This window comes from Loxodonta africana, chromosome 20 (assembly GCF_030014295.1).
Source record: "Loxodonta africana isolate mLoxAfr1 chromosome 20, mLoxAfr1.hap2, whole genome shotgun sequence".
Classification (NCBI taxonomy): domain Eukaryota; kingdom Metazoa; phylum Chordata; class Mammalia; order Proboscidea; family Elephantidae; genus Loxodonta; species Loxodonta africana.
The window spans coordinates 67,272,455-67,344,543 of NC_087361.1; the positions used below are offsets into that span (position 1 = coordinate 67,272,455).

The following is a 72,089-nucleotide window of genomic DNA, read 5'->3' on the forward strand; positions in this document are numbered from 1 at the left end:
TTAATTTTGATAAAGACCAATTTATCCATTTTTTTGTTGTTGCTTGTGTTTTTAGTGTCATATCTAAGAAATATCTGCCTTATCCAAGATCAGGAAGATTTACTCCTGCATTTTCTTCTAAGAGTTCTGTAGTTTTAGTTCTTTAATCTAAGTTGACGATTTATTTTGAGTTAATTTTTTAATATGGTATGAGGTAGGGGTTCATCTTCATTCTTTTCCATGTGAATATCCATTTGTTCCCACACCATTTGTTAGGAAGACTATTCTTTCTCCACTGAACAAGGGTCTTGGCACCCTTGTTGAAAGTTAATGGACTATAAATGTAAGGATTTGCTTTGGGACTCTCAATTCTATTTTATTCATCTATATTCTAATGTTGTGGCAGCACCACACTGTCTTAATTACTGTAGCTTTGTAATACATTTTTAAATCAGAAAATGTAAGTCCTACAACTTTGTCATTTTCAAGGTTGTTTTGGCTAGTCTGGGTCCCTTGCATATATATATATGTATATATATATATATATGAATTTACGATCAGCTTGTCGATATCTCGCCAAAAAAAAAAAAAAGCCAGCTGGAATTTTGACAGAATACATTGAATCTGTATTCACATTAATTTTTTGAGACTATTTTCTCTTGCTATAGAATTCTAGGTTGATTTTCGTTTGTTTGTTTTTATTTTTTATTGTGTTTTTTACCCCTTCACTTCAGGAATATTATTCCCTTATTTTCTGGCTTTCAATGTTTCTGTTCAGAAGACAGCTGTCATATTGTTGCTCATTTAAGAGTGTTTCTTTTTATTCTAACCGCTTCAAAGATTGTATTTTTGTCTTTAGTTTTCGGCAGCTTTACTCTAATGCACCTAGGTGTGATTTTCTTTGCATCGATCTTGCTTGGGGGTTCCTGGATTTGGAAGACATCCTTAGGGTAAAAATAGCTCCCAATGCAAGCTCACTTTTCTTTGTTTCCATCTCCCAGATCTTGACCTTGTAATTATTCCTGTTTTGCTATTTCTCTAATACCTTCAGGTAGGTTTTTTTTTTTTTTTTTTTTGGTCCTAATTCTTCCTGCGTGCTTCTCAGTGAGAAGTTTCATTTAAAAGCCAGCCACTGTTCCCTCCTTCATGCAGGACAGCGCCTCAAAAGCCCCAGAAAATCACTGAATTCTGCCATTGGAGGGAGAGACAAGCCTACTACTAGGGTCTGTGAGGACTGAATGAGATGATCTAGATAAAACACTTAGTAAGTTATGTAATAACCATGTTTCCCTATTTGTGCCAGTCTCTAAAAGCTCAGGGCCAAATTTTCACCCTTCTAGCAATTTATAATGCAGAATTTTATGATATGTCCTTCGTGGAACAACCTTAACTCAACGTTAGTGCATTGCCTGTGTTCCCAGTGTTTCTTCTATTTTCCTAAATCTTGTTGTATTGCATGTATCTTTATAAGGTATTTTAATAGGAGGTGGAACATAAATAAGTCAATAAGATAGTTTAAATTGAAGGATTTTGAACTGTTATATGCTGTACATGTGACAGGAAATGTTGTCATTAGCACGTGTGAGTCACTTGCCTGGGTAGCAGCTACATAATCAGGGACTTGAAGGTCCCTTGTCCCCTAATACCACTGGCTGACATTCTTGCTTATCCTTCAAGGCCCAGTCCAAGGATCCCCTCCATCAAGAAGCCTTCCCTTATCTCCCCACATGGATGTATCTCCTTCTGCTTGATTTCTCCCAAACTTTATCCTCTTGATGTAGTAATCAAGTCGGGCCAATACTGCTAGATAGTAACTTGCCCCACCTCCTTCACTCAGTTTCTATACCTGTAACCTCCCCACTGCCTGGAATGAGAAACATTCTTGAATTAATTCTTAACAGCTGTACTGAGATATAAATGACATACAATAAGTGTACATATTTAAGATGTTTTGGCACATATATACACCTGTAAAACCATCATCGCAATCAAGATAATGAACATATTCTCCATGGTTGTTTATTCATCCATTGATGGGCATTTAGGTTGTTTTACATTTTTTACTATTAGAAGTAAAGCTGCTATGAACATTCATGTACAAGTCTGTATAGACATATGCTTTCTTTTTCCTTGTGTACCTAAGAGACAAATAGCTGAATTGTATTGTAGATGTTTAACTTTTTAAGAAACTGTTAAACTATTTTCCAAAGTAGTTTTTCATTTCCAACAACAGTATATGACAATTCCAGTTCCTGCACACCCTCTCAACGCTTGATATGGTCGATTTTTTTTTTTAATTTTGGCCATTCTAACAGGTGTGAGAAGTCCTTGGGTGGTACAAAGTGTTAACACACTCAGCTGCTAATGAAAATTTGGAGTCTACCCAAAGGCATCTTGGAAGAAAGTCCTGGCAATCTAGTTCCAAAAAATTAGCCGTTGGAAACGTTATAGAGCACAGTGCTGCTCTGACACATATGAGGTTGCTATGAGTCAGAATCAACTCTACGGTAAATGGTTTTCTTAACAGGTGTGAGGTAGCATCTCATTGTAGTTTTAACGTGCATTTTCCTAATGACTCATGATGTCAAGCATTTTTTTCATGTGATTTTTTACTGTCTGCATGCCTTTTTTGGTGAATTGTTCAAACTTTTGGCCCTTTTTTTTAGGGGGGGTGATTTTCTTATTATTGAGTTTTGAGTGTTCTTTACATTCTATGGACTCAAGTCCTTTATTTTATTTATATAGTCATAAATACATTCTCCCATACTCTGGCTTGTTTTTCATTCTCTTAGCAGTGTTTTTTGAAGAGCGGAAGTTTTTATTTTTGATGAAGTCCAAATTATCAATTTTTTTTTCTTTTGTGGGTCTTTTTTTGGTGTCATGTCTAAGAAATCTTTGACTAACCCAAAATCATGAAGATTTTCTCCCAGGTTTTCTTCAAGAAGATTTATAGTTCTAGGTTGTACATTTAGTTCAATGGTCCTTTTGAGTTCATTTTTATATGTGGAGTGAGGTATGACGCCAATTTAATTTTTTTTCGTAGAGATATACAATTATCATAACATCATTTCTTAAAAGACTATTCTATCTCCACTGAATTGCCTTTGCACCTGTGTTAAAAATCAGTTGTCCATATATGCATGGGTCTTTTTCTGGACTTACTATTCTATTCCTTTGATCTATTTGTCTATCTTGACACCAGTCTTGACACTGTCTTGATTGCTATAGCATTACATAAGCCTTGAATTCAGATAGTCCTAATCCCCCAATTTTCTTTCTTTCTTTTTTTTCCAAATTTGTTTTGGCTATTCTATGTCTTTTGCATTTCCATGTGCATTTTAAAATTAGTTCTTCAATTTCTACCCCTCCCAAAAAAAAGCCTTCTTACAATTTTGATTGTGATTGCATTGAATTTATACATTAATTTGGGAATAACTGACATCTTAATAATATTGAATCTTCCAACCGATGAACATATTTTATATATATATATATAATAGAGATCTCCATTTATTTGGATCAACTTTAATGTCTCCTAGCAATGGTTTTTAGTTTTTAGTGTACAGATCTTTTACATCTTCTATCAGATTTATTCCTAAGTATTTAATATTTTTGATGCTATTGCAAATAGTATTCTTTTTTTAACTTCAAGTTCCATTGTTGCTTGCTAGTATATAGAAGTACAATTGATTTTTGTATATCGATTTCGTATCTGCAAACTTGATAAACTTTCTTATTAAGTTATGGTAACATTTTGTACATTCTATCAGATATCATAGACAAGCTTACATCCGCAAATACAGACATTTTTGCTTCTTCCTTTCTAATTTGGATGCCTTTTATCCCTTATTGAATTGAATTGAGGTTTACTGATCCTGGAAAGCAGAGAGCTGAGCTTTGAAGTCAGCTCTGCCTTAACTCACTGTGTTACCTTCAGCAAGTCACTTTTCCTCCCTGAACCTCAGTTCCCTGTAAAATGACCTGTGTGTTCTCTAGGATGATCTTCATGTTCCCTCCCAGTTCTAACATTCAGTGAGACTAAGAAAGAATGCACCCTGAAAGGCATTTTACCAAGCACACTTGTGAAATTACAAGCACACTTGTAATTCCCAGCTTCCTGCCTTCAGGCCTCTGAATCCTACCCTCTTCCCGTTACATGACTGACTCATTCTGCCCACAATAGTCTAGTTCACTGGAGAAAGTCACCTTTTCTCCTCCCAACCTTCCAGTGAAAGAAGGGAGTCGTCTGGTCATTCTTACACCATTTGTGGGGCTGCCTGCTGCGGGCAAGGCCTTGTCTGCAGAACCCCGTGGGTTATCTGTTATCTAAAACCCATTGCTGTTGATCCCAACTCATAGCGACCCTATAACCAACAAAAACCAACCGGTTTCCATCAAGTCACTTCTGACTCATACCGAGCCTATAGGACAGAGTAGAACTTCCCCATAGAGTTTCCAAGGAGTGCCTGATAGATTCAAACTGCCGCCCTTTTGGTTAGCAGCTAGCTCTTAACTACTGCACCACCAGGATTCCCAGTGGACAGAGTAAAACTGTCCCACAGGGTTTCCATGGCTGTAAATCTTTAAGGAGGCAGACTGCCACATCCTTCTCCCACGGAATCCCTAGTGAGTTTGAACCACCCACTTTTTGGATAGCAACCAAGTGCTTAAGCACTGTGCCACCAGAGCTCCTCATCTGTTATCTTGCAAAGCCCAAAAGGCTTTGGATTATAGAAAGCAAGCTGAGGGCCACATACAAATAAAAAGCCATTTTATTTCTTTTTCTTTTTTTTTTTAAACCTTCCGTTCTCTTGCTTTTGAAGTCAATCCTTATCAATAACGTAATGTTATAATGCACTGTGCTAAGAGGGGATGGGATGGGCAAGCTAAAAAACAGGACAAAAACCATTATTGTCATGCTACACATGACAATCCCATTTGTAGCAAAGTAGAACTGCACTCCATAGGGTTTTCAAGGTTATGACCTTTCAGAAGCAGATCACCAGGCCTTTCTTCCAAGGTGCCTCTTGATGACCTCAAACCACCAACCTTTCAGTTAGTAGTCGAGTTCTTAACCGATAATGCCACCCAGGGACTCTGTGGGGCAGGCTAAAAGCTAAAAAAAAAAAAAAGTCCTATCCTCCAAGAAATTAAGAGTCCAGCAGGGAAATGGTCAACTTCTCCTCATCAGTATTGGAGAGGGCCAGGCAGACAAAGTTACGCTGGACAAAGCTGAAGAAGATCCGAATCCATAAAAGTAGAAAATCTGGGCATTTCCATACCATGGCAGAAATGAGGGATAGTGTGGACATTTTTTATTATTTTAGGTCATCAAGTATCTGAACCTTGTTCCTAAGGGATCCCCCTCTGTGGTAGAGCAAGTGGTGCCTCCCAAAAAACATATGTCCACATCCTAATTCCTGGAAACTATGAATGTTACCTTGTATGTCAGAAGAGTATTACCTTATATAGCAAAATATGTGATTTAGTTAAAGATCTTGAGAGGAGGAACTTATCGTGGATTATCCAGGCGGATCCTAAATCCAATGACAAGTGTCCTTACAGGGGACACACAGGGGAGGTTTGACAAATGGGAAAGGGGAAAGCAATGTGAACATGGAGGCAGAGAGCAGAGTGATGCGGCCAAAAATCAAGGCATGCCAACAGCCACCAAAAGCCAGAAGAGGCAAGGAACAGAGGGAGTATGGCCCTGCCGAAACTTGACTTTGGACTTCTGGCCTCCAGAACTGAGAAAGAATAGATTTCTGTTATTTTAAGCCACCCAGTTTGTGGTAAATTGTTACAACAGCCAGAAGAAACCAATCCACTCTCCACGTGAAGAAGAGCCTGCCTACCATCAGAGAGAAGGCTAGTCCAGCTTTCCTGGCATTCAGGGCATGGGCATCACCTAGCCAGATGTGCTCACCTCAGACTCTGAACCCCAAACTTGTGATGGAGGGGCCAGGCAGAATTCCTTCGGGCAGTGGAAGGCAGCAGCAGCAGGAGCTACACCTGGTCCTCAGACACAACAGTAGGACCTCTAGTTGCTAGAATCCAGAATCATCTGTTCCAGCCCTTTCATTTTACAAGTACAAAAACTGAATGCCAGAAAGGGGGGCTGATTTATCCAAGGTCTAACAGCTAAGAGTGACAAGAGCCGTTAGGTCAACAGGAGGTTTGCCATATTTATCTTGCTACCTCCAAAGGAATTTACATTCTGCTTGTTGGGGAGACAAGGTTCAGACCCATGGGAAAAACAGAGTTCAGCAACGATGTCACAGAGATAATTTGTGCCTGAAAGTTAAAGTTTAGTGCTACATCTTATCCAGAAGGCTCATCACTTTCCTGTATAGGCAGAGCCACTGCTACAGCCACAGGCAATACCCATGGAGTGCTTTCTGTGTGCTCGGCTTTCCAGCCAGCCAGAAAACGAGGTGATTAGAGGCATGGTCCTCTAGTCTGCCTACCTGCATTCAAATTTTACCTCCACCATTATTAGCTGCGTGAACTGGAACCAGATACTTCACCTTCTTGGCCTTCAGTGTTGTAAAATGAAAATAAGGGCACCTACCTTGTCATCCGTTGTGCAAATTAAACAAGCAGATGCTTGCAGTGCACTTCCAACAGTGCTCATCTCACTTACCTGGATGCTTCATGAGAAGGAACCAATTGCTGGAGAAGAACCTCATGCTTGGGAAAGTAGAGGGTCAGCAAAGAGAAGGAGACTCTCAACGAGATAGATTGATACGGTGGTCACAACAATGGGATCAGACACAGCTACAATTGTGAGAATTATGCAGGACTGGGCAACATTTCATTCTATTGTACATAGGGTTGCTACAAGTCAGAGCCAACTCAATGGCACCTAACAGCGACAACAAGTGTCTGTATATATTAGCTATTACAATCTCATTTAGTCTTCACACAAACCCAGTGTGGTAAGCATTATAAGTCCCACTTTACAGACGAAGAAACTGAGAGTGATTATGTTGCTTGTCTAAGGAAGTGTCAGAGTCAGAATTTTCACTCAAGCCTCTATGAAGCCAAAGCTCATTATTCCTCCCTGTCTCTAGCTATCTGGTGCTGCTGTAACAGAAATACCAGAAGTGGGTGGCTTTAACAAACAGAAATTTATTATCTCACAGTTAGGAGGCTAGAAGTCAGAATTCAGGGCACTGGATGTAGGGGAAGTCTTCCTCTCTGTGTCAGCTCTGGATGAAGGTCCTTGTCTCTCAGGCTTCTATTCTTTGACTCCTTGGTCATTTTCATGTGGCTTGGCATCTATCTTTCCCCATCTCTGCTTCTCTTAGTTGCTTTTTTAATCTCTTTTATACCTCGAAAGTGGTTGACTTAAGACATCTCCTACACTAATACTGTCTCACTAACATAACAAAGAAAACTCATTCCCAAATAGGATTATAACCACAGGTAATAGAGGTTTTGGATAATAATATCACAGGCAAGCAAAATTTTACTGAAGATCATTCAAAGGTGGCTACAGCTTTTGACAGAGAACTGCCAGAAATTCAAACTGGATTCAGAAGAGGACATGGAACCAGGGATATCATTGCTGATGTCAGATGGATCCTGGCTGAAAGCAGAGAATAGCAGGAAGATGTTTACCTGTATTTTATTGACTATGCTAAGGCATTTGACTGTGTGGACCATAACAAATTATGGATCACATTGAGGAGAATAGGAGTTCTGAAACACTTAATTGTGCTCATGAGGAATCTGTACATGGATCAAGAGGCTGTCATTTGAACAGAACAAGGGGTTATGGCATGGTTTAAAGCCAGCAAAGGTGTGCGTCGGGGTTGTATCCTTTCACCATACGTATTCAATCTGTATGCTGACCAAATAATCTGAGAAGCTGGACTATATGAAGAAGAACAGGGCATCAGGATTGGAGGAAGTCTCATTACCAAATTGCGTTATGCAGGTGACACGACCTTGCTTGTTGAAAGTAAAGAGGACTTGAAGCATTTACTGATGAAGATCAAAGACAACAGCCTTTAGTATGGGTTACACTTCAACATAGAGAAAACAAAAATCTTCACAACTGAACCAATAAGAAACATCATGATGAATGGAGAAAAGATTGAAGTTGTCAAGGATTTCATTTTACTTGGATCCACAATCAACACCCATGGAAGCAGCAGTCAAGAAATCAAAAGACTCATTGCATTGGCCAAATCGACTGCAAAAGACCTCTTTAAAGTGTTGAAAAGCAAAAATATCACCTTGAGGACTAAGGTGCACCTGACCCAAGCAGTGGTATTTTCAATCACCTAATATGCATGCAAAGGTGGACAATGAATAAGGAAGACAGAAGAAGAATTGGTGACTTTGAATTGTGGTGTTGGTGAAGAATATTGAATATACCATGGACTGCCAAAAGAACGAACAAATCTATCTTGAAAGAAGTACAGCCAGAATGCTCCTTAGAAGCAAGGATGGAGAAACTACGTCTCACATACTTTGGACATGTTATCAGGAGGGATCAGTCCCTGGAGAAGGACATCATGCTTGGTAAAGTAAAGGGTGAGCAAAAAAGAGGAAGACCCTCAGTGAGATGGATTGACACGGTGGCTGCACAATGGGCACAAGCATAGCAAAGATAGTGAGGATGGCGCAAGACCGGGCAGTGTTTCATTCTGTTGTGCACAGAGTGGCTATGAGTCAGAATTGACTCGATGGCACCTAAAACAACAACACAATAGAAGTTATGATTTATAACACATATTTTGGGGGGACAATGCAATCCATAACATTTGCTACTGTGCTTCTGAACATAAGATGATATTAGTCTGTAGAGTGGGAAGTTTATAGGGCTGTAGTAACAGGCTGTCCACATTCAGATTTTGGTTCTATTAGTTGTAAAACCTTGGGCACTATTTACCATCTCTGAGCACATTATCATTTCTAGACTGGTAGTAATATCACCTACCTCACAGGATTGTTTTGAGGATTAAAGAGCATAGTTGTTTATCAAATGCCCAGTACAGTGCTTAGCACGTGGTAAGTACATAAGAAATGACTTAATTAAATTTGTAATTATTGTAATTGGAAGTTCTTTAGAGCCTGTCCCTCACTGGTCTACACCTTCGTGAAGATTCTGAACTTCTAACATGGTATGACCTCTCCAGCACTGTCCACCCCTGAATTCTCCACTGTTAGTGCTATAGTAGGTCAAGCAAAGAAGAGACACATGAGTTGGAGGAGGACATGAGTCCTGCAGAGGGAAAGGAATAGACAAGCATAGTGGTAACAAGTCAATGAAAACACAATGTCTTATTTGTATAGTGCTACCGTAACAGAAATACTGCAAGTGGATGGCTTTAACAAAGAGAAATTTATTTTCTCACAGTCTAATAGACTACAAGTACAAATTCAGGAAGTCAGCTCCAGAGGAAAGCTTCCTCTGTCAGCTCATGAAGGCCCTTCTCGTTAATCTTCCCCTGGACTAGGAGCTTCTCCCCACAGGAACCCCAGTTTCAAAGGATGCGCTCTGCTCCCAGCACTGCTTTGTTGGTGGTATGAGGTCCCACCTCCCTCACTTCCCTTTCTTTTTATTTCTTGTAAGATAAAAGGTGGTACAGCCCACGCCCCCCAGGGAAACTCTCTTTACTTTGGATAAGGGATGTGACCTTAATAGGGGTGTTACAATCCCACCCTAATCCTCTTTAACATAATCTAATCTTGCCTCATTAACCACAGGCAAGATTAGGATTTACAACACATAGGAAAATTACAATCATAAAATGGAAGACAACCATACAATACTGGGAATCATGACCTAGCCGAGTTGACAAATATTTTGAAGGGACACAATTCAATTCATGACACATGGTGACACTGATGCCCCAAAAGATCAGGGCTTCCCATTGCCCAGGCATTCATCCTCAGTTGTGTGGTCCACCTCAGACATGCCCATCTGGAAGGCTCACATTCTTGGCAGGTGAAACCAATTTCCTCCTTGCTGTTAATGGCTCCTGGATATGGTGGTTCTAGTTTTAGTACTGAGTTCAGTGAAGATGACTTCTCAACTCAGAACCAAGTTGTTTGTCAGACCTGGTCAGAGAACACCAGGATACAGGCATCTGGAAAACCTGATAGAAGATGGGTGACATGGGGTGAATATCTGGTAGACGATGGGTGTTATGGGGTGAATATCTGATAGAAGATGGGGTGACATGGGGTGCGTATCTAGTAGAAGACGGGTGATATGGGGTGAATGTCTTATAGAAGATGGGTGACATGGGGTGCATATCTGATAGAAGACGGGTGATATGGGGTGAATATCTCATAGAAGGTGGGTATGTGGGGTGAATATGATAGATTAGTGATATGCTGTGAATATCTGATAGAAGATCGGTGATATGAGGTGAAAATCTGATAGAAAATCGGTGATAATGGAAGTATAAAAGCAAAAAATCTCTTGTTTTCAAAGGAACATAGAAAGCCATCTCTTCTACCTACCTGAAAGGTAGATATTATCATCTTTAAAGAAGAAATTGAATTCTCAAAAGCTGTTTTCTGCCCCAAATCACTCAGGTAATAAGAATTGAGCTATGATTTAAACCAGAGACAAAAGATCTGTTAAAATTACATCTTCATGTTTAAAAGTGGTATCTATGGGTGGTGGGTTTATGGATGATTTTAACTTCCTTCTTTGTATTTTTCTGTATTTTCCAAATTTTCTGTATTTGAAAAAATTCCCTGGTTGTTGCTTGCATAATCAGAGAAAAAAAAAGGTAGGGGGCAAATAATATTTTTTAAATTATATCAGGCCCAGGCTGGGGGCTGGGAGCAAAATCTAGAAGTGGTAAGGAGGGCTATCTGTAGAAGCCAGGAAGTTAGCATCTGTCTGTTGTTCCTGACATTAGGGAAATTGAGCTACTAGGCTGGAAGCACAGTTCAACCTGAGGTGGGGAGGAAGCAGGGAGCCAGCCCAGGCCAGAGCTGGGCTGCTTAGAGCCCAGGGAAGCTCAACTTGATGGGGGCCTGGAAAGAGAACGTTGACTTAATAGTTGGTCAGGGCGATAGAGATTTGATCCAGGAACAAAATAACTCAGGGGCAGGACAGAATCCAAAATGGGAGGGGCCCCAAAGAAGGCTCATAATCTCCCTGGGCCAGGATCTGTAACTATACTTTGCACCCGTGCGCTCTATAGGGTCGCCATGAGTCGGGTTTTTTTTTTTTTTTTTTTGGTTCTTAATCCTTATGATAGAGCCTCCTACCCAATGTAATTTGTGTTGCAACCAAGACCCCTGACACAAGAGTATGGGAACCAGGTATGGGAAAGAAAAGAGGGGTACAGAGAGGACAGTGACCAAAACCCATGAGGTGAAAGCAGGGATGGCTGAAGCCCCTCCCTCTGTCACAGTCCTTTTATGTGGAGGGCAGCTGTGGGTCAGAGATGTGAGCAAGTTAAAAGAGAGAGCTGGGAATCATTTCAGCAGGAGAGAGAAAGCCCAGGTTTCCACATGCATCTTTCTTCCCCAGAGAAGCAAGATGGCTCTGGGTGACATGAGATTCAATCTCATCCCCACCATGACTTCTGCTCCTGAAGCACTTTCAAACTCCAAGCAGGTATTATTCAAAGAAAACTTTATTTGTTGAAATACACTTTGGCCATGAAGGATTCCATAGCTGGAAGATATACAAGTATGGGCTTGGGGAACTGGGTGGAGTGGTCAGGTAATTGTAACACAGGTCTGTAGGTTCACGTCAGAGCTTCTTCTCCATGACACATGCTAAGTAACCATTGGTTCAATTTTAAATATCTCACAGAGCATTGGCATCCAGTAAATATGTGCTTAATGCAGTAAAAATGGCCAAACCTCTTAGCCTCTCTTCTAGCCATTAGAGGGTTAGTCAGTTTATAAATATAACCTTGTGAATTAAAAAAGAAGTCAAGTATAAAAATAAATTAAATAGCAAAAAATAAATATATAAAACTAATAAATATACCCAACAGTAGAAAAGATAATACAAAAATATTATAAAACCCAGTCTAAAATAAGATCAGGAATGCATGAAGACAACCACAATAAGGAAACAAATAATAAATAAATAATACACATGGTGACCAGCACTAAACGGTATCACAAAGAGATGGTGGTTCTCGGTCGCACCTCAGCAAGTACTAAAGACTGGGACTCTTAGCCAGGAATACTGTCAGCAGCAGCAGCAGCTTCCTCCTATTTTGTCTCCTCCATCCATTGCAGGAGAATGTCTAGCTCCCCCAAGGCCTTCAATACCACTGCCTGAGGCTCAAGCTGAAAGAGACACACCCATGTGGTTAGCAACTCATAAAGAGACAACATTTACTTTAGGGTTAATCCTCTCCTCTCATTGGCAGGTCTGTTGGGGCTTACAAGCAGTGCATTCTGGGTCTTGACATGCTACAAAGATTGAAAAACATTAAAGAACCTCAAAATCTCACATGAGGATGGAAGGTCATTGAGTCTATCACCCTGGTCTTACATAGAGAAACTGAGGCCCAGGGGGTAGCAGAATTGGGACTGCAACTCCAGCCTCTTGAATCACAGAGATCAAAATAATTAGGCTGTTTCTTTAGAAAGGAGTGTGTGTGTGTGTGTGTGTGTGTGTGTAGGGGGTACCTACTGTACATACTTCAGTTAAACAAATATTTCTTGTGCAAGCACTGGACTGGTGGCTAAGGATTCAGAGATGAATGGGACAATTTCTACCTACAAAGAACTCACAGTCAATGAGGGCGACTGGCAGAAACAGGCAATTAGAATAAATAATGGCATCCCTATGGGATGACAGGGGAGGAACCTAACTCTGAGGGAGGCAGCCAACACCTTCCTGGAGGTGAAGTTCAAGGATGAGTCTTCTAGGATGAGTAAGAGTTAGTCAGTGAGGTCTGAGCTCCAGTCCTTCCCGGCAGATGTGCAAAGATTTGGTAAGAAACAGCATGGCACAGGCATGTGTGAATATGGGGGTGTTTTTGAGGGTATGTGGAAATGTACGAATGTTGGAAAACTATTGTCTCTAGTTTCCGCAGCTGGAAGATCCAGAAGTCTCTGGAGTGGCTTGATGGAAGCACGGCCTTTCTCTTTCACTTCCCGGAGCACCATCCAGTGTGAGCACCCTTCTCTAGTATGGAAGGGTGTCCCTTGGATGAGAAGCAGAGGGATGGTCCATATGCCCTCAGAGAGCTATTAGTCTGATGCTATTTTCACCAGTGTGAACACACATACCCTCTATGAGCTCCGTTCTAAAAACACACCCATTCCAACCAACACCAAGATTGCATATACCTCTTGAAGTGACTCAGAATCTGACTGTATTTCTCCATTGCTTCCTCCCCACAATGGCATGTCATGTGGTCATGCTGAAAAGAACACAGAGAATGATACATTTTATTAAAGATTCTAATTTTCTGCCCTTGCCATTGATATGAACCCAAAACCCATTGCCGTCGATTCTGACTAACCCTATAGGACAGAGTAGAACTGTCCCGTAGGGTTTCCAAGGAGCAGCTGGTGGATTCAAACCGCCAAACTTTTGGTTAGTAGTCTTAGATCTTAACCACTGCACCACTAGGGCTCTGTTGACATGAAGTAGTTGGGAATTCTACACTTTCACTCACATCACTACAGATACTCCATTTCTATAGAAAAGTCCTTTCAGATCTCATCATTTGGGGTCATTAGAGTAACCATCAGCTTGAACAGGAAGCCAGCTCTTAGACTCAAATATGGAGCTCATATTTCTTCCTTATAGAAACAAACAGCACTGGAGGCATTTGAGATCCCATTTGGCCTCTGCATCTCCACCCCAGGTCTAGTCTGAGCCCCCATGAAAAGAGAGAATTGGATTCCAAGGTCCTATTCAGATTCTATTCTGAAACTGAGTCCAGTGGCCTGCTGGTTGGCTGTCCTGGACACAGGATGCACTAGTGCACAGAGGGATATCTCACCTACAGAAAAACTATAACTTCCAGGGTGATAGATAATTATCATGAGTATCAAATAGCTAGCAATTGTATAGTTCTTTAGACTTTCCAAAGTACTTTTTGCATACAGCCTATACCTAAAAGTCAATACAACTGAGTTCTTATTACATAGTCACATGGCTTATCACAGATCATTAGAACTTTTGGGCTTAGTTTTTCCATCCATTAAACGGGGGTAGGAAAGACAGCATGGTTCTTAAGCTATTGGAGCTATGTGCTGTAATGGATCCTATTACCCAAGGCCCTTCCTCACACAGAGCCGGAGGTCCTTCTTGATGGTAAGAAAGGAGTTGGCGAGACTGCTGATCTTCCGGAGCATGTAGTGATCAGGGGTCCGGTAGGTTTTGAATACTCTGTCCAAGTAGAGTCTGAGTAAACGGTGGAGGAGGCAACACTGATCTGAAGGCTGTAAAGAAGACGAATGTGTTGGGAAGGAGCAGGGACAAGACCCAGTGTGATGGAGATGCCCTGCTACATACTCCCTCCCAGACCTCAACTGGCCCAAGCACATACCACTGTGTCTTGCAAAGAAACGGATCTCCTCAAGATTCTGATGTCAATGTTTCCATCTTCAGCTTGCTGAAAAAAAAAGAAAGCAAGACAAGAAAGTGCAGGTCATCCCAAGATTGATTTTCTGGGTTTGAAAGCTTGGGATCATCATCTGATGGAACAACTCAATCAATTGGCAAAACAAAAACCAAGATCTGCATGCTAGTGAAGTAAGTAGCATCTGAGGTCTTAAAGCTTGGGAGCGGCCATCTAAAACACAACTACAGACTTCAACTCACCAGGAGCAAACTATAAGAAAGTTAACCAAAAGCTCAGAGAAGAAACAAATCTACATGAGCCACAACTTCATCTACCCTGAGACCAGAAGAACTAGATGGTGCCTGGCTACGACTACCGACCATTCAGACTGGGGTCACAATAGATGGTCCCAGATAGAATGGGAGAAAAATGTAGAATGGGACTCAAATCTTTATCTAAAAAAAAAAAAAAAATCCAGACAAACTGGAACAGTAAAGAACAGAGCACTCCCTGAGACTATCACCCTGAGGCACTCTTTAAACTCAGAACCAAGCCTATTCTCTGATCTGATCCTTTAGCAAAATAGAAGAGTGGAACATGAAATAGAGGATATAACCCATAAGATCGGTGTTGTACTTAAAAACCATCAGTATGAAACCAAAAGGTCAACAAATACTCAAAAGGAAAGATGAGAAGATAAGGGGACAGGGAAACTAGAGTTCTGGAAATGGAATAAACAGAACACAGTTAAAGAAAATGTTGACCATTGTGATAAACTTAACTAATGTCACTGAACAATTCATGCAAAAATTGTCAAATGAGAACCTAACTTGCTGTGGAAACTTTCACCAAAAACGCAATAAAAAAAAAAAAAAAAAGTCAGTGACTGCTGCCAGGATCTTAGACATCAAGTACGTGGTCCTCTTATTCTCTCCCTGCCAAAGCCCAGTCAGTGAGAGGCTCCCTTTCCAAAACACTTTTAAATTATGAACTATAGATAGTTCTTGGGAATGCATCCCTCTGGCAAGGAATGCCCAGTCATTTCGCCGCCACACTATCAAGGAAGCAAGGCAAGAAAGCAGGGAAAAGGAGAGGCAGCCACAAGATGAAGTGGGTGACTTCCTTAGGCACCATGCTGCCCCGTATCTCAGAAAATTCATTTCTTATTTTCTGAAGGTTTATGGAGATCACACAGCTTCCCAAATGGAGTATCTCCCACCCAGCAGAAGGCATCCAGAAGAGACAAAACGCAGCAGAGAGAAGGCAGAGGGCAAGACCACAGCCTTTCATCTTGTGCCTGGAGTCTGGAGACCACAACGGGCTAGGAATTCAAAGGAGAGAAAGTATTACTTACTGATTTCTCCCTCTCGTACCCTAAGAAGCTATGAGGTCATCAGGGGCACTTCTTTCACAGGTGTTCACTGACCGAAACGTAACAGCCTTGTCTGGTTCCAAGCAGTCGGGCCCAGTTCGCACAACTTACTAAGAAAAACAACTAGCCTCCTGCGAGAAAAGCATCCAGGGCCTGAGTGTGAGTTGGTGGCACAAGGTCCCAGCTCCTTTATGCTGCCCCATCCCAGCCCCAAGGACATTGCCCAGCAGGTGAAGCCTGGAGCTGCAGGCCCTTGCAATGAGTATAGACGATGATGGCATTTCAGGGAAAATGCCAAAGCTTGTTTTAGGGAATTGACGTATATAGCCTTAGAATGCCAGTGTAGCTCACCTTTCTGGTCCTCTTAGGCCCATGGGGCAACTGGAGAAAAACAGGCCCTCACCAGAAGCTGTGTCTATGCCACCAAAAACACTTGAGGAGAATTGTCTGGATTTATAACCAACCCCAGGGGGCAAGGAGCTTAGCTCTGTTGGCATTTGTCTGAGATCAGATTGGTTATTTGGGGATAATGGATTGATTTCAGCCCCGAAGGCAAACAGAGACTCAATGATTTCATCACCATCCTGCTGCCACGGAAAGGTAAGGCCCAAAGGGCACTCAGGCGGATTCCAAGAAACACGGCTCCTCGCTCCTTAGGTGTCTGGGACTCCACAGCGCCCTCTGGAGGACGGCTGTAGCCAGGCGCTTCTGGGTCGAATCCAAGAGAATGCTCTTTCCTGATTCCACAACTCAGGCCAGAGGCAAAGTGAATGATCTCCAAAGAAAGAGAAGTAGTGAGAGAAATTTCCTTTTGGGATAAGGCTGCTCAATAAGAGTGTTTGCCGAATTTAAAAAACGATAGTAGCCTAGGATTAAACCAAAAACCTGTTGCCTTTGAGTTGATTCCGACTCATAGAGACCATATAGGACAGAGTAGAACTGCCCCATAGGTGGACTCAAACTGCCGGTTGGCAGCCTAAGCTTAACCACTGAGACACCCACCTCAGGCACACAATTTAAGAAGTCACCAAAAAAACTCAGTCATCAAGATAAATAATACCTTAATAAAAAATTAAAACTAATTAAGAAATCAACAATGAGCAAAATATAGAATTTTAAATAAAAATGGTGTATTATGAGCCACACTGAAACTCAAGGCAAAAGGAACAACATGCATGCTATGTACATGTTTTTATGTATTTTAATTGTTAATTTTTCCAGAAATATGAAAATATTATTGATGTTTGCTTTCCTTAAAGCCGGCAACCAACAATTGTAATAAATTCTGTTTGGGTTATAAATAAAATACTTAACTTATAATAATGTGAGATCTAATACACTTACTGGGAACCCTGGTGGCATAGTGGTTAAGTGCTACGGCTGCTAACCAAAAGGTCGGCAGTTCAAATTCACCAGGCACTCCTTGGAAGCTCTAAGGGACACTTCTACTCTGTTCTGTAGGGTCACTATGAGTCAGAACTGACTCGACGGCAATGGGTTTGGTTTTTCGGTTTTAATACACTCACTTTTCCATTTTTCAATATTTTTTTCACTACGTTGAAGCTCTCAGAAGAAAATAACATACATATAACATAACATAAAATAACAGCATAAAAACATTTATTTAATCTTTCTTTTTGCCAGAGGCTGCGGTAAGGCTTGACACAGCACAGATAATCTTCACCTCTTACTGAAACCTTCTTCTGTGCCAGACAATATGCTAGGTACTATATATATATATCTGCCAAATGTAAGAAAAGGGAATAAACAAACCAAACTCAGCAGTATCAGAGAGAACTTCGGGCTTGGAGACGAGAGAAACGGGTCCAAATTCCTGCTCTACCATTTCCATCCGTGGAAGGCGACCAACCTTCATGGTTTGCCGAAGACTGAGGGTTCCTGGTACACAGAGCCTTCAGTTTTAAAATGGAGACATCTCAGGCAAGCCAAAATGTGACTTTGGGCAAGTGAACGGACCTCTCTGAGTTTCTTTAGCCCCCAAATGATATTAATTAGTCCTACCCCCAGGAACTTGTTTTGACATTTAAATAGAATGATGTATGATGTAGACACCTAGCACATAGTGCTCAATAGGAGTTAAACAGAGATTGACGTGAGCAGTCTTGAACACTCCTTGAGCACTCACTGTCCTGAATGTAGTGTTAGGTACTGGAGTACAAAGATAAACATGGCAGCTCCTGTCTTCTAAGAGGTTTAGTTCTAATAGAAAAGGTTCCTTTAGGTATACTCAGGCGAACACACCTGAGTAAATCAGTTGGGGGGACTGGACTGATCCCCAGGATATAGTATAGCGAGAGAAGAAGTTCTCTTACCTGAACTCAGGAAATGCTGCTGCTTCTGGTCTCCTGGGAGTCTGTCTCAACCTAAGAGGCATCCAATTATTTATATATATGTAACATGAAGGAAGTGAGAGCTGTCAGGTGAGGGCTGGAACTCCATTGGAATTTCTCTGGGGGCATCCCACTTCCTCACATCCTAAGGCAGTGTAATTGCAGAATGGATTACCCCAATATCTTCTTCCCCCAAGAAATAGTGCCCAAGGGGATTACTGGTTGTAACCATGGATAAAGGATGTGCCTCCTTCTGCTCCACCTTCCTGCTTGGCAAAATGAGAGTTAAAACAGAAGAGATCACTGAACTACAGGACTAGGAGAGAATTCTAGGAGGTGTTTTTGCCCCCTCCTGCAAACTCAGCTCTCTTTAGCCGGGTTTCTCCCAGCCCCGGAAACCATGGGTTCACTCCTGCTGTTTCTCCTTTGCTTTTGCTATTCCCACCAAATGGAATGCTCTCCTCCAATGACTACCCTTCTTTCCCCCACCCATAATCCAAGGTACCCCCAGATCTTTCATTCCTCAATGACTCTGGACCACACCAATCCCTCCCTTCTCAGACTTCCAATAGCAGAGTTTTCTATGGGACATTGTCCTGTTTCATGCATCTTTGCCTTTTCTTCCTAACAACACGGAAAGATTTCTTGGACAGGGACTAGTCCATCATGAAGGACCATACTTCCAGGCAAGATTGAATTCAAAGCACCTGAGATTCATTGCAGATGACTCCTTGAAAACTATCAAGATGTTAGAAACTATAACATATTCCTTTGAAACTTCTTTCCTACCCAATATCTAAAACCCTGAAGTTCTGTATTTAAGTCCAAAGATTCCACAGTTTATAGGTTGACTTCAGCATATCATGTAGTCTTTCTGGCTTCCAGTTTATGAATCTGTAAAATGAGAGCTATAGAGTAGATAATGTATAAGGTCCTTTCCAGTTCTGACATTCAATGTCACTACGATTCTTTATTCCTTTACCTTTTGGATCAGAATGCCCTTCTTAACGTCTTTCTAAAGTTCCTGAAAATGAAACCATGTCTTTTCATTACAATGCTTAAAAAATGGTGAGACAATGAGTGAATAACTAATCTAAATATCTCTTGAACCTTTTAAGCTCATTCCCGCTTTTTCACCTTTGGTGCTAAGTGAACAATCTCATGATCACCCATAAGTGTAATTAAAGTAAAATTGGAAAGTGTGGGCTGACAAGAATACTTGAAATCAAGACTTTCAGAAAGTCAAGGCTATACCCAAGCTAGTTTATTCCCTTCCATTGACCAAGAGAAACCCAATGCTCTGTTTGAACCTACCTGTAACGATTAATTAAAAATTTATTCACATGCAATCCCAATTGTACTTTAAAAATCAAGTCTTCCCTTCTCCTCTACCCAAATACTTTATTCTCTTAAAATCCACTGAATAATTCCCGTATCATACTCTGTACAGGCACCAACTCAGGTCATCTCCTCCATGAAACTTTCCCTGCCTCACCCTAGCCTCTTTGTACATCCGCATTTCCCAACACAAAATGAATTCCTCCCATCTCTGGACCTCCACCTCACCTTGTATGTATCACTTTGTGTTACCACAGTCAATTGTGATCTTTTGGCTTTATGTCTGTATCTGCCACTAGCCTAGGAACTCCCTGTTCACCTTTGTGGCCCCAACACTCAACGTTTTCTGGAAGGTGCTCAGTTAATACTTGATGACTATTGGATGAACATATTGATTTACAATCTTTCTTTACACTAAAGCCTAAAGCCATGGGATTTCAGATTCGATTGGACTTGAAAAGGTAAACATACAAACCAGTAGTTACTAAAAGCCTACAGTCAGAGCAGGATAGGAGTATGGGGAATGGAGAGGAAAAAGATAAGCTGGGCTGAGGTGAGAAGTAATGTTGGTCATGTTAAGGAGTATGGACTTCATCCAAAAACAAGAAGGATTTCAACAAGAAGCAACGTGATTTGATTTGCACATTAGAAATTCTACTTGAAGTAGGTAAAACTGGCACCAGGGAAACCAGCTATTACCATAGTCTGAGAGAGATTTATTGTGTCCTGAACTAGTAAAAGCAAGGATAGAGAAAACTGGCTAGGCTTAAGGGAAATTAAATAAGTAAAAATGTATTTGGAAACTGATTATATGTGTAGGTTATAGACAGGAAGAATCAAAGAATAATAAAAATATTTAGGTTGAACCACATGTAATTTCCAACTATGTAGGTAAAAAATGGTCTAATATTGGCAATATCATATAGTTCAAACTAATAATTATTATTATAAAGACAAAATATAGAGCATTCTAAGCAAAGTACCTAGCACATACTAAATGTTCTATACATTATTGTTGTCATAATACACACACGTATACACACACATATACATTATATACATATACATACATATAATGTATATATACATGTATAATATGCATATTTTCATTTAATTCTCACAAAAATCTCACAAACAACATAAGATTCTTGGGAGTAGGAATTTTGTCAGTCTTGTTCACCCCTATATTACAAACACCTGGAGTGGAGCCTCGTTCATAGTAAGCTCTTAATAAATATGTTGACTAAATTATCATCTCTATGAGATAGGTGGTGCAGTGGTTACATGGTTGGCTGCTAACCAAATGGTCGCCAGTTAGAACCTACCTGCTGCTCCACAGGAGAAAGATGTGGCAGTCTGCTTCCGTAAAGACCACAGCCTTGGAAATCCTATGGGGCATTTCTACTCTGACCTACAGGGTCACTATGAGTTGGAATCAACTTAACGGCAATGGCATTTATTTTTTATGAGATAGGTCTTACAATGCAGTTTTCAGATGAAGAAACTGAAGCTTAGGAGGTTGATGATTAGCTCAAGGTCACCCATCTGGTAAGTGACAGAGCTTACTAAAGAAATAGAATCTCTTTCTACTGTCACTACTGACTTGAGGATACTGAGGCCCCAAGAAGCTACGTGAAGACTCAAGGCAACAGTTAATGGCAGAATGGAGACTTGAACCTAGGTCTCCTAATTTGGAATTCAATACTCATTGCACTAACTGTGTGTCCTTGAGGAAAAGAGAGCATTGGAAGAGAGGTGGGATGCAGGTGGGGATGCCAGGGAACAGGACTGCAGTTCTGCTTCTGGCCCCAAGTACAACTGAGAGATTGAGGCAGAGAACAGACCACCTATCTCTCCTGCCTGAGAACCTTCCTAAAATATTCAAAATGCTGAATTTACCGTGACAGAAAGAATCTCTCTCATGCTAACACTTCCCAGGGTTCCTGAATTATTGGAATAGTTCCATCCTACCACGGGCCACGCCTATCTACTAGAGGATCTGTCTTATAAGCAATAAACAGAATGAGTGTAGTTATGGAATTTGTGATGCAAATAATGAACCGTTGCAACCCATCCTTAAATCAGAAGGCTTTCAATTTCCCAATATAATAAAATTCACTTCTCTTTAATTTGAGAATTAATTTTAATCACATCATGTGTAAGGACATGTTGATTCAACATTGCAAATGATTGCCAGGAATAATTGCAAATTATTGCCACGCTTCTATCACCCTCCCCCAAGTTGCCTTTCAAGGGCAGGAATGAAATATGATTTTACTGTGAGTCTCTGCCATTTGAAAGGTGGCTGCTTTCAAGATGTCAGCTCCTCAAGAGAAGACAGTGGCTGCAATCACACACTTCATGATTTAACTTGGGGAGGGGGGGCAGAAGGGCTCCCCTGCCATAAATATGTTGTTGTCAGGTGCCATCCACTCAGTTTCAACTCATAGCAACTCTGTGTACAACAGAATGAAACACTGCTCAGTCCTGCACCATCCTCACAATCATTGCTATGTTTGAGCCCACTGTTGCAGCCACTGTACCAATCCATCTCATTGAGGTTCTTCTTCTTTTTCTCTCACATAAATATCTTCCCCGTAAAAGCTGAGGGTCCATGGATCTTCTGAGTTAGGGACTTCTATTTTTTTTTATCCCAGTAGCAAGAATTTGCTTACCTAACGATAGGCTGGAGTCTCTGGGTGGAACAAACAGTTAAGCACTTGGCTGCTAGCTGAAAAGGTGGCAGTTCAAATCCACCCAGAGACATCTTGGAAGAAAGATCTGGTGATCTACTTCTAAAAATCAGCCCTCGAAAGCCCCGTGGAGTACTGTCCTACTCTGACACGTGTGGGGTCACCATGAGTCAGGGCCAACTCGATAGCAGCTAATGACAAACAATGATAAATTATCACTCCAAAACTCTTAGAGCTAGAAGGGGCTTCAACTACATCGAGTCCAATCCCCTCATTTTGTAGATGAGGAAACTATGGTTCAGAGAGGTTATGTAACTTGCCCAAGGTCTCTCAGTTGGTAAAAGACAGGCCCAGAAGTTGAATTCAGTAAAGTGTTCTTTCCGTTAAATGACTTTCTTATGAGCTACTGTTCATATAGTAAACAGCTTCCCTTAAAAATGAGACAGAGAGAAGCTTTTCCCACCTCACAATTCTAGACGAAGAAACTAATCTTCAATGGAAAGAGCATAGAGAGTGTTAACACTGCGGACCACTCCGGACTGAGAGACAAGAGATGAACATTCTAACACTGTCTCATCACCAGTTTCCAGGGTGACCTTGGGTGACCCAAGACTTGGGTGACCTTTCAGGCATTCAGTGTTTCATCAATGAAATGGAAATAAAACCTACCTTACCTGTCTGGCTCACTGAGTCGGCAGAAGGATTTTATAGCTATGCATGTTTATGTAAACCTTTATTCTTATAGGGCGATTTTTATCACTCCTTGCCTCTAATAGATGTTAAAAGCCGTTCTTTCAATAAACACTAAATACCCACTGTGTGCACGGCACTGTGCTGGAGGCTTTGAGGATGCAAAGATGTCTAAGTCAGGTCTCTATCCCCTGGGAACTGACCTTTGTTGGAAGGACAAGGCATTTGCTTGCGCAACCACAAAGACAGTCAGTACTGTGACTCTTCAGAAAGTAAGTGCCCAGGAGCACAAAGGAAGGACGGAGTCCTTAGAACTGAGGCTGCCAGAGAACACTCCACAGAGGAGAGTTTGAGCTGAGCCATGAAGGATGGGCAGAATTTAAATGGACAGCGATGCTGGGGAGGGCTAGGGAGAAGGCATGAGTTGGGACACAGGGCATTCAGAAAGGAGATGGGCTAGGGCAGCAAGGACTGGCAAATGGGCAGTTGGTTGGAGGTAGCTTTCTTGTAAAGGAGCAATGGGAGATGAACTTGGCAATATGGCTGTATAACAAGGACCAGGAATGCCATGCCAAGGAATCTGAATTAGGACTGAGAGTCTAGAAATTAAGTCCTGGCTCTAGCCTTACCTTCATTTCACAATATGGTCTTGGGGAAATCACTTCCCTTCTCTGGGTCTCAGTTTCCTCATGAGAGAATAAATTAAATGATTTTTAAAGTCCTTTTCAGCTCAACCTTCCTGATTCTGTAATTCCGTATTTTTCCCCTGGGGCAATAGGCAGCAACTGAAGAGCCTTATGTTGAGGAGAGGGTGGTAAGAGCCGTGCACTAACTGTGGGATTCTCAAGGGCAGCACAGTGCTTGGCACATTATCAGTGCTCAAAAATGTTTGCTGAACGGCTTGCTATTGGTGACCCTGTGGCAGGTATATGGATAGGTGGGGGGTGTGGCTACGGTGGAGAGGCTGGGGGTATGTCTCTGAACATATCAAGTCAACTTTAGTAAGTGGAATTTCAAAACTGGGGGTCGGCATATAATCAGCGCTAGTGTAATCGACTCAAGGGCACACAGCAACAACAATAACAGTGTGATTATAAAGATAAGCTGGACAGAGGGGAAGAAAGACGAATCCCTTCTTATGAAACAAACTCCGCTTCCCAACCAAGCCATTTTTAGGTAGGAACCAATTTTCTAGAAACCAAGAAGAAAATCCAGCTGCTCCTTCTTTCCCACGGCAAGTCCTGAGTTTGCAGCTCAGGGTTTTCCTTGTCTGTGACGTCATAGCTGCTGGCATCTGGGCTTCCTGCCCAGTTGCATCACATTGCAGGGAAGCACACAGGCTCTGCTGGAGCAAGAACCTCGGCTCACTGGGTGGGCAAATGGAGGGCTTCCCCACTCCTAGGCCTGCAGTGCTGAGAGCCCGGCCCCACCTGCAGCCCTAGCTGCCTCCCCAGGAAAGGTAGGGTGGGGATGGGTGAAGCAGCTGACAATCGGAAGTGTAATTTTTTTCAGTTCCCTGTCCTCAGAGCTGACAGCATGAGTGACATCATTTCTGTTTCCTGCATCTTTCCATCACGCTCGTTTAACCAGCCCGGCTTGCTCATTTAACCAGCTCTGGAGATTTCCTGTGACGTAGCTGGGTCCCCAAAGTTGGCTAACTCTTTCATCTTCCTGCCTTGCAGAGAAGGAGCCGCTGGGAAAATTCTCCCTGGGCTTGGAGTTGGGGAACAAAACTCCAGACAAGTCCTTGAGTCAAGAGAGTTTCCTCACCTGGGAAAATGAGGATATACTCAGTTATTTTCCATTTAATTCCACAAACGAGGATGGAGAACCTCCTGCGTGAGGGCGCAGAGTGGGGTAACACAAGGATATCAACCAACCAACCAGTTGCATTCACGTCAGCTCCGACTCATGGCAACCACAGAACTGTGCTCTGTATGGTTTCCATGGCTGATTCTTCAGAAGTAGATCACCAGGCCTTTCTTGTCAGGTAGACTCGAACCACCAGCCTTCAGTTAGGAGCTTAGCGCTTAACTGTTTGCACTACCCAGGGACTGTGACACAAGGGTGCCAAGGTGAGAAAGACAGCTAGATCCCCAATAGATCCTCATACCATCATCAGGCAGACCCTCTAAGGCAGGGGTTCTTCACGTGGGAGAAGGTGAATGAGGAAAAACTGCATTTTATTTTACTAAACTTTAACCAAAAATTAACATTTTCTTTAATTATAAAAATAGGCAACAGAGGAGCGGGGCCAAGATGGCGGACAAGGTGGACGCTACCGCGGATCCCTCTTGCAACAAAGACTCGGAAAAACAAGGGAATCGATCACATACGTAACAATCTACGAACTCTGAACAACAAGCACAGACTTAGAGACGGAAAACGAACAAATACGGGGAGACAGCGACCGTTTTCAGAACCAGGAGCCAGCGTACCAGCTGACTACCTGGAAAATCTAGTTTCCCAGTGATGGCTCAGAGACAGCAGTCCATATCAAACCACATAAAGAAACAGACCATGACAGCTTCTCCAACCGCCCAAACAAAAGAATCAAAATCTTTCCCAAATGAAGATACAATCCTGGAATTATCAGATACAGAATATAAAAAACTAGTTTACAGAATGCTTAAAGATATCACAAATGAAATTAGGATAAATGCAGAAAAAGCCAAGGAACACACTGATAAAACTGTTGAAGAACTCAAAAAGATTATTCAAGAACATAGTGGAAAAATTAACAAGTTGCAAGAATCCATAGAGAGACAGCATGTAGAAATCCAAAAGATTAACAATAAAATTACAGAATTTGACAACGCAATAGAAAGTCAGAGGAGCAGACTCGAGCAATTAGAATGTAGACTGGGACTTCTGGAGGACCAGGGAAACAACACCAACATAGCTGAAAAAAAATCAGATAAAAGAATTCAAAAAAATGAAGAAACCCTAAGAATCATGTGGGACTCTATCAAGAAGGATAACTTGCGAGTGATTGGAGTCCCAGAACAGGGAGGGGGGACAGAAAACACAGAGAAAATAGTTGAAGAAATCCTGACACAAAACTTCCCTGACATCATGAAAGACGAAAGGATATCTATCCAAGATGCTCATCGAACCCCATTTAAGATTGATCCAACAAGAAAAACACCAAGACATATTATCATCAAACTTGCCAAAACCAAAGACAAACAGAAAATTTTAAAAGCAGCCAGGGAGAAAAGAAAGGTTTCCTTCAAGGAAGAATCAATAAGAATAAGTTCAGACTACTCAGCAGAAACCATGCAGGCAAGAAGGGAATGGGACGACGTATACAGAGCACTGAAGGAGAAAAACTGCCAACCAAGGATCATATATCCAGCAAAACTCTCTCTGAAATATGAAGGAGAAATTAAGATATTTACAGATAAACACAAGTTTAGAGAATTTGCAAAAACTAAACCAAGACTGCAAGAAATGCTAAAGGAGACTGTTTGGCCGGATGACCAATAATATCAGGTACCAGCACAATACAAGGTCACAAAACAGAATGTCCTGATATCAACGCAATTCAAACAGGGAAAGCACAAAAACAAACAAATTAAGACTAATTCTAAAAAATAAATAAATAAACAAAATAATACACACAACAGGAAATCATGGAAATCAAAAGATAAATGATCACAATAATCAAAAAGAGGGACTAAATATAGGAGGCATTGAACTGCCAGATGGAGAGTGATACAAGGCGATATAGAAGGATACAAGTTAGGTTTTTACTTAGAAAAATAGGGGTAAATAAAAAGGTAACCACAAAAAGGAATATCAATTCCATAACTCAAGAAAAAAGCCAAGAAAAACGTAACAACTCAATAAACACAAAGTTAAACATTATGAAAATGAGGATCTCACAAGCTACTAAGAAAAACGTCTCAGCACAAAAAAGTATGTGGAAAAATGAAATGGCCAACAACACACATGAAAAGGCATCAAAATGACAGCACTAAAAACTTACTTATCTATAATTACGCTGAATGTAAATGGACTAAATGCACCAATAAAGAGACAGAGAGTCCCGGACTGGATAAAAAAACACCATCCATCTATATGCTGCCTACAAGAGACACACCTTAGACTTAGAGACACAAACAAACTAAAACTCAAAGGATGGAAAAAAATATATCAAGCAAACAACAAGCAAAAAAGAAGAGGAGTAGCAATATTAATTTCTGACAAAATAGACTTTAGACTTAAATCCGCCACAAAGGATAAAGAAGGACACTACATAATGATAAAAGGGACAATTGATCAGGAAGACATAACCATATTAAATATTTACGCACCTAATGACAGGGCTGCAAGATACATAAATCAAATTTTAACAGAACTGAAAAGTGAGATAGACACCTCCACAATTATAGTAGGAGGCTTCAACACACCACTTTCGGAGAAGGACAGGACATCCAGTAAGAAGCTCAATAGAGACACGGAAGACCTACTTACAACAATCAACCAACTTGACTTCATTGACTTATACAGAACTCTCCACCCAACTGCTGCAAAATATACTTTTTTTTCTAGCGCACATGGAACATTCTCTAGAATAGACCACATATTAGGTCATAAAACAAATCTTTGCAGAATCCAAAACATCGAAATATTACAAAGCATCTTCTCAGACCACAAGGCAATGAAGCTAGAAATCAATAACAGAAAAACTAGGGAAAAGAAATCAAATACTTGGAAAATGAACAATACCCTCCTGAAAAAAGACTGGGTTATAGAAGACATCAAGGAGGGAATAAGGAAATTCTTAGAAAGCAACGAGAATGAAAATACTTCCTATCAAAACCTCTGGGACACAGCAAAAGCAGTGCTCAGAGGCCAATTTATATCAATAAATGCACACATACAAAAAGAAGAAAGAGCCAAAATCAGAGAACTGTCCCGACAATTTGAACAAATAGAAAGTGAGCAACAAAAGAACCCATCAGCCACCAGAAGAAAACAAATAATAAAAATTAGAGCTGAACTAAATGAATTAGAGAACAGAAAAACAATTGAAAGAATTAACAAAGCCAAAAGCTGGTTCTTCGAAAAAATTAACAAAATTGATAAACCACTGGCTAGACTAACTAAAGAAAAACAGGAAAGGAAACAAATAACCCGAATAAGAAACGAGAAGGACCACATCACAACAGAACCAAATGAAATCAAAAGAATCATATCAGATTACTACATAAAATTGTACTCTAACAAATTTGAAAACCTAGAAGAAATGGATAAATTCTTGGAACAATACTACCTACCTAAACTAACACATTCAGAAGTAGAACAACTAAATAGACCCGTAACAAAAAAAGAGATTGAAACAGTAATCAAAAAACTTCCAACAAAAAAAAGTCCTGGCCCAGATGGCTTCACTGCAGAGTTCTACCAAACCTTCAGAGAAGACTTAACACCATTACTATTGAAGGTATTTCAAAGTATAGAAAAAGACGGAATACTACCCAACTCATTCTATGAAGCTACCATCTCCCTGATACCAAAACCAGGTAAAGACATTACAAAAAAAGAAAATTTTAGACCTATATCCCTCATGAACATAGATGCAAAAATCCTCAACAAAATTCTAGCCAATAGAATCCAACAACACATCAAAAAAATAATACACCCTGATCAAGTGGGATTTATACCAGGTATGCAAGGCTGGTTTAATATCAGAAAAACCATTAATGTAATCCATCACATAAATAAAACAAAAGATAAAAACCACATGATCTTATCAATAGATGCAGAAAAGGCATTTGACAAAGTTCAACACCCATTTATGATAAAAACTCTAACCAAAATAGGAATTGAAGGAAAATTCCTCAACATAATAAAGGGCATCTATGCAAAGCCAACAGCCAATATCACTCTAAATGGAGAGAACCTGAAAGCATTTCCCTTGAGAACGGGAACCAGACAAGGATGCCCTTTATCACCGCTCTTATTCAACATCGTACTTGAAGTCCTAGCCAGGGCAATTAGGCTAGACAAAGAAATAAAGGCTATCCAGATTGGTAAGGAGGAAGTAAAGCTATCACTATTTGCAGATGACATGATCGTATACATGGAAAACCCTAAGGAATCCTCCAGAAAACTACTGAAACTAATAGAAGAGTTTGGAAGAGTCTCAGATTATAAAATAAACATACAAAAATCACTTGGATTCCTCTACATCAACAAAAAGAACACCGAAGAGGAAATAACCAAATCAATACCATTCACAGTAGCCCCCAAGAAGATAAAATACTTAGGAATAAATCTTACCAAGGATGTAAAAGACCTATACAAAGAAAACTATAAAACTCTGCTACAAGAAATTCAAAAGGACATACTTAAGTGGAAAAACATACCGTGCTCATGGATAGGAAGACTTAACATAGTAAAAATGTCTATTCTACCAAAAGCCATTTATACATATAACGCACTTCCAATCCAAATACCAATGTCATACTTTAAGGGGATAGAGAAACAAATCACTAATTTCATATGGAAGGGAAAGAACCCCGGATAAGCAAAACATTACTGAAAAAGCAGAAGAAAGTGGGAGGCCTCACCCTACCTGATTTCAGAACCTATTATATAGCTACAGTAGTCAAAACAGCCTGGTACTGGTACAACAACAGGCACATAGACCAATGGAACAGAATTGAGAATCCAGATATAAATCCATCCACGTATGAGCAGCTGATATTTGACAAAGGACCAGTGTCAGTCAATTGGGGAAATAATAGTCTTTTTAACAAATGGTGCTGGCATACCTGGATATCCATTTGCAAAAGAATGAAACAGGACCCATACCTCACACCATGCACAAAAACTAACTCCAAGTGGATCAAAGACCTAAACATAAAGACTAAAACGATAAAAATCATGGAAGAAAAAATAGGATCTACCCTAGGAGCCCTAATACAGGGCATAAACAGAATACAAAACATTACCAAAAATGATGAAGAGAAACCAGATAACTGCGAGCTCCTAAAAATCAAACACCTATGCTCATCTAAAGACTTCACCAAAAGAGTAAAAAGACCACCTACAGACTGGGAAAGAATATTCAGCTATGACATCTCAGACCAGCGCCTGATCTCTAAAATCTACATGATTCTGTCAAAACTCAACCACAAAAAGACAAACAACCCAATCAAGAAGTGGGCAAAGGATATGAACACACATTTCACTAAGGAAGATATTCAGGCAGCCAACAGATACATGAGAAAATGCTCTCGATCATTAGCCATTAGAGAAATGCAAATTAAAACTACGATGAGATTCCATCTCACACCAACTAGACTGGCATTAATTCAAAAAACACAAAATAATAAATGTTGGAGAGGCTGCAGAGAGATTGGAACTCTCATACACTGCTGGTGGGATTGTAAAATGGTACAACCACTTTGGAAATCCATCTGGCGTTATCTTAAACAGAACTACCATACAACCCAGAAATCCCACTCCTCGGAATATACCCTAAAGATACAAGAGCCTTCACACGAACAGATATATGCACACCCATGTTTATTGCAGCTCTGTTTACAATAGCAAAAAGCTGGAAGCAACCAAGATGTCCATCAACGGACGAATGGGTAAATAAATTGTGGTATATTCACACAATGGAATACTACTCATCGATAAAGAACAGTGACGAATCTCTGAAACATTTCATAACATGGAGGAATCTGGAAGGCATTATGCTGAGCGAAATGAGTCAGTTGCAAAAGGACAAATATTGTATAAGGCCACTATTATAAGATCTTGAGAAATAGAAAAAACGGAGAAGAACACATACTTATGTGGTTACAAAGGGGGGACGGAGGGAGGGAGGGAGAGGGCTCTTTATTGATCAATCTGTAGATAAGAACTGCTTTAGGTGAAGGGAAAGACAAACACTCAAAACAAGGAAGGTCAGCCTAATTGGACTGGATTAAAAGTAAAGAGGTTTCCGGGATAAAATGAAAGCTTCAAAGGTCAGCGAAGCAGGGGCTGGGGTCTGGGGAACTTGGTTTGAGGGGACTTCTAAGTCAAGGGGCAAAACAATTCTATTATGAAAACACTCTGCATCCCACTTTGAATTGTGGGGCCTGGGGTCCTAAATGCCAACAAGCGGCCATCTAAAATACATTAATTGGTCTCAACCCACCTGGAGCAAAGGCAAAAGAAGAACACCAAGGTCACACGACAACTAAGAACCCAAGAGACAGAAAGGGCCACATGAACCAGAGACCTACATTATCCTGAGACCAGAAGAACTAGTTGGTGCCCGGCCACAATGGATGTCTGTCCTGTCAGGGAGCACAACAGACAACTCCTGAGGGAGCAGGAGACCAATGGGATACAGACCCCAAATTCTCATTAAAAGACCACACCTAATGGTATGATTGCGACTAGAGGAATCCCAGAGACAATGCTCCCCAGAACTTCTGATGGCACAGGACAGGAACCATCCCCGAAGACATCAGGCATGAAAAGGACTGGTCAGTGGCGGGGAGAGAGATGCTGATGAAGAGTGAGCTAATTAAATCAGGTGGACACGGGAGAGTGTGTTGGCAACTCTTGACTGGAGGGGGGATGGGAAGATAGAGAGAGAGGGAAGATGGCAAAATTGGCACGAAACGAGAGACTGTAAGGGCTGACTCAATAGGGGGAGAGCAAGTGGGAGAAGGGAGTAAGATGTATGTAAACCTACATATGACAGACTGATTGGAATGGTAAATGTTCACTTGAAGCTTAATAAAAATAAAATAAAAAAAAATAGGCAACAAATACAAGCCACAATGCAATACTTGTGAGTTTGTCGCCAATAGAAACCACAGATATTTCTCTATCACATTACAGTTGTTTCAGATATCTCAAAATGTCACTTACATTCATCACTCCTCAGACATGTCAGTAGTGTGTAGACCCGCTGTTACATCTTGTTAATTAATACATTCAGAAACAGGCACATTTATTATATATTACATATTTGTCATTTTCCTATTTTGATAGTTGTATTTTAATACAATTGGTTTCCTTTGTAATCCTATGTCTTTTGTGCATTTAGAAACAGTATCCCGAGTAGGGTCCATAGGCTTCACTGGTATGCCAAAGGGGTCCCGGGCACACAAAAGGTTAAGAACCTTTGCTCTAATGTCAGGTACAAAGGTATGGTGACCTACCTTCCCAATTGTGACAGATGGTTTGAGGAAAATGAGGCTACTTATGGGTATGTTGGGAGAAATGGTTTCCTCGAATTCAGCGTTTGTGTTCACCATAAATATTTGGGGAGATGGGGGAAGTTGAGATTACTTCTGAAGGATGAGAAAGCTATCTGGGAAGGATTCTTGGAGAAAGTCTGGTTTGAGCAAGGCCTTGGAGGACTAATGGCTTTGTGGGCTTTTGGAATGGACAGAATGATGGCCAGGGCAGGAGGACCTGACTCCTCAAAGCAGGAAGAGCTGGAACACAATTTTGGAGACCAGAGAGCAAGTCTGCCTCTTGTCCCTGAGTTTGGGGCCCTGTGGGTGTTGGGTGGGGTAAGGACGGTGAATATTCACAAGGAGTCAGATTGCAATAGGCTGCCAATGCCCATGTGAGGAAGTTCTACTCTGAGACTTTCCATTTCTAAAAATTAACCACTGTTTTCCTTTGGTAGCTATCTCAGAATCTAGATCTACCTCACTCCACAGCAGAGGAACTCGATAGACTTGCTTATGGATGCGTTTCCCTAACTCAATCCAAAGCACTTTTTCATTCACTGAGTCACTGCAATGGCACTGGGCTGGACTGGGAGTCACTGCAGAGACACTGCACCCTCTAATGTCCAACAACTCTCACATTAGACACCATTTCTAGCCACCAATAAACCAGACCTGTTGTCATCGGGTCTATTCCAACTCACACTGACCCTATAGGATGAGTAGAACTGCCCATAGAGTTTCCAAGGAGCACCTGGCGGATTTGAACTGCCGTACCTTTGGTTAGCAGCCTAGCACTTAGCCACTACTCCACCAGGGTTTCCAGAGTAATGTATACAAAGAGCTCATCTCAGCACCTAGCATGTGGCAGACGTTCCATGCCAGCTGTTATGGTCATTTTTTGTGTTCTGAACCATCTGAGGAATGCCTTTCTAAAAGTTAGTGCCCATTTTGGTCTCTCCCCACTGGAGCCTGGGACCTGGCCCTCTACCCAGGGTATCCCATGCCTGTGGGCTGTACTCCTTCAGCTTTGTCTCCACAACAGCCATCCCTTGTCCAGAAATACCATCTCCCTACCAAAAACTCATTGCCATCGAGTTGACTGTGACTCATGGCAACCCCAGGTGTGTCAGAGTAGAATTCTGCTCCACAGGGTTTCAGTGGCTGATTTTTCAGAAGTAGATCCCCAGGCCTTTCTTCTGAGGCATCTCTGGGTGGACTCAAACAGCCAAACTTTCAGTTAGCAGCCAAGCATGTTAACCATTTGCACCACCCAGAGACTCCACCCACTCCCTAGCCCTACATATATATCCACGGGGAAGGATTAGGGTCAGGGAAGACTGGGACCAGTAAGAAAGAAATGATGGAGAGAGACAAAGAGAGAAGACAGAGACACAGAGAAAGAAAGGAGATCAGAATAATGTCCAGTGGTCAGTGGTCAAAAGCCCTGAGTCCCATCTTCTTGATCATTATAGGGAGGAGAGGGTCCAGTTTAGAACCCTTTTCTGCACTAACTTGCTTTGGGCACCTGGGTAAATTCTCATTCCTCTTTAGTCCTCAGTTTCCCCATCTACTTATGTTCTTGAAGGCCCCTTTCATTTCTAATACTCTCCATTTATGGTTCCTTGGCTGACCCTTCCTGAATCAGAAGACTCTTCTATTAATCGGTAAAGAACAGAGTTTATTCAGAAAAATCAGTCAGTACAATATGCACTACAGGATCTCACTCAGCTCACATCACAGACATGGAATAAGCAACTTCAGAATAAATTAGAGAAAGCTGGTCCTTTCCTTCCAGGGGGGCCGGAAGGAGCTTCCAACAGACGTATTTCATTATAAATACAACAGTAGACTATTTGACTATGTTTGGGCGGAGTCAGACAGCCTGAGAGGTTTTTAGCTGCAGGGTGAGATCTGCTGAAGCCCAGAATTTTCCCTACAATGCCCCAGCCTTGGAAGACAGAACATCGAATCAGAGAGGTGTCTTCAAAAAGCCCCTCATTTGCATAAAAACGGCAGTCTTCTCCACCTTCCTCCTCTTCAAAGTTGGATTGTCTTCCACAGGAAATCTCACAGGGGCTATTCCTCTCTTGGCATCAAGCTGTAGAAGTTTCTGAATGGTAATTCTTGTCAATCCAGGCTATAAAGACATCCAGCTCTCCCAGGGACTTGATGGCGGCAGAGCGGACCTCCAGCTGAAACCAGTGAAACCATCGTAAGAATCTGCCTTCATAGACTGAGCAATAGTTTCCAGATCACCTCTCCTACGCTCTGCTCTCCACAAGGCTTTCTTTTTATTCCTCAAATATATCTGCAGAGCATGCAGACTCAAAATTATTTTCCTAGCAGGCAACCAAAAATTTTTTTCCATAAACAAGCAGTTAAATTATGTCAACTCCTTATAAACAAAATGAAAATTCTTCATTCTTTGTCCTCTTTTCTCCCCCCTTTTTTCCACACTACCCTTGCCCAACTGGTCAGTTCTTCCTCTGGTTTTCTTTTTTACACCAATTTGCTTTATTACTTCTGCTTTCCCAGGATGTCTTGATCCTAGTGGTGCTATGCAGTGAGGAGACAGAATATGTTGTCCCCATTTGACATTAAAGCACTGAAACCCCAAAGAATAAGTTTCCCGTTCAATGTCACACAGATGGTTAATAGCAGAGCTGGAACTAGAATCCAAGTTTCCCGACTGTCGTGGATTGAACTGTGTCCCACAAAATATCTGTCAATATCTATCATCCCAGTATGGTATGATTCTCTACCATTTTGTCATCCGTTGTGATTTCCCTGTGTGTTGTAAATCCTATCACTATGATGTAATGCGATGTATTAGTGACAGTCATATTGATGAGATCTACAAGATTAGATAGCGTCTTAAGCGAATCTTTTTTGAGATATAAAAGAGAGGCCAGCAGATAGACAGGGGGACCTCATGCCACCAAGAAAGCAACACCGGGAGCAGAGCACACATCCTTTGGACCTGAGGTTCCTGTGCAGAGATGCTCCCAAACAAAGGGAAGACTGATAAGGAGGACCTTCCTCCAGAGCTGACAAAAAGAGAAAGCCTTCCCCCAGAGCCAGTGCCCTGAATTAGGACTTCTAGCCTACTGGACTATGAGGGAATAAACTTCTCTTTGTTAAAGCCATCCACTTGTGGTATTTCTGTTATAGCAGCACTAGATAACTAAATAACTGACTTATCCAAAAGCTAGACTGCATGGTATTGAATCCTACCCCCACCACTTAGTGGCTGTGAGAATTTAGTCAAGGGATTAAATGTGTTTGTGCCTTGGTTAGGAGTCCCTGGGTGATGCAAATGGTTAACACTGGGCTGCCAACTCAAATATTGGAGATCCAAGTCCACCCAGAGACACCTTGGAAGACCGATATGGTGACCTACTTCTGAAAATCAGCCACTGAAAGCCCTACGGAGCACATTTCTACTTTGACACACATGGAGTCACCATGAGTTGGAACCAACTTGATGGCAACTTTTTTGTTGTTTTGTTGTTGTTGTTGTTGTTGTTGTGTTGGTGACTTCGTTTCCTAATTTACAAAATGCAGGTAATGACACCTACCTCATATGATATCATTGTTGTGAGGAATAAATGTGTTAAAGCTTACAATGTGCTTAGAGCAACACCTGGCTCATAGTAAGAACAATATGACTCTTGGCTACTGTTATTAACAATATCCTACAGAGCCTCTCCACAAAGACCTTCTACCCCCTTGCTCTCCAAAGCAACAGCATCATTTGAGAGTGTGGTCGAAATGCAGGACCTCAGGCTCACCCTAGGCCTACTGAATCAGAGTCTGCATTTTTACAAGATCATTAAGTGATCCACTTACAAGCACAGCAGGCTCTGCCTCACCACACAGAGAGCTGATGACAGTTACAGGACACAGTGACACCCGCAGAAAACGAATTCCACACATGTTGTTGTTAGTTGCCATCAAGTTGCTTCTGACTCATGACGACTCCATGTGTGCAGACTAGAACTGCTCCATAGGGTTTTCAGGACTGTGACCTTTTGGAAGCAAATCGCCAGGCCTGTTTTCTGAGATGCCTCTAGGTGGATTCAAACCACCAACCTTTATGCTAGTACTTGAGTGTTTAATCATTTACGCCACCCAGGACACCCGTTCCACACACGTTGTTGTTGTCATTGTGTGACGTTGAGTCGATTCCAACTCATAGCGACCCTGCAGGACAGAGTAAAACTGCCCCATAGGATTTCTAAGGCTGTAATCTCTACAGAAGCAGATTCACATCTTTCTCCCACAGAGCAGCTGGTGGGTTTGAACCACAGACCTTTTGGTTAATAGCTGAGCACTTAACCACTATACCACCAGGGACTCCTGTTCCACAGATACCAGCTTACAACTCACTGGGGCCCTTTGCTTCCTCTGCATCACCCCATCTTTACACAATATGTGCTTTCCCCCAAAGCTTAACACAGGTTAGGCCTGATATCAGGGGCAGGTTATCCAATAGGCAAGGTAAGCACCATGCTTACCTTGCTTACCTGATCGCCTGTAGTGAACAAGTTCACATTTTTTCACTACATCAAAGATTCTCTTTATAGGTATGGCTGGTATCTGTCTCTCTCCCAACCTTCACGGCACCTTCCTACAGAATCAAAGCCTCTTTTCAAATTTACAATCCCTGACAGGGGCGAATGACCCAGTAAACAAGCTAAGCACTGGCTTACTTGTGCTTACTTACTAATCTGTAGTGAACAATTTCACATCTTTGATGTGATGAAATCCATGTGAGATTGTTCGCTACAGGTGATCTGGTAAGCAAAGCAGCACCGTGCTTACCTTGCCTACGGGATAATCCACCCCTGCCTGCTATATTAGACTATAAGGAAATGGTGGAGGAGTGGTGAGGAAGGAGATCCAGGGAATTCGCAAGTGAGGTAAGACCCACACACTTGCAGATGAATAGAGTTGGGAAGGGATGCAATAAACACTGAGAATCAGATTGGTGCGCGCTCTGTCAGGCTCCCACCTCCGATCCTCCCATCGTCTTCTTGGCCCCTACCTGATCGTAGTTGTTGATGATGGTTCTGGTGGCGCTGATGGCTTCCTCACTGCAGGGACACAGACTCTGCTTCTTCTGTGATGCGGGGAACAGCACAGTCAGAGGACCTTCCCACCCCAACCCAGCCCTACCGCCACTTCTCCCCTTGAGGGCAAATGTTTCTCCTCCCTCCCTAGGTGAGAGTCCCAGTGGAAACTCAGGTAGGAGCAGCCAGGGAAGGTAGGGCTGTTTGTAGCATCACGCTGGGTTTGGCTTTTACATCTTCCAGGTTTACAGCCCACAGGACTGCAGGCGCCAGAAGAGCAGGCACCTGTCCTGTTACCACTCTGTGAATTCCATACCCGGCACGAGAGGCACTCAACAAATATTTCTTGGATTAATTGATCACATAATTGGTTAAATGAATCTGTGTGATTGGCATCATTGCCCCTTCTAACAACTTTAGGATCTGAGGCCCAGAGAGGTGAAATAATGTGCCATAAAGTCAAACAGGATACCATGGGTAGGGATGAGGCTAGAACTCAGGTTTTCTCCTGAGCTGAGTTTTTGTTGTTGTTTTTGTTTGTGATGTTTGTTTTTATTAGCTCACACTGAATTTATATGCAGTTCTTAGGGATAGGCTATACCAAGGAACTACCAAGACGTTAGAATCCCCGGGTGGGGCAAATGGGTAACACACTTAGCTCAGGCCCACCCTGAGATACCTCAGGAGAAAGGCCTGGTGATCTACTTCAAACAATCAGCCACTGAAAGCCCCACAGAGCCCAGCTCAACACTGACGCATTAGGGTCGTCATGTGTCAGATTTGGCTCAACAGTGACAAGTTTCGGTTTACTGAGAGGTTAACTGATATGAAAACTCAAAAGGGCCAAAAAACAGCCAAAGAAACTTGGAGTGTGCATATGACAAGCCTGGAATCCTTGGCATGCCTCCCTCCCTCAGCCACAGCCATCACTTAAGGAATACTCTGACATAAGCCGGTCTCCCCGGAGGATTATACATGAGGAAACCCAGGTCTGGTGAGGTGCTGGCCAGCAGGAATCCCTGGGGAAGGAGTGAGTGACCTCTGGAAGAGGTTCTAGAGAGCTCTCCCAGTGGATGGCAGGGCAGAGAATGTCTTCTCAGATGGCTGCCTGTGGTCACCATGTCCTGGGCCCTCCCGGGGCAGACTGGGAACAGATGCTTGGGACCCTGATGGGGGTGACTCACACAGGGCTGCACAGTCCTCTGCAGGGGGAGGAAAGAATTGGAAATGCTGCTGACTTCTCTAGAGATCTGGAGGCTCAGCTCTTCACGGTGCTTGAACACTCTCTTCATGTAGAATTCCAGGAGCTCCCTAGTCATGCAGCACACGTCTATGGGCTACAGACACAGATTAGCCAAGTCCCCAGGAGGCCCCCTTCTTTGATTATCTTAAAAACCAAAGCAGCCTATTGGGGTAGGGGCAGCAAGGAGCAAGAGAACTAAAGGCCATTTTCTAAAAATCATAATGGTCTCAGAGCTTTCATTCCCTTTTACCACATCAAAGCTGCTTACAATGAAGGTGCTAAGGAGAGACTCCTCTCTTTGTGTGGCCTGGAATCCAATCATAGCATAGAAATGTCTCTACAGCAGCCCCATCGTGGCATAACTAACATCATTTAAACCTTCCAGGAATCAGGAGCCTCTCCTCTGAGAGGATCAATGGCTGAGCAGCTTTCTTGGAAAGTACTTCCTTATATTACACTGAAGTCTGCCTCTCTGTATGTCTCCCATCCATCAGGGCATATTTATTCAATAGCTGTTGTGTGCCAGGAGTTATGCTAGGCAGATCTTCCTTCAGTTGTTATGACACTGTATTCAGCCAGCTCACCACCCCTGCCACTCCACTGTGGATCACCCTGCTCAGTCTCCTCCCATTTGTCCTTTTTAAACTGCAGGCATCATTTGGATGGTGCTGAGATTGTCAAGAATGGAGACTGACAGCTGCGGGAATCAGATCAGCTGCGTAGGTTCCCGCCTGCAGTGTGTGGCACTCTCTAAGAGAGGGCTCTTGAGGAGGGCTCCCAGAGAAGCTGGCCAGGCTAAGCTCCCTTCCAGCAGCTGGCACCCTGCCCTGAGGGCTAGGGAGTTATCAGGTAGAGGATTTATGGCTCCTAAGAATGTCTGAATGTCTGGTTAGGGAGGGGTCTACAGGGTATCCATCTTCATTAACATGAAAGAAGCAAAGCCTTGTGGCCCCACAGACAACTTTTCCTAGATAGCAAAAGCTACTTGCCCGAAAAATCCTCTCTGCCCCGCTCCTGTGGGCTCCCTTAACCAAAGAGGCAAAACGTTACACACCTGTTTTCTCAAAGATTATGTTACTAGAAAAAGGAACACAATAAAAGGAAAACAGGAAAGAAGGAAAGGGGGAAAGAAGGGAGGGAGGAAAGGAGGGAGGAAGAGATGGAGGAAGAAAGGAAGGAAGGAAGGCAGGAAGGAAGGAAGGGAGGGAGGGAGGGAGGGAGGAGATAAGATAAAGACTTCAGTCCTTACCTACCCTTTCCTTACCCACATCAGATGTTTCTGGAACTTGAAGAGGGGAGAGCTTTGAGATGAGGCAAGAGACGTAAGGGTCTATTATTGGCTCAGCCACTAACTAGTTGTTTTCCCTCCCAGGGTCTCAGTTTCCTCACTTGAAAATGATGATTTTGGAATAAATGATCTTTTGGGTTCCTTCCACCTGTCCCTTCCTCTGAGCCTGTAATAGAGTTGGCTGGAATATTATCTAGTAAGTGGTCACATCTGTTTGCCACAAATAACTCAGGCCAAATACTGCCCTAGAAGAATTATGGAGGTGTCTCTCTCACTCTTGCAGAGAAGCCTGAGGAGAAAGTAACTCATTACAGATATACTTTACTCTCAGTCACATAAGTGACTTGTAGAAATGTTAACAAGTACTGCAGGAGCTCACTTGCAAAGACACCTCTCAGCGGCCCCTTTTGTAAAGTGGGTTATCACTTCATAAGCCAGCTGTTTTGTAGCATACTTCCTCTCATCACATCTCGTCTGGACTACTGGACTGATCTCCTCACTGCCTTTCTTGTCTCGAGTTGCCCAAGAACATTATCAGACTGTCTTTTTAAAATATTTTGCAGTCATATAACGTCTTGGCTCCAAAACCTTCAGTGACTCCCTGCTGCCCCATCACAAGATTGAGGCTCAGCCTGGTCTTTGAGATCCTCATAAAATGACTCCAGTGTGTCTTTCCATCTCATCCCCCACCAGTCGCCTCCATGTTCCTCACACTGCAAGGCGGGCCTATGGACTGTCCTCTGACACACATTCCTGCCTTCACTGATCTTGTACCCATCTGCCTACGCTCCCAAAATCCCTTCCTCTCTTTTTCCCACAAACCCAAAACCTAGTCAGCTTTAAAGTCACTTGTTCATTTTCTCACCTCCCTCATGAAGCCTTCCAGAATTATCCCAAGACACAGAAACCCTGTCCCCTTTTAGCCCCCAGCACTCCTAGGCCCTCTTCTTTAATCCTGCCAGTCTTAAATCCCCTGGGGCATCAGTGTACCCTAAGGCATCAGTTGACAGATGAGAAGCCTGTGTCTCTAGAGTACACCAGAGATTAGGAAAGAGCAGAGGGTATGGTGTAAAGATAAAAATAGAGCAACGAGCAGACAGTACCTTAATGCTGTGCAGGTTGGACAGGATAGTGACATTTTTGAAGGTGTCATTCGCTTGCTATGGAGGGAAACATAAGAACAGACACAGTGATGAGTACTCTCTGTTCTCCTGAGACACAAAAGGAAATGAGAAGGAACTTGCTTCTCAAGCTGAGATACAAGAAGGGGCATATCCTCTTGTCCACACCTTAACCCTGAACTCATACTCACGATGGCGCCTTTGATTTCTTGGAAGCTCTCTTTTACAGGGTTCATGTCCATGGAAGGCGGACATCTCTTGAGACTTCGGGCATGCACTGAGCACAGGAAGAGCATCGTGCCCAGGAGACAAAGGGAAACAACCTGCATCTTCATGTCCTGCAGGGTTCCGGAAGGGGGGAAGTCACTAGCTGCCCAGCCAAGAGAGAGAGCAAGCAACAAAAGAGAGGACCCTGCTTGGCTTTCCCTCTGGGCCTCCAATGCAGGCCACACTGTGCCCAAGAGAACAGGCTCAGCACCTCAGCCTGGTGGCCTTCCAGGGGCATGTGTCTCCTCCTCATCGAATTTGAGCCTTTCCTCCCAGCCCCCATGTCCCAACCTCCACCCCAAGAAAGCATGCTACAGTGCTCTCCCCTGTCCTAAGGAGAATATTTGTGTGCTAATTGTTTTTTGATCACTCTGCCATGAGTCACCACAGCTCACTCTGTCAATTGGGGCAAAAAGCTTTGTTTTTAATAAATTAAACGGGAAGAACTGGATTGGTAATATGCCCTAGGAATTAGGAATTATCTCCCTCTGACTCTTTTCGGCATTAGCTCAAGTTTTACCCACAGAGCTCAGCTTCACAAGGTAAATCTTATGCCAACACGTGTGAATTGACTGTTACTCCAGCCCAGAGCCCTCCACCCAGCAAGCTCTCGTTTGCATCCGGGTGTGTGGTAGGGTACATGCAGTGTGGGGGGCAGTGGCAGGGAGAGGAACACCAGACATAGGAAGCCAGCCGAGGGGGGCTTCAGAGCATAACTACAAACAGCATAGGGGTGAGAATGTGAACCACAACTGCCCTTGCCCCCACCCCACCACCACTCCCCAAAATGTCTTTGGGACTCCCGGGCTCCTCCTCCAGAGGGCCAAGAAACAGCAAATCCCATTTACCAGTTGCTATCGAGTTGATTCCAACTCATAGTGATCTTGTGTGTTATTGAGTTGATTCCAACTCACAGTGATCTTGTGTGTTTCGGAGGAGAACTGTGCTCCATGGGGCTTTCAATGGCTGACTTTTCAGAAGTAGATCACCAGGCCTTTCTTCTAAAGCATATCTGGGTGGACTTGGTTAGTAATCTAGCCCGTTAACCATTTATACCACCCAGGGACTCCGAAGCCCAATTAGAAAACCATTTTTGCCTTGTTTCTCCTTGACTTGGCATCATCCCACCAGTGGGAGGGTGTCTATTGAAGCCTCACTATGTGGCAGGCATCATCTCCGCATCATCCCACCAGTGGGAAGGTGTCTATTGAAGCCTCACTATGTGGCAGGCATTATCTCGATATCATCCCATCAATGGGAAGGTGTCTATTGAAGCCTCACTATGTGGCAGGCATTATGCCAAAGAACTTGAGTTTTCTTTTTCAACCTTTCTCTTTCTGGCAAAACAAAGGAAGGAGATCCCACTGGCAGAGAGGTCTGTAGAAAGTATCCCAGAGCTCTGTCTGCTCCAAAAGTAACGTAAGTAATCTTAGTAGATTCTTACCCCCTTCCTTCCTTCCTTCTTCCCTCCCTCCCTTTCCTTTCCCCCTTTTTTCCCCACTCTCCATCTCTTCTCATTGAAAATAAGGTACTAGAAAGCTCACCCTGTGTGGAGTACGCATCCCCATCCTACCAAACACCCAGCACCTGGGACACACACACAGTGCCAGCCGGCCACCCACCTGCATCTGAGAAGGCCAGAGTCAGGAGGGCGATGGAGGGTACCTGCTGAGCTGCTCCTCGCGTCGCCTGGTCTCCTCTCTCGAGGCTCTGTGCCACGTGGAGAGGGCTGGCTGCTTTTATGCAGGTGGCCAGGAGGAAATGCCATCAAGGTTTACTGGGTGGGTCTGCCTTTGGGAGATCGTTTTTCCCCACGTTTTCTTAGCATCTCATTTCCTTAATTCTTCTCCTTTCTTTCTTCTTTGCAATACTGCTGATTAATCATTATTAAGAAATGCCTCTTTCTTCTGGGTCCTGACATGCAGCCTGTAGGAAAAATAGACTTCCCATCTCCATGCAAATGAGAATTTCTTGCAAGGCTCTCTCCATACGGGAAGAGTCCAAGTTTGGTCACTTTTCTGCTAGCTGTAGCCTACAGGCAGACTCAGCAAAGTACTGTCCTGTCAGCCTCTCCTTCCCAGCAGCCAACCCAGGACAGCCTGCAGGTGTCTCTGGCACCGGCACAGTCATCCTCCTGATGCCTCACATGGCCTGGAGCCACCACCATGTGCCAGGCATTAGCTGAAAACTTTACCTGCACTAAAAAACCAAAAAAAAAAAAAACCGCAATGCCATATTTTGTTTAATTTCACGGGAACATTATTTTTCCTTAGGCATGCAAGGATCTCTTTGGACATTATCTCTTTCCTTGTCATCTTGTTCCCTGGAGGGTCCTTTCATTCTCAACTAATGCAGAGAGGGAACATGAGAATGGGAAGTGAAGAAGCTTACGAGCAGCCAGTAGCAGAGCCAGGAACAGAGTCTGGAATTCTTGCCCTTGAGCCAGAAGGCCCTCTATATAAATTACTTCTTTATACAAATTCTACACCATGAATTCTCCAAAAGGATCAGGATTCTAGGTGTTGGAAAGTTAGGGTATAAAGAGTGTCCTCTCCCAACATGAGCTCCCAGTAGAAACAGGATTTATTTTAACCAAATGAAGCAATTTTGGGATGGGGACAACAACAAGAGACCCCATTGGCCCTACGGGCACAGGGCTGGTACAAAGAGTAGAGCAGATCTGGCGGTCACGTAGCCAGACAGGGGAGACAGAGATGTGGGCAGGGCTCTGGCAGAAAAGAAAGAGTAAGAAGGAGAATCAGGGCCTTTTTTACAGCATAGGTTCCCAGAATGGAGCCTCAGGGACCAGAAGCCTTGTTGTCCAGCTTCGTGGGCATAATGAAATAACATGTGTTGAGTGGAGCAATAGATTGTGGTGGTTCGCAGTCTAGCTCTAGATTCAAACCCTAGTTCTACTACGTCTCTGTGAGACTCTGGACATGTTGCTTAAGACACTCCTTAAGCTGGTAAAATGGGTAAAAATAAATGGTGAGGATTTGAGTTACTCAGTGCACCTGATCCATAGTAAGTATTCAGTAAATTAATATTATTTATCATGATGTTGTGTGCCAGGCACTTGCAAAAGGGCCAGACACCTTAGTTAGGAGTTAATGGGCCCCTCAATTCCTTCTGGGGTGAGGAGAAAGAGCTGCTCTCACCTCTGGAGGTGACCCGCACCCCCACCCCCAATTCCCCGGGGTGCTGTTTTCCCAGCATGGCCTTGAGCCTGACCAGCTCATCTCTCACAGATAGTAGCCCAGGCCCACATGCGAGAGGATTTCCTCTGGCATGGTTGATCAAAATTGGTTTTTGTTGCTGATGACTGGAATGCATATAATATGCTATAGGTTTGGGCTCTACACACAGAAATTCTGAAAAATTCCTGTTCATGAGGTTCCTGTCAGAAAAGAAGAAACTATATGATGCATTGGTAATTGAATATATTGCATTATTAAGTACATTTTTCCATTTTGACTAGATTTTAATAAAAGTGAAATATTTGGCTTATAATTTTACATGTCTGGTGACTGGAAGAATTCTCAGCAGATTTGCTTCTGGCTTCATACATTTCAAACCTTGTTTCTCCTCCAATCCCCACATATTTCCAGTGATAAGAGTCGGCACAGTGGGTGGAAAGACTATTTCTAGATGTCATTTTTACACCACCATGCCTAGTAATATCTTAACCACACACAGGTGTGAGTACAAACCATGTAACTATATGGTCTCAACCAAAATCCAAATGCATCCTCCAGTTGACTGCTCCTTAGAGAAATGCTCCAAATGTTGTAGACTCTCTAATGTCGTCTGACACGAGAAGTGTGAGATCTTAACCGGTAGAGGTTAGAATGCCTTCCTTTTGTGGGTTTTACAAGAGCAGATACCATGTGAACACATTGCTAGGGCCTTTCTGGAGGGCTGGAAGGAGGCCTGTGGAAGTGAGGAGCCCAAAGCCAGGCTTCCTTAGCTAGACGGTAAATGTCCCTCTGACCATGACCCCTTGGACAATGCATTGCATTTACTTGTACTTTCTAATCTTAGTTTGTATTTCTTTTATTGTAGTAATTATATATATATGTAATTAAATATAACAAAATATTTGCCATTTCAACATTTTTACATAAATAATTCAGTGACATTCATCATTTATACTATCATTACCATTGTTCATTTCCAAAATTTTCCACACTCTTATAAGTTTTTGTTTTTAATCAAAAGATTTCCAAATATGTAATTTTAAAAGTCGAATAGGAGTCAGTTGCCCAAGTCCTTCCTACCCCCAACATTTGGTCAGCAACAGCTTTCAACTTTCAGCTGCCTCTTCTGCTGTTTTCTCCATATTTCTAAAGAGCATACATAGATTGCTATTTCTTAATTCCTTGTTTTGAAAATTATCCCACATCTCAATACTAGAAGATACAGATGTAATCCTTTTATAAAATTCCATACAAACGTGCTCTCTTCCTTCCTCCATCCTGCCAAAATAAACATATCACAATAGCATCCCTAGGGAGGCAACTTGTCACTCAAGTCAGCCCAGGAAGATACGAGCCATTGGGAGAAGACCAGGTCCTGCCCTCCTGCAGCCCTTGTGTCTCAACTCACTCCTGGGAGAGCCAGAAGAATGGTAATAGGCCCAAATGTTTCATCTGCCTTTGATTGCAATATAGTGCATTTCTCGTGGTCACAAACTCAAAACTCATAAACTGGAAAAGCTAAAATATCAGTAATAACTAACAAGGACTGAGCACATTTACCGGCCCGGCACTATATTAAGTACGTATGTGCAACACCCCTTTAATCTTCACACCTACTCTATGAGGTAGATATTATTTTGATGTCTATTGTTTTAGATGAGGAAACTGAAACTTACAGCTAAGTACCTCACCTAAGAGCACTCAGGGAGGAAGTGGCAGAGCTGGACATTGTCATAGGCAGACTGATGTCAAACCATTTTAAACCATTACACTGTGCTGGACATGAAAAAGCAACCCATCCACAGTGGGCAGTGAGGGAGGAAGGGAGAGGGGTTTTCACTAATTAGATAGTAGACAAGAACTATTTTAGGTGAAGTGAAAGACAACACAATATAGGAGAGATCAGCACAACTGGACTAAACCGAAAGCAAAGGAGTTTCCCGAATAAATCAAATGCTTCGAGGGCCAGTGTAACAGGGGCAGGGGGTTGCGGACCAATGGTTTCAGGGGACATCTAGGTCAAATGACATAATAAAATATATTAAGAAAACACTTTGCATCCCACTTTGGTGAGTGGCGTCTGGGGTCTTAAACACTTGCAAGTGGCCATCTAAGATGCATCAATTGGTCTCAACCCACCTGGAGCAAAGAAGAATGAAGAACACCAAAGATACAAGGTGATTATGAGCCCAAGAGACAGAAAGGGCTGCATAAATCAGAGACTACATCAGCCTGAGACCAGAAGAACTAGATGTTGCCCCCACTACAACCAATGACTACCCTGACAGGGAACACAACACAGAACCCTTCAGGGAGCTGGAGAGCAATGGGATGCAGACCTCAAATTCTTCTAAAAAGACTAGACTTAATGGTCTGTCTGAGACTAGAAGGGCCCCAGAGGCCGTGGTCCCCGGACCTTCTGTTAACCCAAGACTGGAACCATTCGCAAAGCCAACTCTTCAGACAGGAATCGGACTATAAGATAGAAAATGGTGCTGGTGAGGAGTGAGCTTCTTGGATCAAGTAGACACATAAGACTATGTGGGCAGCTCCTGTCTGGAGGGGAGGTAAGAAGGCAGAGGGGGACAGGAGCTGGCTGAATGGACACAGAAATACAGGGTAGAGAGGAGTGTGCTGTCTCATTAGTGGGAGAGCAACTAGGAGTATGTAGCAAGGGTATATAAGAGAGACTGACTTGATTTATAAACTTTCACTTAGAGCACAACTAAAAAAATTAATGCATTAGAAAAAAAAAAAAAATCTCATCCAGCCTTCAGGTGAGGCTCAGGGAGAAGTGTCCTGCCCAAAGCCACACAGCTGGATGGCAGTGGAGCTAAGACCTGAACTCAAAATTCTGAGCTCTCAATCCACGTGCTTTCCACTCACAGGACCCTGACTGTCACCTTGTCTAACTTCAAGCCTTCCTTCTACAGAAATACGCACCTCTTCCCTCCAGGCAAAGGAAAAGCAGAGCAGAAGAGGGTATAGAGTGTAGCTTGAGATTGTCTTTCCTCACCAACAAACCCAGGCATGTCAGGAGAAACTCTGATTCTGTGGAAATCAGCTGTGGTTTTTCCCTTGTTGGTAAAACGAGCCATGTCAGTGGAAGAGCTGCTCCCACAGGAAGTTCCTGGAGAGGGCTTCACCTCCAGAGGCCTCCCAGGAGAGATAGGAGGCTGGGCTGGAGGCTGTTGGCTAACTGCATAGCTATAGTAAGCGGTTGGCAGAGCAAGAGCTGACCGAATCTGAAATACTTGCGGTATCAGACCAAGTCAGGCATGAGGACAACAACTTGCACTCGCATTGTTTCCTGGAGGAAGCCCAGCCAGGAATAATCTCCCATGGTATCATCCTAGCTCTTGAAATTCTGTCCACTGGAAAAGAGGCTTAGCTCAGATTTCTTTTCCTAGAAGATGTTCATTCCAAGTTTTACCCTGGGTTATGGGTAAAATGCAATTCTGAGCAGGAGCCAGCTGTCAGCTGTGATTTCCAGCTTTGGGTTCAAGTTTAAAGCAACATGCAATTCCTCCGGGTATCCCTCTCTCACTCACTGCCCTCACTGAATTTCCCCCTTGATCATTTGTGTAGTTATTTTGTGCTCTGTTCCTTTTCATTTTAGGTTGTTTGAGATGTTCTTAAATCTCTCCCAACAGGCCTGAAGCTCTCTCTAGGAGGGCTGAGATGGTGTCTCCTCCATCAGAGAATGTCTGAGTTACCCAGAGCTGTTATATCAGAAATACCAAAAGTGGGTGGCTTTAACAAACAGAAATTTATTGTCTCACAGTTTAGGAGGCTAGAAGTCTGAATTCAGGGTGTCAGCTCTAGGGGAAGGATTTCTCTCTCTTCCTGCACTGAGGGAAGGTCCTTGTCTCTTCAGCTTGTTTCCTGGTTCCTTGGAGATCTTCTTGTGGCTTGACATCAGTCTTCCCGCATCTCTGCTCACTTGTCTAATCTCTTTTATGTCTCAGATTGACTCAAAATACACCCAACACTAATCCTGCCTCATTAACACAACAAAGACAACCTATTCCCAAATGGGATTATAACCGTAGGCACAGAGATTAAGATTTACAACACATATGTAGGGGGGACACACTTCAGTTTATAACAGAGTATATTCCAGTTAGTAGCCAGGTGGCTCCTTTGCTAAATCAACCTTGTAGTTTGAGAATCTAAAGTCAAGTCTCTACTTGGATGTAAATTTCATGGTGGCAGGGATCTTGTCTCTCTGGTTCATTATTTTATCTCCAACAACTAGCGTAGTAAACACTCCATAAATGTTTGTTCAGTGCGTGAAGGAATGAATGAATAAATGAATACCAGGGAATAAGACCTTCCAAACACACTCACAATACTTTGGTGTTTCCCTACAGCCACCTATATACGGTTTTGCCAAGTTCAATACGAACAGCCTGGTAAGGAGGAGCCTGGATTCATGCTGTAGAAGCACTATTCTTCTGTGCTCCTTAGGTGCCAGAAGGGCTTGGAGGTAGACAATCCAGGCTGTTCAAGAGTTGAATTACATGGGCCTTTTTCTTTCACTGTGTGTACCAATATTGAGGGTTAAAGAAAATATCTTATCAGAAGAAAAAATGTTGACTTGACATTTTATAGATATTGAAGAATTATCAAGCAGGGAGAGAAAAATATCAACTTGGCTAGCTGCATTAATGTAAAATTCATCATTTTTCCTAGTGACCTTGAAGAACACTAATAATTAAGCACATTTTTCAGTGCCAGAGGAACTTCCCATTGCTACCGCTTTTCTTGTAGCATAATCAATGTTTAAACACAAAAAAGTTAAACATACAGGGACTACAGTCCCAGATGCCTGGTTAGTTCCTTTGAGAAACTGATGAAATATTTACCCACTGCCCAAAAAAGGTACACACACACTTTCCCTCTGATGTCTATTTATAAATCCCTCCAGAGTCTATGAACTCTAAGTTAAGAACCTCAGAGGACTTGGATTTGGGTCTAACTTTGATACTTGTTGGCTGTATAACGTTGGACAAGTCAATTAACCTCTCTGTGCCTCAGTTTCCTCAGCTGGAGAAATGAACGGTAATTCCTGCCCTGCCCTCCTACATGGCAAACCGTAAACTGTATACACGTGTAAGGGATTAGGATTACACAAGGAGGGGAACTCATTCAGAAAGGAAGCATTGCCTTTTCTCCCTACTTATTTACGTAAGAGCAGGTTATAACATGCTCAACCTTTTCCATCCCAGTGATAGAAGTCACAGAAACAGGGAAATTGATCTGAAGGGAACTACCCGACTGCCTGTGGAACTACCCAACTGCCTGTGGAAGTGTCTTCTCAAAGCTGGAAGGCTTTAATCATTTCTTCCTTAGGAAGAAACTGGGGTGAATAGTTTCTGGCTCTCCTAGATCTACAGTCCCCACCATGATTGGCAAAGCCAAATGATGCTGAGTTATGGAATGAGCACTGGACTTAGGGTGACCAACATCCTGGTTTGCCTGGGACCAAAGGATTTCCTGGGACACAAAACTTTCAGTCCTAAAACCAGAAATGTCCTGGGCAAACTGGAATGATTTGGTCACCTTAATTGGGCTGAGAGCAGAAGAGCTGTGTTTAAGTTGTGGCTCTGCCACTTCCTAGCTGTGTGACCTTGGGCAAGTCATACAAGGCTATATTCCATTAGCCTCAGTCCTCTCATCTATAAAAAGCATGGAGTAAATTAGGGACAGACAATGTATGAAAGCTCCTAGCCCAAGGTTAAAACTCAATAAATGTTTTCGAATTTGAAAATGGAAACAACATAAACAACTCACTAAGCAGAGCCTGTGTTTTCCTCTAATCCAACACTCCTGTCATTCGCAAGTAGCATCTGTCCGTCACTTCATACCCTCCGAAGCGTTGTTACATGTGGTATTGCTTTATACTCAAAATTCCACCTAAGGAGGAAAGATGTTCTTATCCCCTTTTTCTAGATAAGAAAGCTGAGGCTTAATAGTTGGAAGAATCTTGTGGTCAGGAGTGGTAGAAGTAGCACTAGAACCTGAACATCTTGGCTTTCAGTCCAGGTTCTTCTCCCTCCCTATTCCATGGGGCAACTGTTAGTACTGCCCCCAACCTGGGTGGACCCCAAGCTTCTAGACAAATATTTTACTGATACAATGTGGCTTGTCAGGGTGGACACTAGGGGAAGAAGTTTCACCCCTCACCGCACACTCATGACCATCTCTTGCACCGCAAGATTCAGGCTTGAGGACTTTCTTTCCCCTCTGAAGACATGGAGACCCTGTTAGAACTCAAACGTGCTCCTATCAGATCTGTTTTAAGATAAAGGCAAGTAGGAACATCATCCCCATGACTTTGTACTTTGAGAATTCCTTTGGCAAGAACCAGCCCATGAGATCTCCAAGGAGCCTTAGAGGGCTGAGAAGGCTGGTGGGAAAGAACGCAGAAGCCCAAGCTATTCCCTACATTACCTACCATCCTTATCCCCCAGTGACAGCTCCTCCTTTGCAGACAACACATAATGTTGTGTTTGTAATAGCATATTCTTTTTTTTTTTTAACCATTAGAACAGTAACCCTTGCTTCGATGTAGAAAAAAACGTGGAAATTACATTTAAATAGAAGCAAAGAAAAATGATCATCCATAGTCATTCCATTTAGGAATAACCTTAATGTCATTTTTAACTTGGTGTCTCCTAGAAAAAAATGTTCAGAAGGTCCACACAGTGAAATATAACCCCCATAGGATCCCTAATCCAAGCCCACCATAGCCGCTTCTACATTCATTCAACAAATATTCGCTTGTCCCCTACATGGTGCCAGTCACTGTGCTAGGTTCTGGGGATACAGTCATGAATGAGACTAACAGTCCTGACACTCACAGACCTCACAGTCTAGTAGAGAGGACAGTAAACAGTCATCAACCTCATGATCACCCTTAACATGGTTCTGTGCCAAGCACTTCACATCCCACCAGTTGCCCTTGAGTCGATTCCGACTTGTGGCAACCACACGTGTTTCAAAGTAAAACTATGCTCCATAGGGTTTTCGATGGCTGAATTTTTGGAAGTAGATAACAGGCCTTTCTTCCTACGCACCTCTGTGTGTACTGGGACCTCCAACCTTTTGGTTAGCAGCCGAGCGCAGTAACCATTTGCAGCACCCAAGGACTCCAAGCACTTTAGACATATGTGTTTACTTTTATCTTTACGACCCTATGAGGAGTGTCTCAGTTATCTAGTGCTGCTTTAACAGAAATATCACAAGTGGATGCCTTTAACAAATAGAAGTTTATTCGCTCACAGTTTAGGAGACCAGAAGTCTGAAATCAGGGCCCCAGCTCCCGGGGAAGGTTTCTCTCTCTGTCAGCTCTGGGGGAAGGTCTTTGTCATCAATATTCCCCTGGCCTAGGAGCTTTGCAGCACAGGGACCCTAGGTCAAAGGATGCGCTCTGCTCCTCACACTACTTTCTTGGTGGTGTAAGGTCCCGTTGTCTCTCTGCTCTCTTCTCTCTTTTATATCTCAAAAGAGATTAACTCAAGACACAACCTAATCCATTAGATTGCATCCTGCCTCATTAACTAAACTGTCTCTAATCCTGTCTCATTAACATCATAGAGGTAGAATTTTACAACACATAAGAAAATCACATCGGATCACAAAAAAAAAAAGTTGACACACATTTTGGGTGGACACAATTCAGTCATAACAAGGAGGTATTGTTTTTAGCCACATTATACAGATTGAGGAAATTTAGGTAAAAAGAGCTTAATACCTGGACAAGGTCATAGAACTGGTAAGTGAAAACTTGGTATCTGAACCCCACAGACCCTGACTCCAGAGTGGAATGACAGTTATGATATCACTGTCCACAGAAGCACTACGGGCAGTCCATGATCAGGAAAGGTCTCCCTAAGGCAGTGAGCTATAACTGTGGAGAGGACTACGGGCAGTCCATGATCAGGAAAGGTCTGCCTAAGGAAGTGAGCTATAACTGTGGAGAGGACTACGGGCAGTCCATGATCAGGAAAGGTCTCCCTAAGGAAGTGAGCTATAACTGTGGAGAGGACTACGGGCAGTCCATGATCAGGAAAGGTCTGCCTAAGGAAGTGAGCTATAACTGTGGAGAGGACTACGGGCAGTCCATGATCAGGAAAGGTCTGCCTAAGGAAGTGAGCTATAACTGTGGAGAGGACTACGGGCAGTCCATGATCAGGAAAGGTCTGCCTAAGGCAGTGAGCTATAACTGTGGAGAGGACTACGGGCAGTCCATGATCAGGAAAGGTCTGCCTAAGGCAGTGAGCTATAACTGTGGAGAGGACTGTTAAGTGAGAACCCTGAATTCCACTCTTTGCTTCAGACCTTCCCTCAAACTCCAGGGTCCTCCCCAGGATTCCTGCCTAACCTAACTTGGCCCACAGCTGTGGTTCTTCGTGGGCCCCGCATCTGCCCTTTCCGCTTGTCTCACTTTCCAGCCCTTGTGTCCCAGGGTATTTCCCCATTAACCTTTCTCAGTTTCCCCATTGCACTAAGCCTGTTACCCAGGACCCTGCCCTACCTCATTCTTTCAGGACAATCTTGGACATTCCCCTTTTCTCCTTGCCACCCACACCCCACCCCAAATGTTTTTTCAGGATTGGCCCAGAACCCTCATTTTTCCCTTCACCAAATATTAATCACAATTCAGGCTAAAACAGCCATGTTCCAATTCTCCCAAATTCCAGGTAGAGTGGGGCAGGGACTTAATGAGGAAATGTTTGGGACTTTTCAGCTCCAGGCCACATGAGAAAGGCAAGGCAAGAGTGAGACCTGAGGGAACTTGAACCTGGGCACGTCCTCTGAATTAAGGTGCAGATTCCAGCAGGCTTGCTTCCTCTCCAAACTCCCCCCAAACAACCCCTGGGTCAAAGGGCAAAGGTGAGAGCAGACGCTGATCCCAGGTAGCAAGATACCAGAGTAGCCCGGCACTGAATTGTCCTTAACTCTGCCAGGCCTTGGAGAAGCCCAGAAACACCTAAAAAAAAAAAGGTGCCAATACCTGTATTCACCTGCCACAATGGAAGTGGGTAGGAGATGCACTATTGGGGCTGCAGCAGGGACTAAGCCTTTGCCAAGAGAGAGACACACCCAGACTCTGTTAGGCTTGATCATACTTCTTCCAGACCATTCCTCTTCAGGGAATTCTAACCCGAAGGAACTCCCAGAGCCCAAGGAGAAGGAAAGGCATGGGCAGGGTGGGGGGAGGGGGGGGTGCTAAGATCATTCACAGTCCCATTCAAGGAGAAGCCCTTGTGAGAGAGGAAAAAGAACCTTTGGCAAGGACAGCTCTACCTTTGCAAGCTGCAGAGGTAACAATAAGAATGATAATAATAATAATAGCAGCAAACACTTTCATAGTGCTTACTAGGTGCAAAGCACTGCTCTAGGTGCTCTGTATATTTGAAATCATTTAATCCTGGGCCCAGAGAACCTGACCCACTGAGGCGCCTTACAGGGGCCAGGTCCTGTTGCTAGTCTTGTATGTTGTTAGGTTCATTTTACTTACAAAATCTGTTTTATCATCACAGCATTCATGGATTCAACAGATGAGGGTCTCCTATATGTCACACACTAAGAAAAGCACTAGAAATACAAAAGTATAAGAGTTCCTTCCATCGAAGAGCTAAGAGTCTAGTGGGAGAGATGAGCAAATAAAAAGTACAATCCATTACAGTAGGATAAAAAAATATATATATACAGTTGCCATTGAGTTGATTCCAACTCATGGTGACCTCATGTGTGTCAGAGTAGAAAGTGTTCCACAGGGTTGTCAATGGCTGATTTTTTGGAAGCAAATCTCTAGGCCTTGTTTCCAAGGCACCTCTGGGTGGACTCAAACCTTCAACCTTTTGGTTAACAGCTGAACGCATTAGTCATTTATACCACCCAGGGGCTCCTACGGTGGGTTAGTGCCTTGAAATAGGAAAACCCAGCACACTGTGGGAGTCCAGTGGAGAGGCACTTAGTGCAGATGGAGATGTGTGCATGTAGGCGGTGTCAAAGAAGACTTCTAGGTAGAGGTGTCACCTTGCCCGAGTCTTCAAGAATCCATAGGAGTTAGTCAAGGACAAGGAAGGAAGAGCCTGCCAGAGACATGGGTATGGTGGAGAATGGCAAGTCCTGGGAAACATGGTGTTCAATAAGAGTTTGGGGCGGGGGGTGGGCCCAAGAAAAATACAGCAAGATCATGAGAGCCTCAGAGCTGACACTTAATGAGCCTGTGCTAGAGGGGCCTCATTGTGCCAGCCCCTGCCGTCCTTCAAGCCACCTCAGCTGATGCCACGTGGAGCAAAGGCCAACTGTTCTCACACGGCCACAGGTTACATTATAGCAAACAAATGATATTTACTGTTTCAAGCTACTGTAGTGAGATGATTTGTTTTGTGGCAATAGATAATCAAACAGCCCATGTAAAGATGTAGGCAGCAAAGGAGGAAGAGGAGGGCTTAATGCAAAATGACAAACATCAACCAAGTCCATTGGTAACAAGATGAGGATTCTAAAATATTTTGACACTCTGAAGCAATAAACTTAATTCAACAAGATAAACTTTAGCAAGGATAAGTATGAGACTCCACGGTTAAATTTTAAAAAGAAATCTTCACAAGCAGAGGATAAAAGAGGCTTGGCTTAGTGTCTTAGTTTCATTGTGCTGATGTAACAGAAATACCAGAGTGGGTAACTTTAAAAAACAGAAATTTGTTTCTCATAGTTTAGGAGGTATGATGGATTGAATTTTGTCACCAAAAATTCATGTCAACTTGGCTAGGCCATGATTCCCAGTATTGTGTGGTTGTCCTCCATTTTGTGATCTGATATAATTATCTTCCCTTTTGTGATGTGTTGTAAATCCTAGCCTCTATGCCTGTGGTTATGGTTCCATTTGTGAGTGAGTTGTCCGTTGTGTTAATGAGGCATGATTAGGTTATGTTAATGAAGATTAGGGTGGGATGCACCATTCTTGCTTGAGTCACACCTTTTATCTTAGAAGGGATCAAAGGATTGAAAAGGACTTCATTACTATCAAAAAAGAAGAGCCAGAGTGGAGCGCATCCTTTGGACCCATGGTCCCTGTACTGAGAAGCTTCTAGACCAGGGGCAGATTGATGACAAGGACCTTCCCCCAGAGCTGACAGAGAGAGGAAGTCTTTCCCTGGAGCTGGCACCCTGAATTCAGACTTCTAGCCTCCTAAACAGTGAAAGAATAAATTTCTGTTTGTTAAAGCCAACCACTTGTGGTATTTCTGTTATAGCAACACTAGATAACTGCCTTAGACTGGGTTCTCTAGAAAAGCAAAACCAATAAAGTATATAAGTATATACAGAGAGAGCGAGAGATTTATATCAAGGGATCAGCTCACGTGATTGTAGAGGCCAGAGTGTCCCAAGTCCGTGGATCAGGATGGAGGCTTCTGATTCACGTGGCCGCAGGGGCTGATAAACCCAAGATCAGCAGGTCAGAGAGCAAGACTCTTGCTCACAGGCTGTGAAGGTCCACGAATACCAAGATGGACAAGCACGACTGAAAGGCTTCTCCTGGTTGATGTAACTGCAGGAGCTGGCAAACCCAAGATCAACAGGTAAGCTGCTAGCTCAAGTCCCAAGAACCAGAGGTCAGACGAACAAAAGGCAGCTGCAGGATCCAGAACAAGCCAAAAGCCTTGGCAAGGTGAGCAGGAAGGAAGTAGGCAGCGGAGGGTGGAGAGATGAAGGCTAAGGGGGTGGAGAGCCACCACAGGCCCTGCCTCCACCGGTACCTCTCAGCAGGTTCCATCATGGAGGTGATCACATACCAAATTTCAACAGGGAAGTGATCACAACATTATACCAAATCCACCGCCTTTGAGTTGATTCCGACTCATAGCGACCCTATAGGACAGAATAGAACTGCCCCACAGGGTTTCCAAGGAGCGCCTGGTGGATTTGAACTGCCAATCTTTTTGGTTAGCAGCCATAGCTCTTAACCACTATGCCACCAGGGTTTCCCACAACATTATACAACTGCCAGAACACTGAGAATCATGGCCCAGTCAAGCTGACACACAATCTTAACCATCACAATAACTAAGGCCCAAACCAAGCCCAACCCACTGCCACTGAGTCTATTCCGACTCATAGTGGCCCCACAGGACAAAGTAGAACTGCCCCATAGAGTTTCCAAGAAGCAGGTGGTGGATTTGAACCTAAGACAGGAGGCTAGAAATCTGAACTGAGGGCACTGGCTACATTGGGGAAGGCTATCTCACTGTCAGCTCTAAGAGAAGATCGTTGTCTCTTTCAGCTGCTGTAGCCCCGGCATTCCTCTGTGCCTTGATGATCATCACACGGCATCTATCTTCCTCTGTTTTTTCCTTGCGTCTATGCTGCTTCTTATAACTCAGAAGTGATTAGGTTTAAGACACAGCCTACACTGATATGGCTCATTAACATAAAAAAGAAAACCCTATTCCCAAATGAGATTACATCCACAGGTGTAGGGGTTAGGATTCCAACATATATTTGGGCGGTGGGGGGGCTCAATTCAATCCATGAACTTAGCAGCAGGTTGTAGTTAAGGCTTTGGAATCAGACAGACGTAGGTTTACATTTCAGCTCTACCACTCAGTAATCGCGAGCCTTGGAAAATGATTCAAACCTCTTTGGGCCTCGGTTTTTCCATGTAAGAATTCCAGGTAATTCATAAAAAGGGTCTGGCACTTTCTGGCACAAAGTAAATGCTCCATAAACAACCAGTGAAAGATCAAATGTTTGTAAAGGTACAGATGAGACTATCGTGACCTTCCCAAGTCTCTACTTAGTCTGGAAAAGAGCTATCCAAGAGAATTTTCTGTGATGACAGAAATGTTCCATAACCTGCACTAGCTAATATGGTAGCCACTAGCCACAAATGGAAAGAACCGTTGTGGCATGATGGTTAAGCGCTCCGTTGCTAACCGTAACGTCTGCAGTTCAAACCCACCAGCAGCTCTGCAAGAGAAAAGACCTGGAGATCTGCTCCTGTAAAGATTGTTTTTTGTTGTTGTTATTGTTAGGTTTTATTCTGTTGAACATATAGCATCCCTATGGTTCCAACTCATAGGGATGCTATATGTTCAACAGAATAAAACACTGCCCAGTCCTGCACCATCCTCACAATTGTTGTTATACTTGAGCCCATTGTTGCTGTCACTGTGTCAGTCTATCTCGTTGAGAGTCTTCCTCGTTTTTGCTGACCCTCTGCTCTACCAAGCATGATGAACTTCTCCATGAACTGATCCCTCCTGATAACATGTCCAAAGTACATGAGATGAAGTTTCGTCATCCTTGCTTCTAAGGAGCATTCTGGCTGTACTTCTTCTAAAACAGATTTGTTTGTTCTTTTGGAAGTTCATGGCATACTCAATATTTTTCGCCAACACCATAATTCAAAGGCATCAACTCTTCTTTGGTCTTCCTCATTCATTGTCCAGCTTTCGCATGCACATGCGGCGACTGAAAACACTATGGTTTCAGTCAGCCTCACCTTAGTCTTCAAAGTGACATCTTTGCTTTTTTAACACTTCAAAGAGGTCTTGTGCAGCAGATTTGCCCAACACAATGCATCGTTTGATTTCTTGACTGCTGCTTCCATAGGTGTTGATTTTGGATTCAAGTAAAATGAAATCCTTTACAACTTCAATCTTTTCTCCATTTATCATGATGTTGCTTATTGGTCCAGCCGTGAGGGTTTTGTTCTCTTTACGTAGAGGTGTAATCCGTACTGAAGGCTTTAATCTTTCATCTTCATCAGTAAGTGCTTCAAGTCCTCTTCACTTTCAACAAGCAAGGTTGTGTCATCTGCATAATGCAGGTTGTTAACAAGTCTTCCTCCAATTCTGATGCCCATTTAAGGATTACAACCTAGAAAACCCTTCCTATAGGGTTGTCTTACATGGCTGCTATGAGTCGGAATCGACTTGTTGGCACACAATATCAAAAACAACAGCCACAAATGCGTATTGAGCCCTTGAAATGTGCCTAGATCAATTGAGGAGCTGCATTTTTTATTTTATTTCATTCAATAAAATTAAATTTTATTTAATTTAAATTTGGATAGCCACATGTGGCCAGTGGCTACTGTATTGGGCAATGAAGGTCTAGGGTGCAGGGTCAGGAAGACAACGGAAGTGGTGTTAAGAAGTGCTAAGCACTAAACCTAAGTGGGATTGGGAGGAGTGGGGCAGGTTTCACATATTTTCTATGTAAATTTCTGAATTGTTTGATTTTCATTATAATTATATATTATTTTGAAATTTTAACAGTTTTATCAAGGAACATTTGATACCCAAGAAACTGCACATATTTAAGGTGTACAATTTGATAAGTTTTGACATATGTACATACCATAAAACCATCACTTCAATCAAGATCATAAAAATATCCATCGTGTCCAACAGTTTCCTCCTGCCCTATTGTAATCCCTCCCTCCTACCCTCCCCCCATACAACCATTAATCAGCATTTCTTTCTTAAGTAATAATTTATTGTGTTTTTTATTGATGTTTATACAGCAAATTATTATTGCTGTGCCTAGGTGCTGTTGACTCATAGCCACCCTATGTACAACAAAAAGAAACACTGCCCAGTCGTCCGTATCTTTACAATCACTGTTACGTTTGAGGCCATTGTTGCAGCCACTGCATCAGCCCATCTCATTGAGGGTCTTCCTCTTTTTCAGTGACCCTCTACCTTACCAGGCATGATGTCCTTCTCCAGGGACTGGTCCTTCCTGATAACATGTCCAAACTATGTGAGACGTAGTCTCGCCATCCTTCAGTGACATTAGTTAAATTTTTCATGATACGTCAACACTCTCTTTAATAGTGTTCTGGTTGTTCCATGCCAACGATCTGTGTTATGTCAGTATAGACTAGTTTGCATTTTTTAGAGTTCCACATGAATTGTATCATACTGCATATACTCTTTTTTTTCTGACTTCTTTTACTCAACATTAAGAGCTCGGCAGCTAACCAAAAGTTCGGAGTTTGAATCCATCAGCCATGGTGTTATGTGTATCATCTTTGTCAAAAATCAGTTCTCCATACCATAGAAACCAGCAATCTCACTCCTTGGAATATATCCTAGAGAAAAAAGAGCCTTCACATGAACAGATGTATGTACACCCATGTTCATTGCAGCACTGTTTGCAATAGCAAAAAGATGGAAGCAACCAAGATGCCCATCAATGGATGAATGGACAAGCAAATTATGGTATATTCACACAATGGAAAACTATGCAATGATAAGGAACAATGATGAATCTGTGAAAAATTTCTTAACATGGGGGAATCTGGAAGGTATTATGCTGAGTGAAATTAGTCAGTTGCAAAAGGACAAATGCTGTATGAGACCACTATTATAAGAACTCAAGAAAAGGCTTAAACACAGAAGAAAATACTCTTTGTTGCGAGGATGAGGAGGGAGAGAGAGGGGTATTCACTAATTAGATAGTACACAAGAACTATTTTAGGTGAAGGGATAGACAACACACAATACAGGAGAGGTAAGCACAACTGGACTAAACCAAAAGCGAAGAAGTTTCCTGAATACAACTCAATATTTCAAAGGCCAGAGTAGCAGGGGTGGGGTTTTGGAGACCATGGTTTCTAGGTCCATTGGCATAACAAAATCTATTAAGAAAATGTCCTGCATCCCACTTTGGTCAGTGGCATCTGGGATCTTAAGCTCTAGCAAGCAGCCATCTAAGAGACATCAATTGGTCTCAACCCACCTGGAGCAAAGGAGAGTGAAGAACACCAAAGACACAAGGTAATTATGATCCCAAGAGGCAGAAAGGGCCACATAAACCTGAGAGTACCTCAACCTGAGACCAGAAGAACTAGATGGTGCCCAGCTACAGCTGATGGCTGCCCTGACAGGGAACAAAACAGAGAATCCCTGATGGAGCAGGACAACAGTAGGATGCAGACCTCAAATTCTCATAAAAAAAGACCAGACTTAATGGTCTGACTAAGACTAGGGAGACCCCAGAGGTCATTGTCCCCAGACCTTCTGTTTACCCAAGACTGGAACCATTCCCAAAGCCAACTCTTTAGACAGGGATTGGACCGGACAATAAGGCAGAAAATGATACTGGTGAGGAGTGAGCTTCTTGGCTCAAATAGACACACAGTCTACGTGGGCAGCTCCTGTCTGGAGGAGAGATGAGAAGGCAGAGGGAGACAGCAGCTGGCTGAATGGGTATGGGGAAAACAGGGTGGAGAGGAAGAGTATACTGTCTCATTAGGGGGAGAGCAACTAGGAGTACATAGCAAGGCGTATATAAGTTTTTGTATGAGAGACTGACTTGATCTATAAACTTTCATTTAAAGCACAATAAAAAAAAAAGACCAAAAAAAAAAAAAAATCAGTTCTTCATAGAAAGGAAGCAATACTTCGGAATTCATCCTATGAAGCCAGCATAACCCTGATACCAAAACCAGGCAAAGACACAACAAAAAAAAGAAAATTACAGACCAATATCTCTCAATACAGATGCAAAAGTTTTCAACAAAATTCTAGCCAAAAGAATTCAGCAGCATATCAAAAAAATAATATACCACGACCAAGTAAGATTTGTACCAGGTATGCAAGGGTGGTTCAACATTAGAAAATCAATCAACGTAATCCACCACATAAATAAAAGGAAAGAAAAGAATCACATGATCAACTCAATCAACACAGAAAAGGCATTCAACAAAGTTCAACACCCATTCCTGATTAAAAAAAAAAAAAAACTCTCAATAAAATAGGCGTAGAAGAGAAATTTCTCAGCGTAATAAAGGACATCTATACAAAACCAATGGCCAACATCATTCTTAATGGAGAGAGGCTGAAAACCTTCCCCTTGAGAACAGGAACAAGACAAGGATGCCCTTTATCACCACTCCTATTTAACATTGTGCTGGAAGTCCTAGCTAGGGCAATAAGGCAACAAAAAGAAATAAAGGGCATCCAAATTGGTAATGAAGAAGTTAAACTGTCCCTGTTTGTGGACGATATGATACCATACATAGAAAATCCAAAAAACTTGCGAGAAAACTACTGGAACTAATAGAAAGATTCAGCAGAGTCGCAGGATACAATACACAAAAATCAGTTGGATTCCTATACACCAATAGAGAGAATGATAAAAAGGAAATCAGGAGGACAATACCATTTATAATAGCCCCTAAAAAAATTTTTTTTTAATAAATAAATAAATAAAATAGGAATAAATCTAACCAGGGATTTGTATAATTTATAAATTATAAAAAGACCTATGCAAAGAAAACTACAAAACACTACTGCAAGAAACCAAAAGAGATCTACATAAATGGAAAAACATACCATGCCCATGGATAGGTAGACTCAACATTGTGAAAATGACAGTTCTACCCAAAGTGATTTACAAATACGATGCAATTCCGATTCAAATACCAACAACATTCTTTAAAGAGATGGAAAAAATTATCATTAACTTTATATGGAAAGGGAAGAAGCCCCAGATGAGTAAAGCACTATTGAAGAAGAATGAAGTAAGAGGACCCACACTAGTTGACCTCAGAACCTACTGTACAGCTATGTAGACAAAACAGCTTAGTACTGGTACAATGACAGATACATTGACCAATGGAACACAATTGAGAATCCAGATGTAAATCCATCCCCCTATGGTCACCTGATTTTCAACAAGGTTCCCAAAGCCCATCAAATGGGGAAAAGACAGCCTTTGAACAAATGGTGCTGGCAAAACTTGATGTCCATCTGCAAAAAAATGAAACAGGACCCATACCTCATACCATATACAAAAACTAATTCAAAATGGATCAAAGACCTAAATATAAAGCCAAAAACCATGAAGTTCATAGAAGAAAAAATAGGATCAACACTAGAGGCCCTAATAAATTAATAGGATACAAACCACAACCAACAGCACACAAACTCCAGGAGATAAGCTAGATAACTGGGATCTTCTAAAAATTAAACACTTATGCTCATCAGGAGATTTCACCAAAAAAATAAAAAGGGAACATACAGACTGGGAAAAAAAAAAATTGGCTATTATAAATCAGAACCCAGTGACTCTAAATCAGACAAAGTTCTAATCTCTAAAATCTACAGGAAAATCCAACACCTATACAACAAAAAGACAAACAATCCAATTAAAAAACAGGCAAAGGAAATGGACAGACACTTCACCAAAGAAGACATCCAAGCGGCCAACAGACACAGGAGGAAATGCTTGAGGTCGCTAGCCATTAGAGAAATGCATATCAAAACCACAATGAGCTACCATCTCACCCCAGCATTACTGGCCAGAATCAAAAAAACAGGAAATAACAAATGTTGGAGAACCTGAGTGGAGATCGTAAATCTTATGCACTGCTGGTGGGAAAGAAAAATGATACAAACATTTTGGAAAATGATATGATGCTTCCTTAGAAAGCTAGAAATAGAAATACTATATGATCCAGCAATCCCACTCCTAGGAATATATCCTACAGAAATAAGAGTCGTCACACGAATAGACATATGCACATCCATGTTCATTGCAGCATTGTTCGCAATAGCAAAAAGATGGAAACAACCCAGACGTCCATCAACGGATAGATAAACAAACTGTGGTACACACACACAATGGAGTATTACTCAACGATAAAGAAACATGATGAATCTGTGAAGCATCTCATAGCGTGGATGAACCTGGAGGGCATTATGCTGAGTAAAATAAGTCAATTACAAAAGACCACTACTGTAAAAACTCATGAAAATGTTTACTCACAAAAGGAAACAATCTTTGATGGTTACGAAGGAAGAGAGGGGTGGGGACGGAAAAACACTAAATAGACAATAGGCGAGTGGTAACTTTGGTGAAGGCTAAGACAGTACACAATACTGGGGAAACCAGCACAACTTGTATAAACCAAGATCATGGAAGCTCCATAGATACATCCACACCCCCTGAGGGACTGAATTGCCGGGGCTGAGGGCTGTAGGGACCGTGGTCTCAGGGAACATCTGGCTCAGTTGGCATAACATAGTTTATAAAGAAATTGTTCTACATTCTATTGTGATGAGTAGCATCTGGGATCTTAAAAGCCTGTGAGAGGTCATCTAGCATACTACTCTGGTCTTACCCCTTTGGGAGCAAGGAAGAATGAAGAAAACTAAAGATACAAGGGAAAGATTCCAAAGGACTAATGGACCACATCTACCACGGCCTCCACCAGACTGAGTCCAGTACAATGAGATGGTGCCTGGCTACCACCACTGACTGCTCTGACAGGGGTCACAATAGAGGATCCCAGACAGAGCTGGAGAAAAATGTAGAACAAAATTCTAACTCGAAAAGAAAGGCCAGACTTGCTGGTCTGACAGAGACTGAAGAAATCCTAAGGATATGGCCCCAGACACCCTATAAGCTCAGTAATGAAGCCACTCCTGCGGTTCACCCTTCAGCCAAAGATTGGACAGGCTCATAAAATGAGACTAAAGGGGCACACCAGCCCTGGCGCAAGGACTAGAAGGCAGGATGGGCCAGGAAAGCCAGTAACAGGGAATCTAAGGTTGAGAAGGAAGAGTGTTGACATGTAGTGGGGCTGTTAACCAATATCATAAAACAGTATGATATTTATTTCTAGACTCTGTATTCTGTTCATTGAACTATTTATCTGACTTTACACACTGTCTTAATTACTTCAGTGCTGTTCTTAAGTCCTGAAATCAGGAAATGTTAGCCCTCCAACTTTCTTCTTCTTTTTCAAAGTTGTTTTGATTATTCTGGGTCCTTTGAGTTTTTATATGAATTTTAGAATCAACTTGTCAATTTCTACAAAAAAAAAAAAAAAAGCCGCAGGGGTTTTGGGTGGTATTTGTTAAATCTACAGAATAATCTGTGGAGAACTGACATCTTAATAACATTGAGTCTTTCGACCCATGAAGAGGGTGTATTTAGGTCTTTAATTTCTCTCAGCAATGTTTCATAGTTTTCATGTTACATGTCTTTCATATCTTTTGCCAAATTTCTGCCTAAGTATTTTATATTTTTATGCTATTGTAAATACAGTATTTTTTATTTCAATCTCTATTATTCATTGCTAGTATTTTTTTAAGTATATAAATATGTTTGATTTTTACATATTAACATTGTATTTTACAGCATTGTTTGACTCACTTATTAGCTTCTATGTAAACAATCATATTGTCTGTGAGTAAAAATAGTTTTACTTTTTCCTTTCCAATCTGATTGTTTTTTGTTTCATTTTCTTGCCTTGTATAAGTGGCTATAATGTTGACCAGAAAGGGTGAGAGTGGGAATTACGGAGAAGGTATTCAGTTTCACCACTAAGTATGATGCTAGCTATAGATTTTTTTTTTGGAGATGCCTCTGTCACATTGAGGAAATTCTTTTTTAATATACTTATTTAGTGCTATAAATTTCTCCCTAAAGATTGCTTTAGCAGCAATCTATAAATTCTGACGTGGTGTTTTCATTTTTATTTGGTTCAAAAGACTTTCTAATTTCTTTTTTTTTATATCTTATTTGAACCATGCATTATTTAGCAATGAGTTATTTCATTTCCAAATATTTGGATATTTTCCAAATATCTTTCTGGTATTGATTTCTAATTTAACTCCATTGTGGTCAGAGAACATACTTTGACTTGCATCCTTTAAAATGTATTGAGATGTGTTTTATAGCTCAGAATATGGTCTATTTTGGGAAGTGTTCTATGTGCACTTGAAAAGAATGTACATTCTGATATTAAGCTGAAATGTTCTGCAAATGTCTATCAGGTCAACTTGGTTGATAGTGTTGTTAAAGTCTTCTATATCCTTACTGACTTTCTGCCTATTTGTTCTACTAATTGTTAAAATCTGCCATAATCGTAGATGTGTTTTTTTCTGTTATCAGGTCCATCAGTTTTTGCTTCATGTATTTTGAAGCTCTGTTATTAGGTACATAAGCATTCAGGATTGTTATGTCCTTTTTAATAAATTGGCTCCTTTATCTTATGAAAGAGGAGCCCTGGTGGCTTAGTGGTTAAGCATTTGGCTGCTAACCGAAAAGTTGGTGGTTGGAACCCACCAGCTGCTTTGCAGGAGGAAGATGTGGCAGTCTGCTTCTGTGAAAATGAGAGCCTTACAAACCCTATGAGGCAGTTCTACTCTGTCCTATAGGGCAGCTCTGAGTCGGACTTGACTCGATGGCAACGGGTTATCATTAGGAAAGGTTCTTGGGTGGCTCAAGTGGTTCGCAATCAGCTGCCTTAAAGAACCGGACCCAAGGCTAATATGGTCGAATAGCTTCTACTCTGGTCCACTGTGGTTTCCTCTCTCCAAGCTTCTTCTGGTCTTTTATATGACCCACGGTGTTGTATTCTTTTTCACTTCTGCACTGGGATAGTCCTGCCCTAGCGAGGCTCATACTGCTATTTGCAAAAAGTGCTTGTTCTCCAAATCTGTGGACGTTACAAGTATATTCTTATAAAAAAAAAAAAAAAAAAAGAGGACTGAGTCCAAGATGGCTGACTAGGTAGACACTACCTCGGATCCCTCTTGCAACAAAGACTCGGAAAAACAAGTGAATCGATCACATACATGACAATCTACGAACCCTGAACAACAAACACAGATTTAAATAGTTGACCTGAGCGACAGAGACGGAGAACGAACAACTACGGGGAAGCAGCGACTGTTTTCAGAGCCTGGAGCCAGCGTCCCAGTCAGGTAACCTTGGCACCGGGCTTAGGACTGGGCGCAGGGGAGCTGAGCACAACATCCTGTGACGGCGCAAACACGGGGCGCAGCCTTACCCCCCTGAACTGACCTCGGGAGGGGGCCCAGCCGGTCAGCGCGAGGCGGCGCCGCAAGGCGGCCGGGAGGAGAAGTCCCTGGGAGGCAGCGACTGGTTTTGGAGCTGGGAGTGCAGCGTCCCAGCCGGGGAGCCTTGGCACCAGGCTTTGGACTGGGCACAGGGGAGCTGAACGCGGCATCCTGTCACGGCACAAACACGGGGCGCAGCCCTACCCCCCTGAACTGACCCTGGGAGGGGGCCCAGCCGGTCCGCGCGGGCGGCTGGAGGAGAAGTCCCCGGGAGGCAGCGACTGTTTTTGGAGCCGGGAGTGCAGCGTTCCAGCGGGGAACCTTGACACGGGGCTTTGGACTGGCAGCCGAGGAACTGACCGCAGCTTCTGTGGGCCAGACCCTTGGGGGCAATCTCTGCACAGCCAGCATACATAGGTGACACCCCCTCAGGAATCTCAGATGAAATAGTCATCCCAAGCAAGATAAGCAACTTTGGCTATATTGCGGGGTGCTACTCTCTCCTGTTTTTCTGAACCCTCCCCTCCCCTTCCCAGGTGACTTCATTAACATTGGAATTTCCTGAGCCAGAGGGAGAACGGCTCCAGCTCCGCAGCTTTTCTTTTCCCTTTTTTTTTTTTTTTCTTTTTTGGTCTTTTCCTAACCCATTCTTCCGGCCTGAGAGAAGCAACCACAAAAAACCCAGGGACCAAAAATCCTTCCCTAATTGGACTAAAAACACAGAACCAGCTCCAGCCAAGCATATGTGATCCACAGTCTCCAGCTTTCAGCCCGACAGGGAACAAGGTGGCTATTATAATGCAAAAGCATTTCTGATAGGGATCTCACTGCATTTTTTTTTTAGCAGATTTACTGGAAAAACAGATTTCCCAGGTCTGATATCTCTGCTTATTCAGCAGAGCCCTCACTGACCCACAACAGGGAACTGAGGGCTGAAGCTCCTCCCCAGACTACCTAACCTCTTGCCTTAGGGGTCTAAGGAGGGTGACACCTACCAATCTGTAGAGGTACTTGTACTGGGGGCCTAAGGTACAGCTGCAGAGCCCTCCCACCAAGGTGCATTAGGAAGAGAGACACACCTACCTCACTGACGCTTGGGGGAAGCCTGTCAGCATCCTGCCCCCGCCCCCGGAGTGTGAATCCCACCTGCTAACAGAATCTGGTGCACACAACTATCACCACTACTTCTCAAGGTGGATAGGTGTTAGGGTGCAGCACACACTTGATGACCGAAAATCAGATTCTACTCAAGAATAGTGAATAGACTCAGGCATATATATCTGGTAACAGCCCAAACCAGCTGGTAATAGGTCGTAAGTAAGTCAAGGGCTACAACAATCAAGACAGCACAATCTAGTAGCCCATCCACGTATATTGAAAGAAAATAAAACAAGACAAGACTCAGTGAGCAAATATAGAACAAACCACTACAATATCTTAGTGATGGCTCGGAGACAGCAGTCGATATCAAACCACATAAAGAAGCAGACCATGACAGCTTCTCCAAGCCCCCAAACAAAAGAATCAAAATCTTTCCCAAATGAAGATACAATCCTGGAATTATCAGATACAGAATATAAAAAACTAATTTACAGAATGCGTCAAGACATCAGGGATCACCTCAGAAATGAAATAAGGCAAACTGCAGAAAAAGCCAAGGAACACACTGATAAAGCAGTTGAAGAACTCAAAAAGATTATTCAAGAACATAGTGGAAAAATTAATAAGTTGCAAGAATCCATAGAGAGACAGCATGCAGAAATCCAAAAGATTAATAATAAAATTACAGAATTAGACAACTCAATAGGAAGTCAGAAGAGCAGACTTGAGCAATTAGAATGCAGAGTGGGAAATCTGGAGGACCAGGGAATTAATACCAACATAGCTGAAAAAAAATCAGATAAAAGAATTAAAAAAAAATGAAGAAACCCTAAGAATCATGTGGGACTCTAACAAGAAGGATAACTTGCATGTGATTGGAGTCCCAGAACAGGGAGGGAGGACAGAAAACACAGAGAGAATAGTTGAAGATCTGCTGACAGAAAACTTCCCTGACATCATGAAAGACGAAAGGATATCTATCCAAGATGCTCATCGAACCCCATTTAAGATTGATCCAAAAAGAAAAACACCAAGACATACTATCATCAAACTTACCAAAACCAGAGATAAAGAGAAAATTTTAAAAGCAGCCAGGGAGAAAAGAAAGGTCTCCTTCAAGGGAGAATCAATAAGAATAAGTTCAGACTACTCAGCAGAAACCATGCAGGCAAGAAGGCAATGGGATGACATATACAGAGCGCTGAAGGAGAAAAACTGCCAGCCAAGGATCATATATCCAGCAAAACTCTCTCTGAAATATGAAGGCGAAATTAAGATATTTACAGATAAACACAAGCTTAGAGAATTTGCAAAAACCAAACCATAACTACAACAAATACTAAAGGAAATTGTTTGGTCAGAAAACCAATAATATCAGATACCAGCACAACACAAGGTCACAGAACAGAACATCCTGATATCAACTCAAACAGGGAAATCACAAAAACAAATTCAGATTAATTAAAAAAAAAATGCTCAAAACAGGGAATTATTGAAGTCAATATGTAAAAGATCACAATAATCAAAAAGAGGGACTAAATACAGGTGGCATAGAACTGCCATATGGCGAGGGATACAAGGTGATATAGGACAATACAAGTTAGGTTTTTACTTAGAAAAATAGGGGTAAATATTAAGGTAACCACAAAGAGGTATAACAACTCCATAACTCAAAATAAAAGCCAAGAAAAATATAACAGCTCAGCAAACATAAAGTCAAATACTACGAAAATGAGGATCTCACAATTTACAAAGAAAAACGTCTCAGCACAAAAAAGTAAGTGGAAAAATGAAATTGTCAACAACACGCATAAAAAGGCATCAAAATGACAACACTAAACACTTATCTATAATTACGCTGAATGTAAATGGACTAAATGAACTAATAAAGAGACAAAGACTCTCGGACTGGATAAAGAAACACGATCCATCTATATGCTGCCTACAAGAGACACACCTTAGACTTAGAGACACAAACAAACTAAAACTCAAAGGATGGAAAAAAATATATCAAGCAAACAATAAGCAAAAAAGGAGTACCAATATTAATTTCTGACAAAATAGACTTTAAACTTAAATCCACCACAAAGGATGAAGTAGGACACTACATAATGATAAAACGGACAATTGACCAGGAAGATATAACCATATTAAATATTTATGCACCCAATGACAGGGCTGCAAGATACATAAATCAAATTTTAACAGAACTGAAAAGTGAGATAGACACCTCCACAATTATAGTAGGAGGCTTCAACACACCACTTTCGGCGAAGGACAGGACATCCAGTAAGAAGCTCAATAGAGACACGGAAGACCTAATTACAACAATCAATCAACTTGACCTCATTGACTTATACAGAACTCTCCACCCAACTGCTGCAAAGTATACTTTTTTTTCTAGTGCACATGGAACATTCTCTAGAATAGACCACATATTAGGTCATAAAACAAACCTTTGCAGAATCCAAAACATCGAAATATTACAAAGCATCTTCTCAGACCACAAGGCCATAAAAGTGGAAATCAATAACAGAAAAATTAGGGAAAAGAAATCAAATACTTGGAAACTGAACAATACTCTCCTGAAAAAAGACTGGGCTATAGAAGACATTAAGGAGGGAATAATGAAATTCATAGATGGAACGAGAATGAAAATACTTCCTATCAAAACCTCTGGGACACAGCAAAAGCAGTGCTCAGAGGCCAATTTATATCAATAAACGCACACATACAAAAAGAAGAAAGAGCCAAAATCAGAGAACTGTCCCGACAACTTGAACAAATAGAAAGTGAGCAACAAAAGAACCCATCAGCCACCAGAAGAAAACAAATAATAAAAATTAGAGCTGAACTAAATGAATTAGAGAACAGAAAAACAATTGAAAGAATTAACAAAGCCAAAAGCTGGTTCTTTGAAAAAATTAACAAAATTGATAAACCATTGGCTAGACTGACTAAAGAAATAGAGGAAAGGAAACAAATAACCTGAGTAAGAAACAAGAAGGGCCACATCACAACAGACCCAACTGAAATTAAAAGAATCATATCAGATTATTACGAAAAATTGTACTCTAACAAATTTGCAAACCTAGAAGAAATGGATGAATTCCTTGAAAAACACTACCTACCTAAACTAACACAATCAGAAGTAGAACAACTAAATAGACCCATAACAAAAAAAGAGATTGAAACAGTAATCAAAAAACTCTGAACAAAAAAAAAAGCCCTGGCCCAGATGGCTATACTGCAGAGTTCTACCAAACTTTCAGAGAAGAGTTAACCCCACTACTACTAAAGGTATTTCAAAGCATAGAAAATGATGGAATACTACCTAACTCATTCTATGAAGCCACCATCTCCCTGATACCAAAACCAGGTAAAGACATGACAAAAAAAGAAAATTACAGACCTATATCCCTCATGAACATAGATGCAAATATCCTCAACAAAATTCTAGCCAATAGAATTCAACAACATATCAAAAAAATAATCCACCACGACCAAGTGGGATTTATACCAGGTATGCAAGGCTGGTTTAATATTAGAAAAACCATTAATGTAATCCACCATATAAATAAAACAAAAGACAAAAACCACATGATCTTATCAATGGATGAAGAAAAGGCATTTGACAAAGTCCAACACCCATTTATGATAAAAACTCTCACCAAAATAGGAATTGAAGGAAAATTCCTCAACATAATAAAGGGCATCTATGCAAAGCCAACAGCCAACATCACTCTAAATGGAGAGAGCCTGAAAGTATTTCCCTTGAGAACGGCAACCAGACAAGGATGCCCTTTATCACCGCTCTTATTCAACATTGTGCTAGAAGTCCTAGCCAGAGCAATTAGGCTAGACTAAGAAATAAAGGGCATCCGGATTGGCAAGGAGGAAGTAAAATTATCTCTATTTGCAGATGACATGATCTTATACACAGAAAACCCCAAGGAATCCTCCAGAAAACTACTGAAACTAGTAGAAGAGTTTGGCAGAGTCTCAGGTTATAAGATAAACATACAAAAATCACTTGGATTCCTCTACACCAACAAAAAGAACATCGAAGAGGAAATCACCAAATCAATACCATTCACAGTAGCCCCCAAGAAGATAAAATACTTAGGAATAAATCTTACCAAAGATGTAAAAGACCTATACAAAGAAAACTACAAGCACTACTACAAGAAATTAAAAAGGACATACTTAAGTGGAAAAACATACCTTGCTCATGGATAGGAAGACTTAACATAGTAAAAATGTCTATTCTACCAAAAGCCATCTATACATACAATGCACTTCCGATCCAAATTCCAATGTCATTTTTTAATGTGATAGAGAAACAAATCACCAACTTCATATGGAAGGAAAAGAAGCCTCGGATAAGCAAAGCATTACTGAAAAAGAAGAAGAAAGTGGAAGGCCTCACTCTACCTGATTTCAGACCCTATTATACAGCCACAGTAGTCAGAACAGCGTGGTACTGGTACAACAACAGACACATAGACCAGTGGAACAGAATTGAGAACCCAGATATAAATCCATCCACATATGAGCAGCTGATATTTGACAAAGGCCCAGTGTCAGTTAATTGAGGAAAAGATAATCTTTTTAACAAATGGTGCTGGCATAACTGGATATCCATTTGCAAAAAAATGAAACCATTTTTCATTTATTTAACCATTCATCCGTTAATGGACACCTTGGTGGCTTCCAGCTTTTTGCTATTGTAAACAGAGCTGCAGTAAACATGGGTGTGCATATATCTGTTTGTGTGAAGGCTCTTATTTCTCTAAGGTATATT

At 42.1% G+C, this 72,089-nt stretch overlaps 2 protein-coding genes across 4 annotated transcripts; both read right to left on the reverse strand.

Moving 5' to 3' along the window:
• Positions 1 to 11,507: 11,507 nt before the first annotated feature.
• Positions 11,508 to 15,791, reverse strand: IL20 (interleukin 20). The gene is made up of 4 exons (XM_064273280.1): positions 15,633 to 15,791; positions 14,487 to 14,552; positions 14,227 to 14,379; positions 11,508 to 12,264 (listed from the first exon to the last, which is right to left on the reverse strand). The coding sequence occupies exons 1-4, from the start codon at positions 15,789 to 15,791 to the stop codon at positions 12,187 to 12,189; spliced, it is 456 nt and encodes a 151-aa protein (XP_064129350.1). The 3' UTR covers positions 11,508 to 12,186.
• A 231-nt stretch (positions 15,792 to 16,022) lies between these two features.
• IL19 (interleukin 19) lies at positions 16,023 to 43,331 on the reverse strand. Of its 3 annotated transcripts, XM_023548360.2 has the most exons (6): positions 42,805 to 43,331; positions 41,064 to 41,210; positions 40,855 to 40,911; positions 38,405 to 38,557; positions 37,196 to 37,270; positions 33,494 to 34,340 (listed from the first exon to the last, which is right to left on the reverse strand). In XM_023548360.2, the coding sequence occupies exons 2-6, from the start codon at positions 41,205 to 41,207 to the stop codon at positions 34,242 to 34,244; spliced, it is 528 nt and encodes a 175-aa protein (XP_023404128.2). In that variant the 5' UTR covers positions 41,208 to 41,210; positions 42,805 to 43,331; the 3' UTR covers positions 33,494 to 34,241. The 3 variants fall into 3 exon arrangements, with proteins under 3 accessions (XP_064129348.1, XP_023404128.2, XP_023404129.2); XM_064273278.1 differs by lacking the exon at positions 33,494 to 34,340 and adding an exon at positions 16,023 to 18,257 and having other exon boundaries at positions 41,064 to 43,331; XM_023548361.2 differs by having other exon boundaries at positions 41,064 to 43,331.
• Between the last annotated feature and the right edge of the window lie 28,758 nt (positions 43,332 to 72,089).

Excerpts from the sequence above, each read along its gene's own strand:
- IL20 (XM_064273280.1), bottom strand. The coding sequence starts at position 15,791 with ATGAAAGGCTGTGGTCTTGCCCTCTGCCTTCTCTCTGCTGCGTTTTGT. Across the intron at positions 14,380-14,486 it reads TTTCTTTGCAAGACACAGTG|CCTTCAGATCAGTGTTGCCT; the intron begins GTATGTGCTTGG and ends TCTTCTTTACAG. Across the intron at positions 12,265-14,226 it reads AGAAGGACCTCCGGCTCTGT|CTTGAGCCTCAGGCAGTGGT; the intron begins GTGAGGAAGGGC and ends TGTCTCTTTCAG.
- IL19 (XM_023548360.2), bottom strand. The coding sequence starts at position 41,207 with ATGAAGATGCAGGTTGTTTCCCTTTGTCTCCTGGGCACGATGCTCTTC. Across the intron at positions 37,271-38,404 it reads AGAGGACTGTGCAGCCCTGT|AAGAAGCAGAGTCTGTGTCC; the intron begins GTGAGTCACCCC and ends CCCGCATCACAG. Across the intron at positions 34,341-37,195 it reads TCATCAACAACTACGATCAG|CTGGAGGTCCGCTCTGCCGC; the intron begins GTAGGGGCCAAG and ends CACTGGTTTCAG.